This window comes from Neomonachus schauinslandi, chromosome 13, assembly GCF_002201575.2.
Source record: "Neomonachus schauinslandi chromosome 13, ASM220157v2, whole genome shotgun sequence".
Taxonomy (NCBI): domain Eukaryota; kingdom Metazoa; phylum Chordata; class Mammalia; order Carnivora; family Phocidae; genus Neomonachus; species Neomonachus schauinslandi.
The window spans coordinates 48,349,161-48,421,249 of record NC_058415.1 but is presented as its reverse complement, the minus strand read 5'-3'; positions in this window follow the sequence as shown (position 1 = coordinate 48,421,249).

Genomic DNA, 72,089 nt, shown 5'->3' with positions numbered 1-72,089 from the left:
CGGAGACGCCATCCTTGGACACCCCAGTTAAAATTTTCCCACCTGGATTATCATTTTATTTTATTCATTGTTCTTATTGGCATTTAAATTTGTTCAATTTCTACGTTATATCTGTCTCCTTCTACTGGAAGTAAGCTCTTTGAGGACAGCAGCATTGTATCATTTTCATACTCCCTAGAACAGTGACACACACACAGTCACTTCTCAATACCTAATTATTAGCTGACTCCCAGATATTGTTCTAAGACCATTATATGCAGTACTTCATTTCATCCCCCATAGGAAATACGTAATTTCTATTTTATAGATAACAAAACCTTAGACACAAAGTAGCAAAAGTGAAATTCAAAATTATCTCTTACTTGCCATTTTATGCCCTATTGCTTAGTACATTGCTGGATATTAAGTAAATATTTGTTTAAAGGAGAGAGGTATAAAAACTTCAAAGGAATGTTTAAAAAAAAAAGGAAGAAAGAAAAAAAGCTAAAGAGTGCCATTTTTAGTCTCCTACACCATCAAATGAACTTTAGAAGGCCTGAATTGGGTTTCAGAATTCACACCCCAATAGGACCTATAGGAAAAGTTGGTGTTGCTACTTCCTGCGAAGTGCCTCGGGATACAATGGTTGTGAAAAATGCTATAAAAATGTAAAGTTGTTCTTCACACCTTTGCTTAGTGCTATTGTCTCTGTTTGTCAAGTTGCAGCATGCACAAGACCACAAAGCTTTACTTAATTCAAGTCTAGAGAAGTATAAATATAACTTGTCAGAGAAAAATAAAGGAGACTTTCAGAAAACCAAAATTCAGAGATCCTATCTCTTATGTCTTATGCATTCCTATGTCAGAAATCCACATGGATCTGGTCTCTCTGGCAGGAGGTGACTTATCTTTGTCCAGGATCTCTCCCATCAGGAGCACAAATAACCTAGGGAGAAGCTGCTATGCTCTGAGGTCCAGGAAAAGGAGGTCCCCCAAAGTACACATAGATGGCATTGCTGCCCTGAGGGGGCAGAGATCTGGCTAGCTTATAGGAGACTTATTTTTATTTTTATAATTTTTAAGTTTTGTTTTCTTTTCTTTTTTATTTAAATTCAAGTTAGTTAACATATAGTGTATTACTAGTTTTAGGGGTAGAATTCAGTGATTCATCAGTTGCATATAACACCCAGTGCTCATTACATCAAGTGCCCTCCTTAATGCCTATCACCCAATCACCACATTCCCCTTCTCACCTCCCCTCCAGCAACCCTCAGTTTGTTTCCTATAGTTAAGAGTCTCTTACAGTTTGCCTGTTTTTATCTTATTTTATTTTTCCTCCCCTTCCCCTATGTTCTTCTGTTTTGTTTCTTAAATTCCTCCTATGAGTGAAATCATATGATGTTTGTCTTTCTCTGACAGACTTATTTTGCTTAGCATAATCCATTCTAGTTCTATTCATGTCATTGCAAATGGCAAGATTTCATTCTTTTCAATGCTTTCTAATAAGGTTACAAAAATGTTTTAAAATTTTATAAATTATAACATATGAAAATACTTTCCTAAACCACTAGTTCTAGGGTTCTAAGCTTAAAAGGCTACTAAACCTTCTAGGAAATGGAATTGGGTCTGTTGAGTCTCTCAACTGCCTTAGGTGTTACTGGTTCCCAAGATACATAGGGTAACTCAGCCCTTAGGTCTGCGGCTGCTAATTGAGCCAGGAATAATGAAAGGCAGACTAGTGTAGGGGAAACAAGAGGCAGAACAGGATAGTGGACAAAGCACAAAGATTGTTGGTATCAGAGGGATGGATCTCTATTCAAAGTCTGCATTTCATAGCCTCATGGCTTTACCCAAATTCCCTCAGTTCTCTTTACTGTTTCTGTGCACTCTCCCTAAATTTGATGGTAGTTTTGTCTCCAACATGCCCACACATGTGAGTGTTCTTCCTTGGGCTGCCTTCAGGCTACTGAAGCCCCTTGTCCTAAGTACAGAGCTTCATAAGTGGCTGGTAGTTTATATCCCTGCCTCCTAAATGCATGGACAGCCTTTATGGAGGGTAGACAATGAGTGGCTGAAGAACACACTCTTCTAAGCCTCAGGCTGGGATAAACCCTGAGGCATGCCTTACATTCCAGATGTCCCCTATGGGATCAGGCTGAAGTCACTTTCTGTGAGTCCTTGCCTGAATTCATAGCCTTGCTTTCCTTCTTCCCTGCTTCGTCCTGCTTTTTTCACTCCCTTATTGGTTTCTCCTGGGAGTATCACCTTACTATATCATTTGCATTTGAATCCTTATACTAGGGTCTGCTTCTGGGAAACCCAGCCTAAGAAAATAAACTACCTCAAAGGTTCCTAATGGGAACTAAATATGATTATACCTAGGAATGGTGCTGACCACATAATAGGCCTTTGATAAATGGCAACTACTATCTTTTCTTTAAGAAGGGAGCTGAAAGTCTTCTTACCTTTGTAGCCTTTTATAGATCTAATTTGGGACCCACATGATGGAATATACCTGATAAATACAGTTCTTGTCCAGCCAAAGTAATGATGTCTGCTCCTCTCTGAGCAGGCCCCTTATTGTAGATAACATTCTCCAACCCCCTCCTGCCTCCAAAACAAACAAACAAACAAACAAATAAATAAATAAATAAATAAAAACTGCTTGGAGTGCAATTAATTTAGGAGATAAATACCACTGATTTTGGAGCCATGTTTATCTGAATTTTTAATTTATATCTGCCACTTACTAGCTCAGCTATTTGATCGCAGATAAATTGCTTAACCTCTCTAAGTCTTGGGTTACTCATCTGTAAATGGGAGAAAAAAATGCCCCACCAATTTTCCTGAGTTGTGATTACACAATGTTTATTGGGTCAGAGACAGCCCAGTGTGTTAGTTAAGAGCAAAGATGCTGGAGTAAGACTGCCTGGGCTCTAAACTCTGCCTCTTGCTAACTGTATTAGTCAGGTTCTCCAGAGAAACCAAGCCAACAGGAGCTAGCCAGATAGTGGATGGATGGATGGATGGATGGATGGATGGATGGATATTATGAGAGTTGGCTCATGCAACTATGGAAGGTAAGAAGTCCAGACCCACACAATGGGGTAAGTTTCAATCTGGGTCCAAGTGTGAAGGCAGACTAATGTTGCAGCTCAAAAATAAGCAGAGAAAGAATTCTTTCTTACCCAGCCTTTTATTCTATCCAGAATTTCAACAAATTAGGTAAGGTTCACCATTGGCATATAGTAAGTACTCAGTAAATGTTAGTAAAATTGCCTCTCTGGCAGAGAGTAGAAATCCATAAAATATTAGGTCCCTTCTCCTTGGAAGTAGAGAATGAACAAGGCAACTATAAATTTGAAAACTACACTCTTAATAGACACCTTGAAGAGAATGAAGACCACAATTTTTATTTTCTTTGACTACAGAACAAGAACAGCAGGTTTCATCTTAAAGCAGCACATGATGCTTAGTTTAGAGACATAGAATTCCAGGCTGTAAGTATCAGCAAATGTTGAAATGGATTGAGAAGGTTATGGAATGTCCTATTTGGGGAGGTCTTTAAGAAATACCATCATGTGTCTGTAGCTTCAGTCTGACTTGTCCTAAAGATAGGAAAAAGAAGGAAATTACAACCCCTCTCCCCACCCATGTTTCCTTCTGTTCATTTCATCTCTTCAATTTCCAGAGAATTCTAAGCAAAAATATTAGAATTCTGTTTTCCCAACCATGATTTTCCTTTTCTGTGGGATTAATATTTTTTGAAATAATTCAGGAAACTTCTTTTTCTTTTCTCAAATCAGAGGGTTATCCCTGCCTACCACCTATGAATAGAGCAAACAACACTTTAGGTTATTGCTCCAATGCTTGCTATCACAGACACCTCCTACCGGTACTGCATCCTCTGTAACAAGGTGGTTCTTCAGGGATTTTATAATAGTTTTGTGTGATTGCAAACCCCTGTCTGGATCTCTATCCTGAGATGTCTGAAAATGCCCTTATCTCATGTATACTTTAATGTGATATACTGATGCAATTTAAAGATTTTAAAATCATAAAATGGTATTGTTGCAAGGATGTTAACAGGGTTTCATTTAGAAGGGGCTCCCACTAGCAAATATGGGACAATTTGAACATCAAAGTAAATGATGACTCAAACAACTTATAAACCACTGAATGAAAGAGGAAATCATAAATCTATAATTAACTTACAATCCCAATCCTTAAAACAACTTTTTAAGATATTAGTATCCCCATGGGGTACTGAGCTCAGAACATCGAAGTGGCTTTTCCAAGCTCAAACAGCTACCAAGTGACAGTCTTTTTTTGCCCTTCTCTTTTTTAGAAACATTTCAAACTTACAGAAAAATTATAAGTATGGTAAAAAATTATAAGTAAAAAAACTATTTTCCTCCTGAACTATTGAGAACTGTTGACCTGATGTCCCATCATATCCAAATGCTTTAAAACAAGGACATTTTCATACATAACCATGATACAACCATCAATATCTGTGGCCCCATGAAACAAATAGAAAGAAGCACCTGCACATAATAAACATTCAGTTAATATTTCCAAATTTCATCTGAACAAAAGATAGGTAAGGGGTAAATATATCTATTCCCAAGCTTAACTATAATGAGTGAATATCCTAAGAACAATGATTTAAAAAATTTTTTTTTCAAAAAGACTTGTTCATTGATTTACAGGAACATATATAAATGGGAAGCCTATGCAGTAAATTTGCATATAAATATTTCATTCATTAAACCTCCAAATTAATGTCTAACTTCACAAATACAAAGATGTAGAAGATATTTCAATAATGACATAACATATGTTGCCATTTATTTTATAGACTGCTATACACATATAGATACACATATAACAAGTCTAAATATAGGCAATTACAATTGTGCCTATATTTTTGTCTAAAATAAGTAGAGGGTAAAAACCTTAACATTCCTGGACATTTAACGGATCCTTCCACATTTATAAATTGGACTAATATCTCACATTTCTTAAGTTAGCAATATTTTCATTTTGTCTGGGTTTTGTTGCTATTAAATATATGAAGACTATTTGTAATAATAAGTGAAGACTTCAATCTACAGAAAAAAAATTTTTAAATTTCCACCCAATTATACAACTGCCAATTAAACTTTTGTAATATTTCAGAGATACAGAAACAGTTGTATAGTTCCATGCCCATGAAAATTCCTACTGGGCATGAGCAAAAGCAATTTTTCAGGCACTTAATAACCTCATTATTCTTTAATATTTAAATTTATATTCAGTGAATTTTCTGTATCCAAGTGTCAGTTTCATTCATGTCAATAGTGCTGGACATAATCGGGTTCCTTACTGATACTCAACAAAATCCTCTACAGCATTTGTCTGAAAACTTATTTCTTATAAAAGCTTTTTAACCTAGACTAGTTTCCATTCTTAGATATCACACATTCTGAAAACCCACAAAATCCAAAGTACACATGCACATACCACACAGAGGGTGAAGGGAAGGAGGGATAGGAGGTGGTGGTGAGAGTCAGAACTGCAATGCCTAAGGGATGGCTGTGAGTAGAAAGCTATAAACAACTCTGCAGTAAGAAACAGAGATCCAACTCTAGAGTCATAGTTTCCCAAAGGAGCCTCAAAATTTACCATGTGGAGTGTCATGTATGGAGCCCTTTTCAAATCCTTGAAGCAGGATGGAGAGTAGATAACAAAAATGAAGGGAAGGAGAGATGTACTGAAAAACTATTAATTTACTAGGAGAGATAAACAAAAAAAGTCAACACAATATGTAAAACAAATCTGTAAGAAATAAATTCTAAGTCAAAATCAGAATAAATCCTGGGGCGCCTGGGTGGCTCAGTCGTTAAGCATCTGCCTTCAGCTCAGGTCATGATCCCAGGGTCCTGGGATCGAGCCCCGCATTGGGCTCCCTGCTCCGTGGGGAGCCTGCTTCTCCCTCTCCCACTCCCCCTGCTTGTGTTCCCTCTCTAGCTGTGTTTCTCTCTGTCAAATAAATAAATAAAACCTTTAAAAAAAATTCAGAATAAATCCATAAATTTATCTAATTTGAGAAGTGTGGATTGCACTTTAAAAGTCACATAACCTCTGTTAAATACCTATGCATGTGTGTTTTAATTTCCTATATTATTTCCAACAATTATTACTTGGGGACAGAATGGTCTAGAGCAGTACTGTCTTTAAATATAATTTAAGGGGAGCCTGGGCGGCTCAAACAGTTAAGCATTTGCCTTCAGCTCAGGTCATGATCCCAGGGTCCTGAGATTGAGCCCCGCATCGGGCTCTCTGCTCAGTGGGGAGCCTGATTCTCCCTCTCCCTCTGCCCCTCCCCCTGCTTGTGCGCTTTCTCTCTCTTAAATAAATAAATAAATAAATAAATAAATAAATAAATAAAATATTTAAAAATATATATTAAATATAATTTAAGCTGTACTATAATTTTAAATTTCTATTAGATACATTGAAAGAAAGCAAAAGAAACTAGTGAAATTAATTTTAATAATGTATTTTATTTAACCCAATATATCCAAAATAATACCATTTCAACATATAATCAACATAAAAATTGAGATATTTTATATTTTTTATTATTATTGCTAACACTTCAAAATCTGGGATGTGTTTTATACTTAGAGTCAGCACATCTCCCTTTCACAGTAGCCATATTATCCAGTAGAACAAAGATAATATGGATTTTTGGTGTTGAGGGCCTGATTTTTTTTTTAATTTTTTAGAGCAGTTTTAGGTTTACAACAAAACTGAGAGGAAAGTACAGAGATTTTTCACTAGCCCTGCCTCTACACATGCATGGCCTCCCCATTATCAACATCATTCAACAAAATGGTACATTTTTTTTTTACCAAAGGTGGACCTATATCAACACATCATAATCACTCAAAGTCCGTGGTTTACCTTAGGCTTTACTCTTAGCACGGTACATCCTATAGGTTTAAAGAAAAGTATAATGTCATATATCCATCATTATAATATCATACAAAGTATTTTTTTAAAGATTTTATTTATTTATTTGAGAGAGAGAGAATGAGAGAGAGCACATGAGAGAGGGGAGGGTCAGAGGGAGAAGCAGACTCCCTGCCGAGCAGGGAGCCCGATGCAGGACTCGATCCAGGGACTCCAGGATCATGACCTGAGCCAAAGGCAGTCGCTTAACCAACTGAGCCACCCAGGCGCCCTCATACAAAGTATTTTTACCACCCTAAAAATCCTCTGTGCTCTGCGTATTCATCTCCCTTCATCCCCAAACTCCTGCCAACCACTAATCTTTTTATTGTCTTCATAATTTTGTCTTTTCCAAAATGTCAAATAGTTGGAATTACACAGTATGTAGCCTTTTCAGATTCACTTCTTTCACTTAATAATATTCATTTAAGTTTCCTCCATGTCTTTTCATGGCTTGATAGCTCATTTCTTTTTAGCACTGAATAATATTCCATTGTCTGGATGTACAAGTTTATTTCTTCATTCAATTACTGGAGGACATCTTGGTCACTTCCACAATTTGTTAATTATGAATAAAGCTGCCATAAATGCTTACATGCAGGTTTTTGTGTAAACATAAGTTTTCAACTCCTTTGGGTAAATACCAAGGAGCACTATTGCTGGATCATAGGGTAAGAATATGTTTAGTTTTTTAAGAAACTGCCAAACTGTCTTCCAAAGTAGCTGTACCATTTTGCATTCCTACCAGCAATAAATGAGAGTTTAGGTTGCTCTGCATCCTTGTCAGCATTTGGTGTCAGTGTTCTGACTTTTGGCCATTCTAATAGATGTGTAGTGATATCTCATTCTTGTTTTGATTTGCATTTCCCTTAAGTATATGATATGGAGCACCTTTTCATGTGCTTATTTGCCACCTGTGTCTCTTTTTTGGTGAGGTGTCTGTTAAGGTCTTTGGCCAATTTTTTAACTGGGTTGTTTGTTTTCTCATTATTGAGTTTTAAAAGCTCTTTTTATATTTTAGTTAATAGTCCTTTATCAGATGTGTCTTTTGCAATATTTTTTCCAGTCTGTGATTTGTCTTCAGATTCTCTTGGTATTGTCTTTTTCAGAGCAGAAGTTTGTAATTTTAATAAAGTCAAGCTTATCAACTGTTTCTTTCATGAATCATATCTTTAGTGTTATATCTAAAAAAGCATCACCACACCAAGGTCATCTAGATTTTTTTAAAGATGTTATTTATTTGAGAGCAAGTTAGTGATATATATATATAGAGAGAGAGAGAGAAGGGGGGAGAGGCAGAGGGAGAGGGAGAAGCAGACTCCCCGCTGAGCAGGGAGCCAACGCAGTGTTCCATCCCAGGATCCCAGGATTATGACCTGAGCCAAAGGCAGACACTTAACTGACTGAGACACTCAGGCTCCCCTAGATTTTCTTCTATGTTATCTACTAGGAGTTCTATCATTTTGCAGCCTCAATCTTTTGTAAAGTGGTAGAATTAAGTGTGATTACCAATCAAGTATGCCAATGTTTCTAAAGAGAAAAACATATAACCAGATATAAGTTTATTTCATTACCTTTCTTCAGAACTTAGACATCAACTTCTCATCTAAACATGATTCAAGGATTGATGTACAAATGATTAAATGAAGGAATAAAGGAATATCAGAAATGTTGATGTTTTCAACAATAGGCCAACATCTTCTGCTTCATAGTGTTCTTTATGCAGTAGCCTTGAGTTTGGTGCCTTATTTGCAATTACCTCTTGTTTCCAGTCATTAAAGACATCTTCCTTTTTTCTTTTTCTATGATTATAGTTGCTAACCTACATGGCCATACTCTAGTGCTTTATTTTCTTGCTGTCATTTATTGTAAATCTCTTTCTCTTTTTCTCTCACTCTTTGACCCTACTGTAATCACCCCACCAGTGTAAACATTTCACTAAATCGGATTCTCATTATGGCCAACAATATATCTTTTAATAAAGTGGCATAAAAAATTCCTATTATAATTAATTATTTTAATATGTTCTAGAAGTTAAATTAAGCCATTTTGATAAATAGATCCACTGGGAAAGTTTCGAGACAAATCCATCTTACACCAAATGCCAATTTTTAATAAATTGGGGTAATAAGCATCTGAAGAAGAGCCAGTCAAGTAGCAGAAATACAGTATATAATGCAAATATATATACAATAATATATTTTTGTGTTTCGAAAGTAACAATGATTATTATAGGTAAAAGAATCTACATGTTCTCTAGGTATCTACCTATGATCTAGGTACCATAACACTATATGATCAACTTATAACAAAAGTTTATGGGGTGCCTGAGTGGCTCAGTTGGTTAAGCAGCTGCCTTCGGCTCAGGTCATGATCCCAGGGTCCTGGGATCGAGTCCCATGTCAGGCTCCCTGCTCAGCGAGGAACCTGCTTCTCCCTCTCCCTCTGTCTCCCGGCTTGTGCTCTCACTCTCTGCCAAATAAATTAAAAAAAAAAAGTTTATATCTCCTTGGATATAACTTAAAATCTGTAAGATAGGGCCCCTGTTATTTTGTAGGTATATGCTAGCCACATTAAATATGTGATCTTTAAAATGCATTTAGCATGGCCCTTAGACTGCAACTCAACCCTAAACATTTTTGAGACCTCAGAAAATTGCTATTTAAAAGTTACTGGGGTTATCCATCAATGTACAAAGAGACCTCAATTCTTCTTTATGGAAGGAAACAGAAACCATTTATTGTGATTGGGGGTGGGGGAGAACCTCTTGAATGAGCCATAATTCTGAAAACATAAAACCAGCACACACATATTTTCTTTAGGGAAAAAATGTAAAATATTTATTGCCATGAATTCTATTTGGCAATGTAAATTGCCCTGCATACAAACTGTGTTTCTGCAAACTGTATTCCTGGACTATGTGTAGATTTAAAAAAATACTATTGCTCATTGGAATTGCGAATGTTCTTGAGTAGCTGAAATAGGAAGTGTGAAGCTGAGATAGAACTATAGAAAAGCATACAGACATGGTTTTCCTCCTTGAGTTACTATTAGTTGACTTAAAAAGTGTGTGATCTGAAACACTACATCTAAAACTAATGATGTAATGTATGGGGATTAACATACCAATAAAAAATTAAAAAAAAAAAAAGTGTGTGATCTGACTTGACCACTGATGCTCTATACATGATGTCATTTCGAGAGAATAATACAAATACACTAATATTATCTCATTCAGATCATTAAGCAAGACTACATCGATTTTCGTTAAGACAGACTTTCTTCAAGTGTGAGTTGATATTACTACTGTCAGTCAACCTGGGAAGAGGAAAATTCTGGGGACAGAAAATGGAGAGTTGGAAGACCCACCTCAGGCTAGGATGAGAATGGAGTATTTTCATCTCCTTTGAGTATGTGGTTCTTGGACACAGAACAGTCACTCTCAAGGGCACTCTCTTTGGAGAGAGAAAACTGGTCCTTACTACCTTCATGGCAGCCAGTTGATTATAAGCATCAAAATACTCACCAGACCTTCCCGGGAAATGCTCCTGTGAACTGCAAGAGTAGCTATATTAAATACTTTTAGGGGTGCCTGGGTGGCTCAGATGGTTAAGCATCTGCCTTCGGCTCAGGTCATGATCTCCAGGTACTGGGATCGAGCCCCACATCGGGCTCCCTGCTCAGCAGGGAGTCTGCTTCTCCCTCTTCCTCTGCCTCTCCCCACTGCTCCTGCTCTCTCTCTAGCTCTGTATCTCTCTGTCTCAAATGAATAAATTTAAAAAAATTCTTAAAAAATAAAAAATAAAAAAATAAAAACTTTTAAATTCATACCATCATTATTCCTTCTACCAGATAAAAAACTTTGTGAAAAATTGTAGCCTTAATCTTGCTCTGTGGGTGTTCCTTTTATGTCTGGAATGGGATCCCAAAAAGAGCACCTCCCAGAACAGAAGTGACAGCAGTAGCGACCAGTAGAGTTTTGTGTGTTGAGTAGCATTCTCAAGAAGCCTTGTAGGAGCAGGGGCACCCTCCCCCTGCCCTTACTAATAGGTCTCACTTTAAATTCATGTTCTTTTCCAAGGATACTCAAGCCTGCCCAGCAAGACTAGCACATTTCCTTAAAGGCTGACATTCCCTTTCCCCTCAGAGACTATTTCACATTTCCTCTTCTCTCCTCAAACCCTCCAAAAGCCCTCTTCCTCCCTGCTCACTCTTAAATAATAACCTTACCTTATACTCCACTGAGGTAATGGAAATAATCAGAGGGAATTGTCTTCAATTTCCCATGAAACAAACCTACAGCCTCTGCTTTCTCTTCTCCTACAATGGAAGACTAATCCCTATTTAACAAATGCCAGGTGAAGCACCTGTGTTCTATAGACATCCTCTCTTGCTCTCTCAAAGATTTCACTCTGGCAATGAGTCCCTCTCTCCAAGACCATGAATTTATTCTTCTCTAAGGGTTATTAACGTTGGCAAATATACAGGTTCTAGATCTGACATTTGGAAAAAACAAAGAAACAAACAAACCCAAAAAATCTTTTGGACCTTTCATTTCCTGCCAAAGAGTATCTCCTTTCCTTACTTCCCTCAACAGCCAAATGTCTCAAAATTCTTGTCTATATCTACTTCCTTATCTCCTACCTTATTTTCAACCCACTTCAATTGGGTTTTCACTCTCTGAACATCAATGATGCCAGTGAAATAGTTCATCAGGATCTTGTCCGTGATCTCCATACTGCCAAATTTTATAATTCCTTCTCTGTCTCCTCTTGCTTCACTTCTTAGCAGTACATTCAAACACTCTTACCTTTTTAAAAACCTTTTTTCTTGAATTCCAGAACATCACATATTATTTCATTTTCTCCCAACTTCATTGATTCTCTTTCTCAATATTCTTTACTTTTTCTCTTCTGTAGCCACTTCTAAATGTTAGAGTATTCTAGGAATTGATCTTATAACTTTTTTCTTTATCTCCCGTTCATATTTCCTAATAACTCATTCACATCTATTGCTCTAAATATCATACATATTTTCATAACTCTCAAATTTAAAACACCCACACTCTCTAAACCTTGAATTTCAGACTGTATATCTAACTATTTGACATGGCACGGCTTATAAAAAGACTAGGCATAGCTTATAAAAAATAGAACTCATGTTCTGTACTATACCACCCAGCCACTGCCAACAAAATTTTATCCCTTCTTCATGTCAGCAAGTACTACTAAATAACCAGGAAAATAATACTACTAAATAAATAATATGACTAACATACATACTACTAAATAACTAAACCTAGGTATCACTTCTGAATTCTATTTGCCCTTTCATCCCTTTGCCCTTTTATTAACAAGTCATATTGGTTCTAGGGCAAAGTAGATCTCAAATCTTTCACATCTCTTTCTCTTTGCTTCTACCTCCTTAAACAAAACCAGCCACCATCTTTTCTTACCTAGACTACGGTAATAGCCAAAATATTTTCCCTACTTCCACTGTTGTACTCATATCCTTACACACTCAGCAGCCAGAATTATCTTTTTAAAAAGAAAATTAGATCATGTGGTTTACCTGCTTAAAACATGCTCATATCTTCCAGTCATTCTAAATGCCCCTTGATACCCTGCAGGACCAAAAATAATCAGGCCGCTGCACAATTCTCAGACTCACCTTGTACCACCTTATCCCTTTCTTGCTGTTTTATTTATACACCCTGTGATTTATAATAAGAAACATATATTTGCTCTTTATCTCCATTTCTGGCACAGAGCTCCTAGAACTCTTGGAATTTCATAAGCGATGAGACGACAAAGGTGTCTTTTGTTATGTTAATTATGTGTCTTTTGGAAAGCCCCTAGGTCATCTAAGTATGGGGGCTGGTCACCAGAGTAACCCCTCATGTGATTAGAGGGTTGGAACTTTTTGTCTCACTCACCTGACTTCCCTGGAAAGGGAGAAGGGGCTGGAGGTTGAATCAAATACCACTGGCCAATGATTTAATCAATCATGCCTATATAATGAAGCCTTCATAAAAACCCAAAAGGACAGGATTCAGAGGGCTTCCTCATTGGTGAGCACATGGAGATTCGGGAAGAGTAGTGTGCAAGGAGAGTGCACAGAAGCTCCGTGCCCTTTCCCCATACCTTGCCCTATGTATCTCTTCATCTGGTGGTTGACTCATATCCTTTGACATCCTTCATAATAAACTAGTAATCTATTTTTTTAAAGATTTTATTTATTTATTTGAGAGAGAGAGAGAATGAGATAGAGAGAGCATGAGAGGGGGTGGGTCAGAGGGAGAAGCAGACTCCCCGCTGAGCAGGGAGCCCGATGCGGGACTCGATCCCGGGACTCCAGGATCATGACCTGAGCCGAAGGCAGTCGCTTAACCAACTGAGCCACCCAGGTGCCCAATAAACTAGTAATCTAGTGAGTAAACTGGTTTCCTGAGTTCTGTAAGCTGTTCTAGCAATTAGTCAAACCAAAGGAGGGGGTCATGGGAACCTCTGATTTACAGCAGCCAGTCAGTCAGAAGAAGTAACAACCTGCATCTGAAGTGCAAGGTCAGGTGGGGGAGTGTTGAGTGTTGTGGGACTGAACATTTAACCTGTAGAATCTGATGCTATCTCACATGTAGATAGTGTCAGAACTGAGTTGAATTATAAGACACTTGGCTGGTGTCAAAGAATTGCTTGGTGGTGTGGGAAGAAACCCATATGGCAGAACTGGTGACCAGAATCAGATTCCTCTTCCCTCAGTTGCTCTAACTCGGTGGCTCTTTCTCAAAACTTTACCTTTGTTGCTCCTTCAATATGGAATGTTCTTCCTGCCCTTCTGATCTTCACCTAGTAGGCTCCATCTCACCATCTACATCTTAGCTCACATATCAACTCCTTAGAAAAGTGTCCTGACTGCCATCTCTAATGTTGCTCCTTTATACCACCTTGCTACACAATTTCTACAGGATTGCTCTTATTTTCCTTCAAAGTATTTATCCTTATCTATAATTATTTATCTTGTTGGTCTGACTCCCTCACCCCTTACCTGCCACAATCCATAAGTTTCATGGAAACAAGGACCGTTTCTATCCTGTTCACCAGTAATCCATGTGCTGAAAATTTCCTAGCACAAAATAGATATCAATAGAAATAATTGTTATATAAGTGAATATCTTGGGAGCTTGCCAAAAAAAGGACAGAATGAAAAACCTGAATGAATCTGTTCTTAGCCCATGTAAAAGAGAACCTGGTGTCATTTCCAGAAACTAATTAGGGCATGCTTTAAGGGGATCTATCATGCCAGCCTTACTTAACTCCACCATCATAAGATGTATATTAAAGAAAATGGACCTCATTTTATATTCACAGACAGCCAAAGCCTGGCTATACCAGTTAAATTTGCAACAATTCGGGCAGGTGGATGTTATTATCTCTACTTTAAAATAGCAATATGAGGCCCAGAGAGATATAATAATGTGTCCAAATCCTCATAGCAAATAAATGGTAAAGCTGGGATTCCAACCTCTGTGTGTTTGATTCAAAGGTCCATGTCCTTCCTTGTACTCTAGGAATAATAGACTGCTGAGCATAATGGTGAAGCATCTTCTTCTCTGAAAACACTTATTCCTATTCATGAGCCCAAAGGGAGTTAAAAATGTGAATATAAGAGTTGGTCCAGAGGGTTAAGAGGGGGAGGAAAAGAAAAAACTGTGTGTATGAAAAATGCAGCTGATGGGTGTCTTTTCAAATACTATGGTGTCTCAATAGGGCCTGTTGAATCACACATACACATAATCAGTGTAATTCCAGGAGCAAGCCCGCTTGGCTCAGCAGTTTTAATATACAGATCAATTTTGCATTACCTCCTTCTGGCTGTGAGTGCTCATAGAGAGAGGTCATAAAACATTTATTGGGCCAAGGATGCAAATTGAGCAAAGAGTGAATCTTCAATCTGTGGACAGGCTCTTGAAAGAGACTTGTCAGATTAGGTCTGTGATGAGCGTCTGCTCTGCCCTACACCCTATGAAATTTTTATTTTCATTTCCTTTAAAAAATTCACCTCTTTAGGGAGTGGAAAATTATATACATACACACATATACATATATATATGACTATGACATAATAAATCATGTGCCATTTATATTTTAAAAATAAAAATGCATGTGACAAAGACTATTAGAAAACTAAACTTAAAATATTATGACAGAATTATGACAGAAATTCTCCAGTTATATCCTATGGGTAGAACAACATTTGGAGACATTAAGAAAAGGCACAAAATAAGTGTTCATTTCTACCTAGGACTCCAGGCCAAAAGTCTGTATTGGGGCACAATATCCAGATAACCAGGGGATTTCAAGGCCTGCACTGAAACCCAGAGAAATGAAGAAACCAGGATAATTTCCACACTTGCTGTGTTACATTTAATTAACTCTCAGGGTAGCATGGCCTGCTGCTGCCCATCTTAATCTATCTTAACCATTTCTCTAATTCAGCTAATGAGAAATGAATGATGGTTCACCATAATCAGTTAGTCATCTTGGCACACAAAGGCAAAGAAATAAGCAACACCAAAGAAAAGGGGGTGGTGTTTAATAAATTTGGCTGGTCTAGTTCAACCCTTGAAAACCCTGTGCATATATCAGGTTTTATTTCTGGGCATAATATGAAGATTTCCTCCATAAAGTCTCACCTCCAGTTCCAGCTAGGAGTGACTGCATCCTTTTCTAATATCCCTGAGAACTGAAATCTGTAACAGTCTTTGAAATGAACTAAGGCTACCTTGCACCATTGTTTTTCTTTTTAGAACAATATAGTGGGTAATAAAGGGATAGAGTCTGTCTTATATTGGGGTTGGGTTTTTTTGGGGGGGGGGGTTGGCCTAATGCTATAGATAGCAAGAACTTAATATTTTTTAATGAAGGTGATAATTTGCATTTATATTTCTCTCTTAACAGATAATGACAAACTTAGGACAATGGTCATATTGCCAATAGCTGGACATCTCCTGCCATGCCAGATAAAATAAAGTATAAATTAAAGAAAGAGAAATAGTTAAAAAGAAAAACTGGTACGTTATACATGTGTAAGCTCACCACCAGCCAGTCCATAATCTTCTTGAGGGCAAGAACAGCCTTGTTTATTCAGTATCCCCAGTAACTATCCCAGTACCTAGTCCACAGGTAGCTAGCGGTTCAATATTTATTTGCTCAATAAATGTCATCCTGCCAGCTCAAACACACACACACACACACACACACACACACACATACACACACACACAGCATCTTCAGAACATTTACAGAGATGGATTTTACATTTAAAGGAGGTACAGTAAATATACAAGATTTTCTATGACCACTAACCCAAATCCCTTTGGGCACTTTAATAGTTTTATATGTTTTTAAGTTGATCCTGGTTTCACTTCATTCGGCTTTCTCCAAAAATCCAAATGATTTTTGTTTTTTTCCCATTTGTAAGCCTTACCTAGCCCCCTCCTGCTTTCCCAGTCACTAGTTTTGCCCAAGGTCAGCATCATTCCCATAAAACCCCAAGGCAGGGACAGCCACTTGGACAGCTGCCTCAGCCTGCTCTTTCTCAGCAAAAGGTTTCACTAAAAGAATAAAAACTCAGATTACCCTAACCTGTCCTCTTACTTTGGAGTTCTAAAAATGCAAAGAACTGCTGTGTGAAAAAATAATGTTTGTCTTTAATGGCACCCCTTTCAAATCATTTGTTCAGGACACACCTAGAGAATGTTGTAATTAATTTTCAACGAAGCAACTCATCATCCCAAGTTACCTAGAAAGGAACAGAGCTGGGGGTGCCTGGGTGGCTCAGTCGGTTAAGTGTCGGACTCTTGGTTTCAGCTCAGGTCATGATCTCACATTCATGGGATGGAGCCCCCATTTGGGGTCCACACAGTGGGGAGACTGCTTGAGTTTCTCTCCCTCTCCTTCTGGCCCTCCCCCTGTTCATGCTGGTGTGGGCATGCAATCTCTTGCTCTCTTTAAAATAAAAATAAATAATAATAAAAAAAAAGAAAGGAACAAAGCTGAATCCAAAATATAACAGGCGAAACTGTCCCATGTATTTATTGTGTTTTGGCAAAAACATCTCCTTAAGAGTCACAAAACTAGTGAAATCCAAATAAAGTATTGAGTAGTTAATAGCAATATACCAATGTTGGTTCCTCCGTTGTGACAAATGTACTATTGTAACGTAAGATTAACAATAGGGAAAACTGGGCAAGGAGTATATGAGAAATCTGTACTATCTTTTGCAGCTTTTAATAAAGCAAAGTATTCTAAAATAAATTTTAAAAAACTTTTGAAGATTTAAAAAAAAAAAAAAGAAGAAGTCATAGGGGCGTCTGAATGGCTCAGTCAGTTAAGTGCTCCAACCCTTGATTGCAGCTCAGGTCATGATCTCAGGGTCATGAGATTGAGCCCCACATTGGGTTCTGAGCTTAGCACAGTCTGCTTGAGATTCTCTCTCTCTCCCTCTCTGTCTGCTTCTCCCCCGCCCCCTCCCACCCCACATGGCGCACGCTCTCTCTTTCTCTCTCAAATAAATAAATAAAATTAAATTAGAAAGTCATAGAATACAGAGAGGAGCTCTATCAGAAAACTAGATCTCTCCCAAAGTTTTCCTGAGAAACAAAGTTCCTACAGGAAAGGCCCAAGCCTTGTTCACAGTTTTAAACCAAACAGAGATATGACTGAAGGCCTGGCTGAGAAACGGTAGCAATGGTGGTGGCTCAGATTCAGGAAGACAACATAGCATTCTGAGGGACGGCCACTGAGAGGTGAGGAATGAGATTCTTCAGGCCTTAGTACAGTCTTGAGTGGAAGCAAAGTAAAATTATACCTGAACTTTAACCAGCCTATCTCCCTTCCCCCTCTCTAGACTATCTTTGTCCCTTTGACAGGAGAGAGTCACACCATTGAGACAATCCTGTTCAAGAGAGCTGAGTAATAAAATTAAATCAACTGCACTGTATCCTGGAAAAGAAACATCTCCAAGAAAGAAAGGTTTTTTCAAACAGGTAAAAAGGTGAGTAATGGTGCTCCTGGAGACAGTGGAGTGTCGGGCAAGAGCAATGGTGAATATGGATGACCCACACCTCAGGAAGATCAAGTGTGAGGGTGAATCAGAATTACTTACAAGTATGAGAGGAATCTGAGGCAGGCAAACTGGTCCTGAAAGAGTGGGATTTATAGGGAATGATAAGCAGGGCCTGTGCATTGGCAAACAGCAAAAGAGTATTGCAGTTATAGAGGAAAAGGGTTAACCAAGCGCTTAACTGACCTTACCTAGGATCTTCCAGCTTGTGGGGGCCTGGAGGATGTTTGAGAATATTGAATGGGGGAGATTTTGAATGTCTTGGAACTTCACCAGTCAAAGCAGCATTAGTAAAAAGTCATAGAATTTAGGAATGATGCTGATGGGCATGCTCCCTCAACTTCAAGTGAATTTGGGCTCTTTCAATTTACATTGTATATCTGGACGAAGCCAAACCATGACAAACAGCACTGCCTAATGCCTAAGAGAACCCGAAATTTTTACAGACCTGATGGAGCCCAATTGGGCTATAATGGAAGGAGAAGGTGGCTAATTATGCATTTTATTTCTTATTAATTACAGAAATAATTTCAGTCATAGTAACAGTCTATAATAACAGAAGTGTTGGGTCCACTGAGGTTAGACTGAGCTTTCCATGAATTTGACTTCAGAGATAAAAGAAAGTCCAGAAGGACACATCAGTGGTGGAATTTGCCCCCAACTGAGATGCAGAGAGGAAGGCATCCTATTTGAGGATGCCCCATCCAGCAATATAGAGGCTAAAATTTGAAGTGAAGTATTCAATCTGATTTTCTTTCAGAAGCCAAGACATTACAAACTGTTAAATGGTAAAGTATCTTTTAAAAACACTTATATGTTCTCCTAAAAAATCTGAGCTTTGCTATCCTAGTATTAAACTTAAGACTTTTCCTTAATGCTGTTCTAATCCACAAGTTAGAATCAGCCATCAAGAGCATCTTTTACCCTTCTTTAAGGAACAAGGAAGGATCAACACTTAGCCAATCCCTATTGTACACCAAAAGCTTTTAAATTATTTTAATCTATAACTAACAAAGTAGTGCTTTTAAAAATTTAATACAGAACTATATAAAATAAAGAGTAAACATCTTTATTTTATTCTCACTCTCTAGCATTTGCCACTGGTAACAATTCAGTGGCTATGTTCCCAGCATTTTCTATGTGTATACAATCGTAAAAATAAACATGTTTTTACAAAGATGAGATTATACCTTATATCCTACTTTGCAATCTGCTTTGACACTTAAAACTTTCTTCACATACAGAATCTTTCTGACTACACTATGACACAGATAATATTATACCTATTTCAAGAATGGGTAAGAGTGCCTCAAGAACATTGTATATTCTACCCAAGTTCACACAAGCAGTAAATAGGATTCAAGCACAAATCTATTGTTTCTCTAAGGCTAGATGCATGGAATAGAATTGGTATATGTTTAGATATCTTAACTTTCATTGTATAGTTCAGGCATAGACAAACTTTTCCTACAAATGGACAGATAATAAATATTTTGGGTTTTGTGGAACACATAAGGTCTCTCACATATACTTTGCTTTTTCGAGTTCCTTCATTCGTTTGTTTGTTTGGTTGGTTGGTTGGTTTACAACCCTTTAAAAATGTAAAAACCACTCTTAACTTAGGGAGCCATGCAAAAACAGGTCTCAGATGATGGCGATTTGGTCTGAGTGGCTGTAGTTTGTTAATCTCTGATATAGTTTCAATTGTACAATTTAACAATATGGGCTTTTTAAAATGCCAAAATTTGCTTCTTTGCCACTGAATGTATCTTTCCTTTTGGCTAGACATATACATTCTTAAAATACAAATCAAGCTTTGGAAAGTTTGAGATCACTGACTCCATCCTTGTACATGTCACTCACCATGACATCATCCATCAGGCAGTAAGTGACAAGGCTTCACACAACCCATTGGGGTCAAACTGAAATGGAAATTTGGTTTTCCTGAAACTGACACTTTGGGAAAACAAAAAGACAAAAGTATAAATCTCTCAGATAGAAGTATCAGTAGAAGACTACTTCAAAATGTTTGTATTTTGTTTCTTTTTGTTAGTTGCCAAGAATTTGCCATCAAAACTGAATTCTTTATTTTGAGACACTAATAAGCAAGCCACTGAAAAACTGGCTGCCATTTTTTATTACAATGAGGTCATAATACTTCATATTGTCAAGACACAACTCCTCCATGCCTCATCCTCCTCCCCTTAGTAGAAGGAAAATAATTTGGTGTGACATCTATCTCTGTGAAAAAGCAGCAGGGTGTATTAAAAAAAATGGGATCTTTGGAGACAGACTTAAATTTGAATATCAGTGTCTTTATTGATAGTTAGTTGATATTGGGGAAGTTACTTAAACTCTCTGGGCCTCAGCTACTTTATCTCTAAACTGCAATATTGTTAAAAGAGAGAAAATTACAGATACCTAATTTTAATAAAAACAATATAATTTTTCATTATTATAAGACAATAATACTGCAGATAAATATGGCAAAATCATCTTGAATAGCAATCCTTAGCTGGCCCATGAAATACAAAGCCCAGTGTATTTCTTTTTTTATCACAAAAACTCATCAGCATAATAGCTTTTATAATTCTATTAAAACTCTCAGGGAGCAGGGGGCAGACTTTAAAGAATTTGTGATATCATTCTCTACAATCTAATGTTAAGATATGTTTTCCTCACATAAAAACAACTAAAAATATAGGGTGTCTTATGAGAAATCTTGTTCTGTTTGTAAATGCACATAATTAGAAAAGTAATACAACTTCTTTTAACTACCTCCAACATATTTTTTCTCCATCAACCTGAGCAAGAACAAACAATGCTAACAAATTGTCTGTTCTCTGTTTAATAATGGATTCAGCAAAGGAAGAATACATCCTAAAAGATTAATAAGAAGCAAATATCCAGGACAGTGAAAAGACAAACAGCAGAGTGGCTGTTTTGCTTAACCACCTGTCAGTAAATATTCATGCCTGGCTTTGGTCTTTCTCTGGGCCCATGCTGCTAAACTTGGCCTCCTTCTCAAATTTCTGTCAATAGCCAAAAAGCTATATTCAAACAAACATTCAAATGTACATCACTCTAGTTCCTTTGGACAAACTGACACAATGGGTTTCCATTTTAATTAGGGAGGCTTCTAAAATGATTTACATCAGAACTGTCCACGGCTCAGGAGCAAATGATAAAGATGAGGATTTCCTTGCATATTTACATTATGTATTCTTCAACTGTGGGCAGCATGGTTTGAGGGAGTCAAAAGCAAAAAGTCAGAACATATAATGTTTAAGTAATATGAAAGTCACCTAAAGAACCCCCAATTATTAAATGCAGATCAATTTTTGTTAATTAGTATCTCACAATCCCATCTGATTTATTAAAAGTCATTGAGCTTTTTCCAAAAGTAAAAAGCAAACAAAACAACAACAAAAAACAAAGATTATCTTTAATCAGAGGTGATGTTTCTGAGACTCTTGAGCATCACCCCTTCCCAGACATTACCTGCTCACCGTGGCACAGTCCACAGCTCTCCTCTTTTCAATCCACTTTCTCAGGTTTCTCAAAGCAATCTTACCAAATAATAGATATCTTCCCTGCCACACACACACTCATTTCAGTGGCTCCCCTAATAACTACAAATCCTTAGCAAGACACCCCTCAACCTGTAATCTGGGTACACTTTATTTTTTCTACTCCCTTCTCCCTGCCTCTGTACTCACTGCTGTGCTCACCAGTCCCCAAGAATACTACACACATTCATGCCTCCATCCCATTGTTCATAGTGTTCCCTTGGCAAAGCTGTAAGGGCAAAATTAGTAGCATTTCAAGTGACATAGTGTTTGGCAGGTATTCTCTTCTGAGGTATTCAACTTTCATCATTTTTGCATATATGGAGTAAACATGATTTGCCCTGGAAAGTATTAGCACATCCTTCTTTCCACCTATCAACACCAGATAGAAGCATAAATGAAATTTTAAAATAATACACTATCTAAATTTACTTAGTACTATGCAAAAAAGAACTCTCTTTTTCTCTATCCCTGTACCACCCACCTATGCCATCAAATAGAGTGATATTTAAAATAAGGACATCCTAGCCATACAATATGTAGGCTTGTGGGATGCCTCTTAGACACTGGAATTTTATTAATGTGATTATCTCGTGATGATTAGAAATTTTATGCTACATTCAGAAAAAAAGCTTTGACTTCAGCTGTAACAAAATCATTCACCTTGCTGATTATTCAGGGTAATGACAGAAATTACATGTAACCTTGGGTAAAATTTCAACATAACGAGGCTTTGTTTAGCAACTCCCAGCCAAGATGTAATCCCTCTCTGCTCTCACAGAGGCTGCACATTTACTTTTCAACAATTTCCAGTTTGTAGTTTGTAGTTGCATTTTTATGTCGTTTGATTAGTATCTGTTCCTCCCCACAGAACAGCAGGCTCCATGGGGACAGAGATCATGTGTGTTTTGCTCACCATTGTATGCCTAACGCATAGCACAGAGCATGGCACTGAGTTAGCATTCAAAAAACATTAGTTCAATGAGTGAACAGCATATACACATTGAAAGTCTGCTCAAATGATAAGTTATCTAAGTGAATCCAGAACATTAGCCTAAGAAAATAAAATGGAAAGGGAACTTAGGCTTAACAAAGCAATATTCATAGTATCAATGCTTCAGTTAGAAGTAAATTTTTTAAAAAAGTAAGTAAATACATAAATAAATAAATCTCCTTTAATTTTAAGAAGCTTCAAGTCAGGTTCGAAGTTTTAAATATTCTCTAAGATTTTAGAACATAGTGGAATACATACATGAAACCATACTCTTCAAATTGAGAGCAAGATAACAAAAAATACACTTTAGGTTTAAGGACTTTGACATCCTTCTGTCAAGCCCCTTCAATTTCTCTTTGGAACTAGGCAACATTTATATAAAAACATTTATATAGAAAAACACTTGTAGAAATTTGGTAAGGGGAGGGGGAGAATTTTCTAACAACAAAATTAGAGTTCCTCTTAAAGTAGAAACTGCCCTCATATTGAAGTTAAAGCTTGGGGTGGACAATGGATCCTTCCAGTTAAGGTGACAACAGAGTTCAAGGCTTCAAAAAACACCACCACAAATGGATGAACAAACAAAAAAGAGCAGCCGTACTCTGCATAAGATAAGCAGAGGAATTTGTTATTGCCAAAGAGGAAAAAAAGAAAGCTAGAGGAAAGAAAGAGAGAAGGATCCAGATACAGGGGCCAAAAAGATGGAGAAAAGTTGGAACTAGATACTAACTGGAAGCAATGAAATGCCCTGGTATGGCATGGTCAAAGATTTATTTTAAGAATAACTATGACTTCCTTCCACCTCTGCCATGATGGAGTGTCATGCTTCAGATTAACTCTACCTCTCAGATCAACAATAAAAGCAGATTTGTTTTGAATAAATACAAAAATGAATGAATGAATGAATATTTGAAGGCATCATAAATCATCCAAAGAAGACAGTACTTGAAAGATCGATACCACAGACAGAAAGTAAGCTCACTGAGGTGAGACTCACTTTTGCCTCTGCCTTTTCCCTGAGGCATTTACCACTTTGTAGCCCAAGAAAGAGAAGCCAAAAGCAATCTGGAGCCGGAGGCCATTTTATCAGGCTGGTGAGAGAGAAGTGAGAATTTGGAAATGCCCAGATTTGCAGGGCCAAGATCACAGAGAGGAAGGAACTACACAAAAGTGAGTTAGAAAATTCTACGTGCAATTTCCCCATGAGATATCAGCTGACATCTAAGCTGTACATGCAAGTCACCAAGAAGACAAGTGGAAAGTGGGGCCAAGAGGCTAAAATGATGAGCAAAAGTATCTGATGTTTTTTGTTGCTGGAAAGATAAGATTAGGGCTCAGGACCTGTCAAGGTGAAGGTTCTCCCAGTAAAGAATCCAAAATTTCAGATGAGAAAGGACTTGCCCCTAAAAAGTTGCCCCCATTAAAAAAAAAAAAAAAAGGACAAACTGCTCAATGAAAGTCTGAACCCAAGCCTTGACTCTAGTAAGATAACTGGTCCTTCTTTTATTTGCCTGTGGGAAGAAAACCAAACTCTTTGGAGAAAGATAACATTATCTAAGTGCTCGTACACAATGTCCTGCATGCAGTCAAAAGACATACCAGGATTGAAGACCACATGATCACAAACAAAAACAAAAACATAAACCAGCCACTGGTAGAACAGATATTGGAGGTATTAGACAGAGATTTTAAAATAACTGTGATTAAAATGTCAAGTAAATGGGGGTAAAATGGAAGATTTCACCAGTGAGTATAACCACAACTGAAGAGTAAGAATTTAATAGACAGGTTTAGTAAGAAAAGCTAACTAAAGTATGCACTCTAGTTAATAATGTGTCAATATTGGCTCAGGAATTGTAACCAACATTCCATAGGTAAGATGTTAATAATAGGGGAAACTGGGTACAGGGAATATGGAAACTCTCTGTATTAACTTTGTAACTTTTCTGTTAATCTAAAGCTGTTTTAAAAATTTAAAAAAAAAATGTAAAGCAGCCAGAGAGGGAAATAAAATTATCTTCAAAAGGACTAATAATAAGATCCACAGCTAACTTTTCATCAGAAATAATGAGAGCAAATAACGACCAAAAAAAAAAAAAACAAACAAACAAACAAAAAAACACTTCTTGAAAATAATTTGAAACCATTTAAAAATAAGACCCTGATAATCTAGGATTCAACACCTAGCAAATGTATCTCTCATAAGTGAAGGCACAATACAGACATTTTAGACAAATAAATCTAAGTTTATTTATTGCCAGGATGTATACACTGAAAAAGAAAAAACTAAAGGAAGTTTTCAAGTATAAGAAAAATTATCCTAGATGGAATCCTGACATAAAGATATGAATGATGTCAGAAAGGCCAAAAGAATGGAGGAAATATTTAAGAAAAAGAATAAATTTGGAGAGAATACACTCCCAGATAATAAGATTTCTTGTGTAACTATCTTAATTGACACATTGTGGTACTCACAAAAGGTTAAAAGGAAAAGATCTATTGTAACAGAAAAGAGATTCCAGAACCATACTCACACATTCACTTGCTCTCCCACAAATATGTCAGTGAAATGCTGGGGGAGAGGAGGGAGAGAATATGCTCATTTCAATAACTGATGCCAGAATAACTGGAATAGTGAGAATAATAAAATAATAAAACATCTACAGGAAAACAAGAGAGTACATTTATACCGTTGGGTTAAACGAAGACTTCTCAAGGAGAAAAATGCACTAACAATAAAGGAAAATGTTGATAAGTTGGATTGTATTAAAACTAAAATGTTCTGTCACTCAAAGACAACATTAAGAGAATAAAAATGCAAATGTTACATAGGATAAAGATATATGCAATATAAATACCAATAAAAGACTAGTATTAAGGATATATATCAAGACCTCCTATAAATCAGTAAGAAAAAGACATCTACAAAGCAATAAGAAAAAAAAGACATTTTTCTACTGAATAGACTCAATAGAAAAATTGAAAAGTTGAAAAAGAAAAATCATCAACAAAGATATCAACATGACCAATAAGCATATGAAAAGGTATTCTACATCATTATTCATCAGAAAAATCCGAATAAAAACCATTATGAAGTCTCACTGAATCCACCAGGATAGCTAATTTTTTTTTGTTTTAAATAATAACAATAGGGGTGCCTGGGTGGCTCAGTCGGTTGGGCATCTGCCTTCTGCTCAGGTCATGATCCCAGGGTCCTGGAATCCAGCCCCACATCGGGCTCCCTGCTCTGTGGGGAGCCTGCTTCTCCCTCTCTCTGTGTGTGCTGCTCCCCCTACTTGTGTGCTCTCTCTCTCTCTGTCAAATAAATAAATAAAATCTTTTCAGAGTCCATTGTCTCTCTTGGTTTGTCTACCCCTCCGATTTCCCCCGCTTCATTCTTCCCCTCCTACTACCTTCTTCTTCTTCTTCTTTTTTTTTTTTTCTTAACATATATTGCATTATTTGTTTCAGAGGTACAGATCTGAGATTCAACAGTCTTGCACAATTCACAGCGCTTACCAGAGCACATACCCCCCCCCAGTGTCTATCACCCAGTCACTCCATCCCTCCCACCCCACCCCCCACTCCAGCAACCCTCAGTTTGTTTCCTGCGATTAAGAATTCCTCATATCAGTGAGATCATATGATACATGTCTTTCTCTGTTTGACTTATTTCGCTCAGCATAATACCCTCCAGTTCCATCCACGTTGTTGCAAATGGCAAGATCTCATTCCTTTTGATGGCTGCATAATATTCCATTGTGTATATATACCACATCTTCTTTATCCATTCATCTGTCGATGGACATCTTGGCTCTTTCCACAGTTTGGTTCTAGAGGGGAGGGGGGTGGGAGGATGGGTTAGCCTGGTGGTGGGTATTGAGGAGGGCACATTCTGCATGGAGCACTGGGTGTTATGCACAAACAATGAATCATGGAACACTACATCTAAAACTAATGATGTAATGTATGGGGATTAACATAAGAATAAAATAAATAAATAAATAAAATCTTTAAAATAAATAATAACAATGACCTCACCAAATGTTGACAAGGATGTGGAGATCTGATATTGCCAAACTTCTGGGAATGTGACTTGATACAAATCCTCTAGAAAACTGTCAGCATCTACTAAAGTGAACATTCATGTTATATTCAGTTATAATTACGTAATTATAGTCAATTCCACCCTAGGTATAGGGCCAGCAGAAATCAGTTCATATGTGCACCAAGAATATTCCTAACAGCTTTATTTGTAATGGTTAAAATCAGCAACAACCCAGTAATATTGTCCTTAGACAAGCAGAGCTGTACCTAGCAATGCCTCAAGGAACCCCATGCTTTGGAGTGACTTCCTTGAAATTATCTGTCTCTTTCTGGTGGGTAGGATCAGCTGGAGCTGGCATTGCCATCCACATGGGGTGTCTAAGCCCAAACTAGGACTCGTGGGTCCTACTCCCTGTTTCCCATGTCCTGGGTGCTTTCCAACACTCTGCCCCACTCATGGGGTTAACCAGATGCCCCAAGGAGGTCCCAGACTCCTTGGCTGGCAATTTTTTTTTCTATAGAGTCATAAGAGATTGAGTCACCAGAATGATGCTAATACACTAATTTTGGGTGGCACATGATGGACACAGGCTCTAGGCTACTAAGAGTCCACTGCCAACCTCTGCATTTGCACCACCTATGTAGACCCAGCTCTTACCTCAGTGCCACTTCTGGTCTATTGCACCTGCAGCACACATCCCACCATGAACACCCAGTATAATTATCGACCCTCTCCACAGAACATGTATGGCATATCAGCAAGTCCTCCAGGGCTGGTCATGCCTATCTCCTCCAAGGGCTATCCAGACCGATGCTCTGTAATGCCAGTGGGTCCTCTTGATGCTTCCCTTGATTGTTCTTAAGCTGTACCAAACAAGGTAAGGACATTCCTTGTATGAACAGGAACGACATTTTTTGTACAAGTTGATAGGCTCCTAGCCTATCATCCCTGATGGTGGGTGGATGCACAAGGCAGGGGTTATAACGAACACTGAAAGATGGGTTTATAGTGATTATGGTTAAAAGACTACAAGAGAAGACATAATTACAAGATGTGTTCTATGTTTATCCTATAAAATTCTCAATGGTAAATTTACCATGACTAGAAAATGAGTTCTTGTTGACCCTTTCCTGCATACTATGGATAAGACTTGCATGTGTGGTCATAATCAATGAAGTAAAGCAACAATCTTTGAGAGAGGCATTGGAAGCTAATGTTCACAGATGACACAATGGGTGATACAAGACCATGGGTGGTAAGGTAACCAGCATTTAATAAAAAGGTATTAGGGAAATGCAAAGGCAGGAAGACCTATAGTGTTTCAATATCAACAGGTTCTGAAGAGCCATGGCCTTGCAGATAGTAACAGTGTTGTTAACTTTTCCTTGTGCTAAGAACAAAAACATTAGCCAGGAATAAAACATGTGACAATAAAGAACATTAAGACAGAGTTCCTGGATCTTATCAAGAAGATATCTGGACATTATAAAGAAGCTTTATGACTGCTGATTGGACAATAAACAAATATGTAAGTACCTCTTCTCTGCCTATTATTCTAAATGTTTATTGATAAATTGGTATATTCATATGAGCCCATAAATGTTATAATTCATATTTACTCAAATCATTTATATAGGCAGAGACCCTGCAAAAAACAAAAAACAAACAAACAAACAAAAAAACAGTTTGTCCATGACTTCACATGCCTTAGAGGCAGACTTGCAAGCCAAATATCCTTCAACAGTAAAATTAAGAAATAATGTGTAGTAGAGTCACACAGTGAGAATGAACATACTAAAACCGAATGCAATGCCATGGATGAATCTCATGGATGAAAGAAGAAAGACATAAATGAGTATATACTATGTGACTCCATATGTATAATTTTCCAAGGTGAGCAACATTAATCTATGATGGTGGAACCTTCGGGATAGTAGTAACCTTTGGGTAAGGATGTGTGTGTGTGGCAGAACAGTAATGAACCAGAAGAGGGTCTGAAATTGAACCAATCATTGCAAGCAAACTTGAAGTTAAATGTACTGATATATTTTTGCTCCAATCCTTTTCTCCACCTTTAAGAGGCCATTTCATTATTGTAGGTCATCCCCTTATTTGATCTTTGTCCCAGAGAGGAAATGTAAAGGTAACTCACAAAAATATTTTTCAGTGTTTTCAAGCTGTGTGAGACAAGACTTTATGCACTTGACTGTATGTTTGTTAGACACATTCTAAAAAACACATAGGTCAACATTCAGTAATCATTCGTGTTACACTATGTGGAGATCACATATTGGAATCTCCAAGTGAACAGATTCTCCAGTGATGTCCTAAGACTTGGGTTTCCATTGCTAAAAAGTACCAACCTCTCTGACTTTGTCTACAGTGTCTTCCCCTATATTTCTCTCTCTTCAAGACTAAGAAGTAAAAAAGTAGGACAGTGGAGCAGAAAATTAGGAAGGAAAGGATGAAGCATTCTTACACTGGCTGTATGCTAGTGGTTCAGTAACCTAACTGGCTCTTCTCTAACCTCAGGCTGATTACAATAGCTAAACACACCTACTGGGTATAACACTATTTAGAATTGAATTATGCGTTTGTTTCTATAGTTAATTATTTTTAAAACAAAACCATTTTATATCTATTGCAGTACTCACACCTGCCGAAGTGTAGCCTGTAAGCTTTCTACCAGAACAAACCCATTTCCTGCGACTTACCAGACAAGATGAAGTCATTCTTCCGGGGGCTAAATTATTTCCTTCTTGGTCTCAGACTCGGGGCAAATCTTTGCCAAAGTTAAAACAAAAGTCCTAAGTACAAATATCTTGCTTGGAAAGCAATTGAGGACATTAGAAAGGCACTGAAACCTAAACATCAGTTGGATTTTAAGAGACAAAAAAACTTCCCAGTGGTTCAGTTCAGGCTAAGGAAGAGTCTCTTAGGAATTGATGGGGAAGAAACGTTTTATAAAGAGTACACATAAAATACAGCTTTTAAAAAATGCAATTAGAAGTTCCCAGAGCCTATCTGTAGTTTATTTCAAGCTTCCCAACATGTCCTCCACTTCTTTGATATTCATGAACATAATAAATACATAACAGAGTCCTAGGATACCTCAAAGACTCGTGTTGCTTCTGAAACACCATGAAGGATTCCTGCGACAGTCCGGGCTGACGACAGTGCTCAGTTGGAAAGGTAATTTCAGCTGGCTACTGTTGAATTGCCAGTATGCCTCAGCGCAAATCAATCAGATTTGTCCTACTATCTCTTAGAAGGAAACATTTCTGCCTTTGCCATTTGATTTTTCTTTCCAGTATACCACTGAATCAAAAAGTCAGAGATGGGATTGTCCCTGTGTTTATAACATGAACAAAAAAACCTGTTGGGGCTGCACAATCCTGTTGTCTAAAGGAAGTACATGAAAGGGCCCCTGATGGTCCTTCTGATGCTTTTACCCTAAAGAATATGCAAATCCCAAGACTTATACCTGCAAGCTTGAGATCACTATCAAATTGGTTAAACTTTCTGGAACTCAGTCTACCCATCTGTTAAATGAGAAGAATTATAATGAATTCAACAGACATTGGAACTTGATTGGGATAGTGCACATAAAAATCCTAGCACATTATCAGCCACATAGTAGGTGCTAGATATTATCAAAACATGATTTAAATGATCATAAGTCTAATATTTATTTGTGTGTACATTAATTAAATCCCTTAATCATATTTTTAATCACTTTAAAGTTACAGTTTTCCATTTATCTCTATCAATGGCAGTTTGATTAGCTTTTTCCAGTAATCTACACTTCTTTCTACTTATTTTCCTTTCAATTAACTTCAATTTGAGCCCTGAACATCTCATTAATATCACCATCATTAGAGAGATCTATAATAATAAGGAAAAGAAACGCAACTCAATCAACTTTGCCACTAAAATTTAATTACATGGTATGCATGAAGATGCTTCACACTGTGAGTTATATATGTTTTGAATTTTCTTGTGGGAAGGATGGGTGGTTTCTGACAATGATGGGCATATTTAGCAGAATTTAGTAAACTTTTTCTGTAAAGGGCTAAATTGTAAGTATTAAGGTTTTGTGGGTCCTACTGTCTCTAGCTCAACTATCCAACTCTGTCATTGCATCACGAATACAGTCATAGACAATATATTAATAAATAGGTATGGGGTTTTTACCAATCAAACTTTATTTACAAAAACAAGTATTGGGCTGGATTTGTCCCGTGGGCCATGGCTTGCCAGGCCCTGCCCAACCTTTCTACGGGAAACCAACAAAATAGTAAGGTCCTCCCCATCTCCCCCCAAAATTTCTAGTACGAATGTTACAGGAAGTGGGGAATCAGAAGAGATCAAAGAACATTATAGCTAACTCCTGTTTCTGCCCTGGATACTTTACAGATTGCCTGAAGGCAGCCAAAGCTGAAGCTTTATTTTTAGTGGACTCAGTGAGCAGAGGATGGCATACAGTGCCCACCAAGATAGGAGTCTCGAGTGAGTCACCACCCCTCTGAGTTCAGGCATGGAGCATCTCCACCCTGACAGTGAGAGGTTGGGCTTTATTCCAATAGGTTACTTAGATGTCCCAGAAAAACTGGAGCGTTGGCCCTAGCAAGGAGCAGAAGAAGCAAACTACATCCACTATACTTGTTATTCCACATTTGCTCTCCAGATTTACTTTCTGCCCCACCCTTCCCTGCTCTTTGTGTCAGTGTCACGGACCCCTAATTGACGACATCATTCAGGCTCCCATGTCCTCTGGCTTCTAATTGGTTTTGGACAAGGGGAAGCATGGTCAGGACCTCAGAGGATGGGAAGACAGAGAAATCAGGGCATTGCATCCTCCACTTCTGCAGTTCAAGCAGGGTTTGCACCCATGTCCAAATAAAGCTTCACAGGTGGCCCTCCACTGCTACCTCCCCATGTCCTCTTAAACTAGACTAAGTAACTCCACATCCCTTGTTGGTTTCTTACCCCACAACACTCTGTAAATAGTCTCTTACTCCTTTCAACTGGATTCCTTTGCTGCCATGGTTTTGACTATTCGATCCTCTCTGGGAAAAACAAAATAAACAAACAAACAAACACCATTCTCAGCCTCAAGTTATTTCTAAAAGCAATTTTTGAATAAAATGTCCAACACAAAAAGATAATAAGACTCATAAGACAAAATGTGCCAAACCAAAAGGAACAACAGAAAACAGAAAGAGGCCCATTGGGAATCCAGACACTGGTATTATTAGGTATGGACCATAAGACACCCAGTCTGACCACATTCATGGAGATTTTAAGGTCAGAAATTCAGAAAGACATGATAAGCAAAGAAAACAGTACATATGTCATAAATTTAAATAAACATTGATTATAGAAAATAAAATTAAAAGTGTCTTACGGGGTTTAATATACAGGAAGAGAATTAAAACACATAAGAACACATAAATTGGAACCAGGTAATTAAGTAAAAAGTAATCTAAGATCCTTACATTTTCTGAAAGGACAATTCAGGTAAAGATAATTATTAATCTTTGATAAATCATAGGTGCATAGTAAAATCTCTAGGGTACAGCCATGAATACATATGTTAAAACATTTGGAAGGGAAAAATTTATAATTTCCAAACTCTTAAATAAATATGTGTTATTTATATACTGTGAATATATATGTATTTATGTGTATGTGTATGTATATGTGTGTATATATAGAAAAAATAAGAAAAGGAATATAAAATAAGAAAACGAATATTAACGACATAAGAATATAATCAACTCAAAGAAATATTTTAGTAATTGTATTAAATGTAAATCAGCGACATGGTCAAGCTAAAAACAGATTGTTATACTGATTTTTTAAAATAATATTTAGCTATAAGCGCTTTATAAGATACACATTTGAAACTGGAGTTTATAAAAAGCTTGAAAGTAAAATGATTTTTTAAAAAAGATAAATCAAACACCCCAAAAAAGTTAACGTGATTATGGTAATATCAAACAAAGCAAATTTTAAGGCAATGAGAACTATTAGAGAAATGGTCTACATGAGGAAAAAATGTTAAATTCACCAGAAATGTGTATTAACAAATACCCATGCTCTTGATCCACCTAAGAATGCATCCTACAGCAGTGGTTCCTCAAGTGTGGACCCCAACAAGCAGCACTAGCATCACCTGAGAAGACCTTAGGATACAAATCTCCATCACGACCTTCTGAAACAGAAACTCTAGGGTTGGGTCCCAGATTTTGGTTTTCAACAGGTCTATCAAATGATTCTTAAGTGCGCTAAGCTTGAGAAGCACAGTTCCACAAAATAGGGAGACTATGTGCATCAGGACATATGCAAAATTATTTTCATAACTGCATAGTTTGCAATAGCAAAAAAAGTGGAAACAAAGCCAGTAATATTCCAACTAAATATTAGAATGAAAAAATAATTTAATAGTTTTCATTCAATAAAATGAATATAATGAATAATGAACAGGAATAAAAATGAATATAACCACATGCAAAACATAGATCTTAAAAACATAATAAATGATCTGAGAAAACCGGGTATGGATATGAACAAAAATGAGAGGGGAAAAAATAAGAGAGACAGCAAACACATAATGTGTGATCCCAAGTACATAAAATTCGAAAACAGCCAAAACTAGTCTAAATTGGCTTAAGACGTGTGGCTGGCAGACTCTTAAAATAGCTCCCATAATCCCTACCTCCTGATGTTCATGCTCTTGTCTGACCCCTTCTTTCTGAACGTGGGTAGGACTTGTGACTGTCTTTTAACCAACAGGATACAGCAAAAGTGATGGGATACACATGATCATGTTGCATAATAATGTATTACCTGTCCTGCCAGAGTCTCTTTTTTCCTTGCTAGTTTTGATTAAGCAGGTGACCATGTTGGGGGACCCATGTGGCAAGGACTTCCAGTTGAGTTCCTGCAAGGGTTTCTAGCTGACTGACAACCAGCAAGAAAATGAAACCCTCATTCCTACTGAAAAGAAGTGAATTCTGCCCACAAACTGAGTTAGCTTGAAAGTGGATCTTTCCAGAGTCAAATATTCAGATGAGACCGCCCTCACACCCCAGCCAACATCTTGATTGCAGCCTTGCAGAAGACCTAGCTAAGCCATGCCTGGACTATCTTGACCCATAGAAACTGTAAGATCATAAATAAGCATTGTTTTAAGTCACAAAGTCTGTTGTAATTTGTTAAACGATAGTAGAAAACTAATACAGAATGTGTCTTAGCTCCAACTCCCTAGAATCAGAGCCTGAGACAGAGATTCTTGTTCAAGGGATTCATTCACTGGAGCTATGCTGTCAGGAGAAGGGAGTAAATGAAGCAAGATAAGGCAGGGGAAAGACTACTACAAGAATAAGGTCTTAGCTAGAGACTAGCTTCTGTCTGATCTCAAGGTGAAGCATGGGAGCATTGGTTAGTTGCACCTTGAGTCCCAGAATGGCATTTTGTGCCATAGTGCTAGTTAGCTAGGAAGTGGATAGCATAAAAATCAGCAGCATTGAGATGGGTAATACTGAGATTTTCTGGGATTCTAGCAATGCTCTATTTCTTAACCTAGGTGGTGTGACACAGATGTAGTTTTTGCATGAATATTTTTTATTTTATGTACTTCTCCATTAATCCATTATATTCACAATAAAATAGAATTTTAAAAAATTCTGCCTGGACAGAAATGGCATCTCTAAGCTAAAGAAATTTGAGGAGCATTGAGAATTGCATTTACCTCTCTCATATTGTGGTCTCTTATATGGCACTGCACTGCGGTACATCTAATCCATTTTTTAATTTTACTATCTTCAATCCTCATTTTGTACACTCTAAATCTTACCAGACCAAGAAGTCAGAAAATTTTGTCACATTAACTATTAGAGAAACAAAGTAGAGGCCATCTAGGATACCTAGATGGAGTGCTGAACTTGGGGTGGGGAAGGGGAGAAGATGCACAAAGTATAAATATGTTAACTAGAAAACAAAAGATAATTCATGATCATGCAAGCTAGTGAACAAGGACAGAAGAATGGGAATTGTTGGCACTCATCAAAAAGGCTTTGTGGAGGAGGTGATTCTTTGCATTATAATTATTCTAATTCTCTAATAATAAAAAGGGAGAAAGCACAGAAATAAAGAATAGACAAAATAGAGTTCAAGTTTTCAGCAGGAAGATTTTTGCCAAATAAAATTTAAATCACAAATCCCAGTCTTCATATTAAAAATGAAAAATATCAGACAGGATCCAGAGTAAGCCACTTGGGTCATTTTAGCATGAAATTCTTAGTAGTTTCCTGCCATTTCTCACACTGTTTTCAAACAGCATGATGGAACCCCATGAGATGGATTCTAATGTGATGACCAGCCATAACCCACATAGTCCCTGGAAAATTCCAAGCAGTTACCATCAATTACAGGCAGATAATTATCTCTCAGTGACTTTCATAAACCATGATTTTTCTCTAAACACAGAAAAGAAATTAAAAAGGTGAAAGATAGGGGCGCCTGGGTGGCTCAGATGGTTAAGCGTCTGCCTTTGGCTCAGGTCATGATCCCAGGGTCCTGGGATCGAGCCCCGCATCGGGCTCCCTGCTCAGCGAGAAGCCTGCTTCTCCCTCTCCCACTCCCCCTGCTTGTGTTCCCTCTCTCACTGTGTATCTCTCTGTCAAATAAATAAATAAAATCTTTAAAAAAAAGGGTGAAAGATAATGAATATCCAAGGAAATGAATATATGAGAAAGTTTCTAACACGTGTATCAAATAATTAAGGATGTTTGATTTCCTTATAATTTTTCCACTGGATCAAGTCAAGATGGGCAGTTAAAATATACAGAGGCAGAAAAATATTTTAGATGAAAGAAATAATACAGAACATCAGAAACAGTGTGTCCTCAGAAAACTCGGAGTCAGAGAGCACATCTTGGAACACTTAAGAGCTGAGCCAATGTAGACAAGTTACTTCTTGGGTCTCTTTCATGGGAGCCCTGTCTATCGAATAAGACTGTGTACTTGGGGCACCTGGGTGGCTCAATCAGTTAAGTGTCGGCCTTCAGTTCATGTAATGATCTCAGGGTCCTGGGATGGAGCCCCACATCCGGCTCCCTCCTCAGCGGGGAGTGGGCTTCTCCCTCCGGCCCTGCCCCCTGCTTGTGCGCTCATGCTCTCTCTTTCTCTCTCTCACTGTCTCCCTCTCTCAAATAAATAAATAAAATCTTAAAAAAAAAAAAAAAAGATTGTGTACCTGAAGGCATTTTGCAAACTATTCTACAAAAGTCAAAGTCACTTTTGCAAACTTCTGGAATTCACTTTTAATTTATGACTTGGAAAAGGGGACAGATTTTTCTAGACTTATCAATCTTGTTTCAGAATATTTTAAATAAGAGTATTACACAACAACAACAACAGAAATAAGCTGTGAAGATAAGCCAAAAACATAACAGTTTATCTACCATACTAACTTTTCACCCAAAGGCATCAACCACTATACTGGAAGCGTGGGAAAAATGTTTCCACTTTGCAATGTTTTGTGAAATTACTCTGAGCCACAACCCAGGACATAGTGTTAGAGGAAAAGATAATTCCCCCAGGTAAAACTTTTTCTTTCACCACTAAGTGGATCATGAATCAGTTTTAGCCTATGGTGTTCTACTCCATTGAGCCTAGAACATCCAGCAGCTTCCAGAATCTGCCAAACCATCAAGCACGACAGACAATTCCCTTTAAGCCAATTCAAGTGCCGAAAAGCAGTGGGCTAGAACTTCTCCCCCAAATCTGGAGCTCAATGATGTGTAGACTTCATTCTTCTTAAGAAAAATAACTCAAACTCTATAGCACTTTTGCAGGGTTCGGTTAAGATATACTTCTAATTTTGGTACCTTTTATTCTTTGGCTTTTGTTTTTATTTCTCAGTGAGTATAAAACAAACTGTTGGGATTCTGATGGTGACTTTTGTTTCTTAGCTTTCTAAGTACACTTCAACTATATGTTTATAAAACAATCAGTTTTATTTGAACAAGATAGCAGAAAATAAAGAGAATTTAAAAGGTGACAGTGGAAAGCTCAAATCAAGAAAATGTCAAATTAGATGCAGTGCTAGGCAGTAGTAATCAAATACCCAGTCATTACATGTTACACTAGTGAATGCTATTTATATATAGTGTGTTAGTGCATGTGTGTGTAGATATATGAGTGTATATATATATATATGTATATACACACATATGTGTATATATTACATATATAATATACATGCACATACATACATATATAGAGAGAGAGATAAAAAGAAAGCGAGCTCAATATATGTTCATTAAGGGAATGTATTTAATACAATTCAAGTAATAAAGAAATATAAATGTAGCATGATTCTAATAGAATATTATAAGGAGGGATGGTCATTAGCTAGTTAAATGGGAAGTACAACTCTAAGAGAGACTAGAGGGACACCTGGCTGGCTCAGTCGGTAGAGCATGCAACTCTTGATCTCTGGGTTGTGAGTTCGAGCCCCATGTTGGGTGTAGAGATTATTTAAAATAAGATAAATAAATAAAAATCTTTAAAGAGGGGTGCCTGGGTGGCTCAGTCTGTTAAGCGTCTGCCTTCAGCTCAGGTCATGATCCCAGGGCCCTGGGATGGAGCCCCCACATCGGGCTCCCTGCTTAGCAGGAAGCCTGCTTCTCTTTCTCCCTCTGCCTGCCACTCCCCCTGCTTGTGCTGTCAGTCAAGTGAATAAATAAAATCTTTTTATAAAAATCTTTAAAGAGATTAGAATTTACTCTCTAACCAGCTAAGGAAAAAAATGTTAGGGGACACATGTCAAGTAATAAACTATTTTTTTTTGGCTGATATACAATGATTACTATTATGTATTATGATCATTATTCCCTTTTATAATGGATATTTAAACATCAAAAATGAGATGACAACTCAATTTTTTTATAAAAATGGACTAAATTTCACTTTATGAAGACCACATTATATTGTTTCTGTTTTGTTTTTTCTAATTTCTTGACCAACCAGAGCAGTTTGTCAGACTCTCATCTTTGGGCTATCATTTTGGTTTTGGAACCTCTATCATAGAATACATGAGATAGAAGTTCCTGAAAGGTAGATAATCATACCAGCTGAGATTCAAGCTGACCCATGAAATAGTCCTGCCCTTTCAAATACATGCTTGAGTTGAAGAGCATCAACAGATTGGAATTTGGGAAGCATAGAGAATTTGGACTTCATATGAAAAGATTTATTTCATGTTTGCCATATGCCATTTTTAATTATTAATAAGTTTATAATCATAGTTATCTGGCTTAGTTGTTCAAAATTTATTTTTACATATTCCTAGTTTTCTATAGAAGTGAGCTAGGTTAAAATAGTCAAAGTCCATGAAAGAAAATATTTGGGAAATTTAAGAATGCACTGATATGAGTAATATATATACTAGCTTCAAGTCAGCTTTGAGTGAAGTCCATTCAATAATGCAGCTGCTTCAGGCATTAATGATATGGGTTTAAAGTGGGAGTTAGTGACTAAATGGTTTAATATTCAAGATGTCAGTTTGGCAACCAATAATAGCAAAAACACTGAAGAGATCTGGCAAAGCAAATGAAAATTTTCTTGTCCTCTGAAGAAAATCTTTGTTACAAAGCCCTGACTTATTCAGTGAAACACTATTTCCCCTTTATACTATAAGGGAAAACACTAATGAAAATTATGAAATTCTCGGGTCACCTGGGTGGCTCACATGGTTGAACATTTGCCTTTGGCTCAGGTCATGATCTCCAGGTCCTGGGATAGAGTCCGGCGTCAGGCTCTTGGCTCAGTGGGAGGTCTGCTTCTCCCTCTCCCTCTACCTCTCCCCCTGCTTGTGCTCTGTCTCTCTCTCTCTCAAATGAATAAATAAAATCTTTAAAAAAAAAAAAGAAAATTATGAAATTCTCTTTTATTTAATTCTTTAATTTATTAAACAGATATTTATTGACAACCTAGTATGTACAAGGCCTTACAGTACTGTGGATATTACTAAGAGTTTTTAAGGAAGCATCTGCTTAAACTAGAGAATGTGTTCCTCTGCAGACTACCTTCCTCTACTCCCATTAATAGTAATTGAAGCATAGGGATATTTTTAAATTTTCATAGAAATGGCATTCCCTCTGTGCCTAAAATTTTGCTCCCCAATCAAACTGCTCACAAGTACAGCCATATCACAGAGGTAAAATTTGAGGGATTCCAGGAATCTCTACCTAACAGAAACAAACCCCTCTGACCTGACATTGAGAAGCCACGAATGACCCAAAACAATGAAATAACTTTTGTGCAACATTTATGCTGAATGTCATTTATTAAATCTGGCCCCTCTCTTCTTTCATATGGTCTTCCATCTCTTTTTGTTCAGTTCAAAATGTTTTTAGATATTTGATTTCGAAGGAAACACATTTGTCACCAAGATCTATCGAATATTTATTTAAATGAACATGAATCATCAACTTGTGCTCATTATTACTGTTTAGTCAGAAATGTATCTTTCCTCTTTATATATATTCTTTGAAATGACATCTTAATATGTTCCTAGTGAAATGATAAAGACAAAGAATAATTTGGCATTTGCAAATATGCCCAGCAAACAACAGGGGAAAAAAAGACATATCTGAGAGAAACAACTGTATAAATTTACCTGTTGCTTACCAGCAACTGTTGCAGTGACCTTTTTATAACTGCAAACAATTAGCCTTCATTTCAAAAGAGCAGTTTTGGTACTTCAGAGTTCCCTGATATGTTGCCATTGATTTGAAACAGTCAAGGTTGTTTTACTGTAAAAATATTAATAAAATATAAATAGTATTAAAAATAAAATAATTAGCTTCATCTGACAGTATAGAAAAATCAGGTTAAAAATTTTGTTCTTGGTGAGCTTATAGGGAAAGAGGCAACTTCATATACTGATGTTAGAACTGTGAATTGGGGTAACATCCAGGGAACATCATTTGACAATATCTATTGACAATTTTTAAAGGCACATATACTCTTATGTATAGCAATTACATTTCCAGGAATTTATCAGATATGCTTACAAATATTTGATAAATGAGTATGGATTATACTGGCAACAATGGCTGCCTTAAAAAAAAAGGAGGGTAGTGGGAGGGCTTAGGTAAATGTGACTGATTAATCTTCATTATATCTTCCTATACTTATTATATTTATTTTATGTTACATATTACCTATTTAAAAATAACTTAGTTTAAATAAATAAGTAAATGTGTAATAAAAGGAAAAAGAAAAAATTACTATACTGACAATAATTTAGAAATTTGCCATCAACCATCATTCCATCTTTATCAACACATTCTCACCTGTAACCAGTTACAAAATGGAAGCACCTGGAGGTATTTTTACACCATTATTCATCACAATTGCCAGCATATGCTATTACATAACATTAATAGCATTACTATTATTAGTTTTTTGTCCTTTTAAAACACGTCAAGGGGCGCCTGGGTGACTCAGTCATTAAGCGTCTGCCTTCGGCTCAGGTCATGATCCCAGGGTCCTGGAATGGAGCCCCGCATCGGGCTCCCTGCTCCAAGGGAAGCCTGCTTCTCCCTCTCCCACTCCCCCTGCTTGTGTTCCCTCTCTCGCTGTGTCTCTCTCTGTCAAATAAATAAAATCTTAAAAAAAAAAAAAAACGTCAAAATTTGTGTAATTATTTATATTTATGGAGTGCCTATTTGTGTTGAACAGTATGCTTAGATGCACATGTAAAATTTAATACAATAATCCTATAAGTAGGATAATATGGCTTATGATTTTGGATGAGAAAATTGAGGTTCATACTGCTAGTTAGTGGAGGATTTGGGATTTGAATCAATGTCCCTCCATTCGCTAAGCTATATTGCCTCTATCAAATTCCATTTAGAACATCTTCATAATTGTGTTTTCTGATTTCTAATTGTAAATATCTGTCTCAGTCCACCAATTGTTCAATGTCATGCAGCCCACGATTATCCAGTATGGTGTGCAAGGCAGCAGATATGTGAGTAAAGTTCCCAAAGGTATCTCACCAAAGAATTCATTCTGCACTGCCAGAGTGTAAAATGACACAAAGTTTAACAGTGATTTAGAATGGAGAAATTTTATCTCCAGATGAAACCTCACCCCTCAAGTCAAGATTGGTATATACAACTACCTAGTCAGCATCTTCACTTGGATGTGGAATACACATTTCAGACATAATATACCCAAATCCCATCTTCTCTGCTCATGGCCACCTAAACTTGTTCTCCTCACAGTCATCCTCATCTCCATTAAGGGCAGCTCCATTCTTCTAGTTGTTCAGGCATATTTCTCTCTTCCTTTTTTCTCCTCTCCCTCCCCCCTTCCTTTTTTCTCCTCTCCCTCCCCCCTTCCTTTTTTCTCCTCTCCTCTCCCTGTCCTATGCCCAATCCTTCAGCAAATGCTGTTTTCTCTATTATCAAAATATACATATAATCTGACCTTCTCTCACTAGTTGATCATTAGTTACTCCTCTGACCCCAGTCACCAACAACTCATGCCTGAATTACTTTAAAAGATTTTTAAGAAGTTTCCTTTCTTCTATCCATCCCACTACAATCTATTCTCTATTCAGCAGCCAGAGTTATCCATATTAAATATGTCAGATAATGTATTACTTCCATGTCCCAAAACCTCTAATAGCCAGAAGCTTAAAATCATCTACATAATTTGACTTCATTATCTCTTAATCTTCAGCTCTGCAATTTACCCCTCCCCTAATATGCTTTAGCCATCTGGCCTCTTAACGAATCTTTAAAACTCTGCAACCTCAGGGCCTTTCCACTTGCTCTTTGTCCTGCTGGAAACATTTCCCAGCCCTCAATTATCAGCATGGTTTTCTCCATTACTTCCTTCAAATCTCTGTTCAAATATCACTCTTTCCAGGAATCTTTGCAAGACCACCTATTTCAAACTCTAGCCCTATTCCAGGTACTCCATGTCTCCTCCCTGGTTTATTTCACACCACGGCTCCTGTCACCTTCTAATTTACTTCACAATTTTCTTTGTTATTATGTTTATTGACTACCTCCTCCACAAAAATGTAACTTCCATGAGGGTAAGCATTCTTTTTCCTACTGTTTTAATTTCTGTTGTATTCGTAATGACTGACATATATTTATTGGTAGAATGAATGAATAAATGACATTTTCTAAAACATAATCCACAAAACACCATTCCTGTGAGATGCTCTATTGAAAAAACAGACTAGGACAGGCTTGTGACTAAATAAATTTGGAAAACTCTACATACTATATTCCCCTTTTATATATCTACTCTTTCTATGAATATAAGTAAATATGCATATAATAAACATTTATAAATACTAATGGTATATTGCATTACTCTATAATAATACAAATATATATAATTTATCTATACATGAATGCATATTTATAAATATATATATAAATTTTATGTAAGTGCTAAAACTGTGCTAATGATTAAAAAGACAGATATCTGTCTAACAAAATAACTGAATTTAAAGATTGAATTTGCTGACAGATTACAAATAAAGTCTCTAACTAACTGAACAGGAAAGAAATAGTGAGGAATTACTAAAGATATGAAAGATGGAAAAGGGAGTATTTAACAAATTTAGGTAATCAAAAAACATGAATATAGCCCAAAGGAGTTGAAATTATACCAATAAACACTGCAAGAAGAAATGTAGAAAGAAAATATGGATAATTGACACTAAAATTTTCAAATTTCTACGAAATACTCTAAATCCACCTCTACATTTCATGAAAGAAAGTTGTTTTTAGTGACAAATACTTAGTGACATACTTTAATGAATTTTGCTTTTTTGAATGTAAAATCAGAGAAAATAAATTTATATACTCCATTTATCAGTTCATGAAAATCTGCTATTTTGAAAATTAGGCATACTTGGGTATAGAACAGGCAGGTAGATTAGCACATTGTGAAGGACAATTTAGGACTTAATGTTCTTTCTGAACGATGTCATCACTTTAAGACTATTAGACATGTGGGTTGATAAATGTCTTGCTTTAGAACTTATCCTGCACTTAACCTGTCCTGCATGTGTTTCCATTAATACTGATCATTTTCCTTTCCCTTGAATGAAAAGGTCTCAATTTGTAAATTGGAAGCCAAAAGGCAAGAAACCTTTTACTCTCCATTCCCCCACATAGCTCAATGGAAGAAAAAAATCTTTTCTTGCTTTTGATAGAAACCTCAACCTGATGTCAACACAGACACAGCACACAATCATTGTATTCTACACCTACATAAGTAGTAGGCATATAGCTAGGCTAATAAAATGAGCTCTTTTCTACCATCTGAGGGTTTGACAGTTGACAGTCCATTTAAAGACCAGATAGTACTTATTAACAGAAAAGAGAATTACTTAATCTAAAGTCTTAGGATAGGGAATGGTTTACTACCATATTAAGCTGGAAAACCAATATTTTCCATACTCCTTTGCTAAAAAATACTGTTAACAGTATTAATCTTAAAAAAGAAAAGAAAGGATGAATCTAAGTGTCCATATTTACCATTAAAATAAAAATAGATCAGAGGTAATAGTATTGTTCACATGACTGGCTTTCTTAAAGGCCTCACAAAAAAAACCACAGAATTCAGTTAAAAGAGCCATTTATTTTCCCAATAAATGCCCAAATCATGGACTAAGTAACACTGAAATAGAAAGACACATAAATTAGGTCCTGGAAGCAATATCAGGGTTTGGGGGTGGGGGTGGGGCAGAAAACCTGATACCTACAAATAACCAAGCTTGAAGCCTCTACCAATGTAAATGCATTTGGATTCATTTACTCATTGAGCATCTTCTGCACAGTAGTGACCTGAACAATGTGGGGCAAAAGAGATAGGAAAGAATGACTGGTTCAAGAGAAGTAAGAGATAGGCTGGCAAGAATTGATAACGGTGTAGAGCATGTGGAAAGAGGATGCCTCTTCTTGATGACTGGCTAGGCCAACAGCTGGCCCCATTCCCTGATGGAGGAAACCCAGCGGAGAGAGCTCACTGGAAGAGGATTGGAGAAACATGGTAAGTTCACTTTTGGACACAATGAGAATGGGGTTCCTGTAGTATGCCCAAGTGGAGATGTCAAGAGAATAGATATTAAGAGTCTGATCCAAGGGAGACATCTGGGCTGCTGACATCTTCACTGGGTAAAATCATGAAAATGGGTGAGTTTACTCCAAAAGTATGTTTACAGATACAAGAGGCCCCAAGACAGCCATGAAAAACACCAATGGAAACACAAAAGGGAATCCACAAAGCAGAATAGACCCAACTTAATTTCCATCTAGGATAGAAGAATCGTTTTTCTGACCTTCCAAAAATAGGACTATAGAGATTGTTTCACTCCCTTGCCACCATGGGTGGCCTTAAGTGTCTACTACTGGGTTAACCAGGGTTTTAGGTGGCTTAGAGGAATCCCCCCCCCTTTTTTTTTAGAGGAATCCTTTGTGCACATCCATATACAGCATGTTAAGCAGTGGCAGACAGCTATATTGTGTGCATCAGAGAGGTCCAACCAGGTAACTGATTGCAGAAGGCAGATTTCTCAAGTTGCTCTCAGCTCTCAAGGTTAAATTATGGGAGGGCTTTCTCCATTGTACCTTCTCAAGGAGGTGAAATTGGGAGATTTAACCTGAATAATTCACATGAAAATAAAACCATTTGGGGCTTGTCATTGCTTAATGTAGAAATCCATCATTATTTTAAACAATTGGATACATTTAGTTCTCCACTTTTACCACAGAAACTCAGGAGGCCTGTAACTATATATTCATTCTCAGTAAAACTCTTTGTTGCCAAGAGAAAGTATAAAAGCTGAGAGGTCAGAAGAAGATTGTGCGTTCTCTCAGAGTGTTTCGGTTTTGAGGGGACTTCACAGGATTGCAGAATACTTAACTCTGATCACACCTGGCTTTCTTCACAACAGTACAGTGCAAAGCTTTAGGTGTATTGAAATTATTTCCCAGAAGTATTCCATAGTTCTCTGTGATTTGAAAGAAACCCAATTCTTGAATGAAATGAAACATCCTTTTTCAGAAAATTAGCATCATCATCAGGGCTGGCATTACAGGAATGCATTTCAGGAACTAAATTAAAGGATATACACAGTCCAACTGGAGATAAAGATATCTGCAGTTCCTCTGCAAAGGGGAAACTTCCCTGCAAGATCCAGGACCTCCTAGAAAATGCTACTATAAGTGGTGGTCTCCATTGGTCACAAAATGATCTCCTAATCCAGAGTAATCACAGCCTACTGAGGTTCTACATTATCAAAATATTATTTAATTAGTGGAGCACCTGGGTGCCTCAGATTAAGTGTCCAACTCTTGATTTCAGCTCAGGTCATGATCTCAGGGTCATGAGATAGAGCCCCACATCATGCTCCATGCTGGGCATGGAGCCTGCTTAGGATTCTCCCTCTTTCCTGACCCCCCTCTCCCTCTCTAAAAAAATAAATAAAATAACATTATTTAATTAGAATAAATAATCTGAATTTAGGCACAAACGTTATGTCTGACTCATAAGAGAATATTTTTGATGATGTACGAGGACCCCTGGATTACCTACATATGTGAGTAGCCCATCTCTGAAATCCCTCTCTCCTCCCAGTAAGAGCAACAATTATAATCAGCTTCAGAGAGGAAAGAGTCCTCTGGACCCTCTCCCTGGAGCAACTTAACACAGCATGACGCATCTTTATCCTTGCTTTTGTGGTTGCATCTGTAGGAATGTGCTAATAGAAGAGCTGTCTCTGTCTTGCCTGAACAACGTTCGGTCCAACATTAGCCATGGAGTGGTGGGAAACTGTACTCTGCCCCCTTTCCAAGAAGTGAGAGGTGGGAGTTCCTTGCTTTCTGTTTTGATCTCACAGTGTGAATCTCTGTTCTTTCTCTTTTTAATTGGAGTAAAACACCTGCTCTTAGTTTCATTCTTCGACTTAGGAAATTCTTCTTTGACCAGAATTGTACAAGGTACATCATGGCAGAGAGGAGGCAGGGAACCTCTCTGCCTGGGAAAAGCAGAGAACACTTAATAGACTAGAAGACTCTTGAACTTGCTCTTGAATAAGTATGTATTTTCCCATGAAGGCAAAGCAGCAAGAATACATTTGGTAAAGGAAACAGAATGTGCAAAGGCACATGAAATGGCAATATTTTCTTGGATAACCACAAAAAAATATTAATGAAGCCTCAGGTGTAAGAAGCAGGGGATGAGTCTAGTAGATAAGGACTCCAGCTATGAGCTGTGTGCAGTGCAAATAATACCGGATTTTATTCTCTGAAGGTGATGACTTTCAATGAAACATTCAAAGCAAGGAAGGGTGTGATCAAATTAGCACTGTAGGCTGACCATGAAGACTGTCTCAGTCAGAAGGCTCAGGGAAAAGCTTTCTCAGAATGGGGGGCCAGTACGTTAAACACCCTCTTCATTTGCCATCTCCTTTACACAGAAAAGTACAATGACTGTATATCACTTATCAAAAATAGTCTTACATACACATGTCCTTTGGTCTCACTTCAGCAGCTAAAGAAAGAAGTGATTTATAAGAAATGCCAGCAAGCATATTTTTTTGGATGGAGAGGGGTGACATTTGTGCACAAGAAAATGCCAGGGTAAATAAATTAGCACTATCTCCCCCTCAACCAAAAAATCACAGAATATATATTCTTTCTAAAGGGATTGAGAGTCAAGAGGCTTTAATTCCCCATGAGGCACCATTCTTTCCTTAGTTTTAACAATAATGATATCACATGTTTCTTAGATCTTTACAAGTTATAAGTTATTTTCAAATTTAGTATCTCCTATAATCAATACAACATCTCACATAATGACTTAGAGAGCAAGGTAGCACCTACTCTTCTATCTCTGCTTTTTATGTATATCAAAACTAAGGCCATGAAGTTAGGAAAGAGCAAAATCCAAGTAGTGGGTCTTGAATCCAAGTCCTTAAACTTTAGGTTTGTTGGGGTTTTTTTAACTACTCAATACTACATATGTAGAAAATAACAGACGTGCATATCCTTTGCTTTAACAACTAAGGATTCCAGAAAATCAAGCTAACTAATTTTTAGTGGACTGGGCAATCTCACCTCAAGTTTTCCAATCTGTTCCTGCTCTTAGCAACCGAAGATGCTCAGGTAAACAGATTGTCTCAAAGACAAATCCACCAGACACTCCCTATGATATCAGTACCACTTTTTCCCAACATTCCCCTTCCCACCTCATCATCTCCTCCCATGGAATTACCACCTGGTTTTTGTTTTTTTTTAAAGATTATTTATTTATTTATTTAGGGAGAGCAAGAGAGTGAGTGCAGGGAGGAAAGGAGGAAGAGGGAAAAGCAGACTCTGTGCTGAGCGCAGAGCCCAATCTCATGACCCTGAGATAACGATGTGAGTTGAGATCAAGGAAGAAGCTGGAGCACCTGGGTGGCTCAGTCAGTTAAGCATCTGCCTTCGGCTCAGGTCATGATCTCAGGGTCCTGGGATCGAGTCTTAAATTGGGCTCTCTGCTCTGCGGAGAGCCTGTTTCTCCCTCTCCCCCTGCTCTTCTCTCTCTCTCTCTCTGTCAAATAAATAAATAAAATCTTTAAAAAAAAATCAGAAGTCTAACCCCTGAGACACCCAGGTACCCCAAATTACCACCTTTTCAACAGGTTAATTATACACTTCAGAATACAACACATTAATAACAACCACTTTAAATTTATGTAGTATTTTTCCTTTTTGGAAACTCAAACTACTTTTGTAATTGCTTAAGGGGGATTGATAGGGAGTTTTTCTAGTGTTTCTGTCTTTCCCTCTATTCTGTTATTTGACTCCATGGTATTTTCCCTTTCTGACTCCCTGCCTCTAACAAAAAGTAGAAGATGAAATGCAAGAAAAAGAAGGTGGCATATGATCATCACATAATTAAAATCCCCACCGTTTCAATCTATCATACATGGTTTATGAGAGAGGAATGCCTAAAAGGCTGGATATTAATTCAAAAATTGAGTAAAAGCAAAGCACTGGTAAGTTCAGTTCTCTAAGTTCGCCTATGGGGTGGTAACCATCACTTTTCTGTTTGCCACTAACACAATTGTGTAGTATAGAAGAGCTGCAATAGCTAGCGTTTGAATTACACAGTAGTCAAGCCAGATAATTAAATTTCCCTTCCAGAAAGAATATGTCCCTGCTGAGGAAACCTTATTGCATACTGCTGTTCATGGTGACCATTATCAAATTTGTAGGACATGTCTCTGTATTATAATGATTCATTTAAAAGTTATCATTACACAACCCAATATGGTTAGAAAAGGGAGCAAAAATTCCAGCATAGTTTGAAGGAGGATCTGAAATGTCCCCAAGATTTATTTAACAAAGTGCATTCTAGCTCTGCATCAACGGCAAAAAGAACAATTGCCCAAAGAGTTCTTGCTCTTCTCTGACGGATGGCAAATAAAAATCTTCTGCTCTAGGAAAATTGCATCTGATCCCCTAGAAGCTTCTCTCAACTGTTCTTTTGAGATATTACAGTGTACTGAGTTGATCTGGCATACATGAAAGGAGTAATGGTAATCTACTAACATGAAAATCAGTTCTGTTTATTTTTAAGGGAATCTAATCCTCCTATCAATTCTGCTTTTGTGAATATATTACTGCAAATGTTTCCTCAACTATTAAGTGGGTATATTGATGTATTTTTTAATGAAATTTAAGAATGCACTGCATAAGACATAAATACAATTTCTCTAGATTAACAGCAATCTCTCAAGATTTTTGGCTATTGTGAGTAGCCCTCATATTTTCTTTTTTTTTTTTTTTAATTTTTTCTTTCTTTCTTTGTCAGAAACAGAGAGAGAGGGAACACAAGCAGGGGGAGTGGGAGAGGGAGAAGCAGGCTCCCCACTGAGCAGGGAGCCCAATGCGGGACTCAATCCCAGGACCCCGGGATTATGACCTGAGCCGAAGGCAAACGCTTAACCCACTGAGCCACCCAGGCATTCCAGCCCTCATATTTTCCTTAGAGAGACAGAAAAAGAAAGACAGATGTTACTATTATGCTATGTGGACATAAAATACATTTGTGTCTCTCAGTTCTATTTGGTTTGATTCAGGTATAACACCTATAGAACGAACAGTGGCTATATTATGCCTTTTTCAATCCCCCATAGAACCAGAGTTCATGCTCAAAAAATTTGCAAATGAAGAATTTGTCAATCACCACATAATCACTATCTTCTATGTATCATACATGATTCTTATGCATTACAGAGAATAAAGAAAGTATAAAATAAGAGGCTTGCCTTTAAAATCCCTATAACTTTGTTGGAAAGACAACAATATTAACATTTTCAAATGTTCAGGTATTTTAATTGTATCATAAATTTTCATTCTAAATTATGATCATACATATAATATGGGTCTTTAAGGGCCTTTACATCTTCCTTTGAGTTTATCATATCAAACTTTTATTTCTCATTCATCCTTTCTGTATATCTTCATGTCCTTCTGAAAAGCAGATGTTTTTCCATCAGTGAGATTGACTTAAACATGCATGAAATAAAGTGGAATACAGAAGAGGTACTATTTATTTAATGAATATAGATCTTCAATAAGCTTTGTGTTCCCAAGTATTTTTCCTGTTCTGTATTCAAATATCATTTACTGGTGGAAGAAAGGGTACCATATAGTTAAAATGTTAATATATTTTACTAACAAATTTGGGGATGGGATTGCAGATAGGTATTTTCAATCATTGAGGAAGCCTCATTGGCTACTTCAAACAGCTGCTTTCTGGTTTTATCATTACTATTTTTTACTCCAACCAGAAATGCATCGTATCAGTCCCTTCTTAAAAACTTCACCTGGCTCACAGTTACACAGGACAGGATCCAAGCATTCTATCTTGCCAAAATAAGGTCTTTCATAAATGAGCTCTTATCTACCTTTCCAGTCTCATTTTGGGCGGAGGTAGATGGCAATTTTCTAGGTTGACTTTGAGAGAGCTGCCAAAGAGGGTCACTCCTATTTTGGCTGAGAATGGAATCCCAACATTTTGGAAATTTTCATTTAAAAAGGCTTATATCAGTACTTGATTCAAAAGAGTATTTTAACAGCACAAAAATAAGCAAGGAAGCTTAGATGTTATCAAAGAACCAAGAGCACAGAATTGAACAAATTCTGCAGTTGATTGCTTTTTATTAGAATACAACATATATCAGAGGAGTAGAAATTCCAGACAGCTCATTATTAAACAGAAAGATGAATAAAAGCAGACGGCATTTTATCTAAATTATCCAGCTGATCAATCAATTCAAATGAGACTTTCTATTACAGGGATATCAGCCAAACTGGCACTCTGATCACTGATTGATAGAGGAGACTAGGATTAATTGTGGGTCATACGAAAAGAATAAAACAACCATTCTTTTTTTTTATTTATAAATCTCTTAAAGAGATGATAGATTCTTAGACAGATAAATAAGCAAGCATATCTAGGACATTCTTTTCAAAAATTCCAGACCATTGCTTATGCTATTTAGGTGGTAACAAGCTATCATATAATCCTCTTTTAATCAACCAAAAGAATTTAGACTCCCAAAGACCAAACCCCAATCCCAGGATTTATTATCTATGCTATAAAAAAAAATTTTTTTTTGAGTATCTCTGAGTCCCTGGTTTACCCATCATACTTGATACTCACAAACCATTTAATGGGCTTTGGACTACCTATGGGTTAGACTACCTTTGTGCTTCCTTATAAGTTCTCTTGCCCCTTTGACTAGCTTGAAGGTCCCAGGGATGTTATGTTGCTCTTAAATGGGCAGTCTGAAATATGCTGCAAGTGACAGATTATGGTCAGGAGCCAGCTGTTCACATATTTGATCAGCCAGTGGGAAATCTTTCAGCAGCTCTTAAATAAAAAATACAGGAAGGTGTCAGTGTTTGGTGACACTGTTTTTAATCTTCACATTTCTCACTGACAGGAGGTAATGGTTATCCATGGGAGACCTGTCACATGACAACAGCTTCTTTACCACCAGGAGAGTCACAATATGGCCTCCCTTAACAGTCATAGCATCTTGGGCTTCTCTTTCTGAAAATGCTATCTCATGCCTGGGAGGTAAAAAGAAGACTTTTATTAGTTCTAGAATTCTTTTTGATTTCTAAATAATTATAAAATGTCTTAACTAATCTTAACATTACTATAATCCCATAAATTAAAATAGAACATAAGGTTCCATTTCTGTTCCAATGTTCCTAAAATTAGACCATAAAGTGAACTAATTTATTAATAGGTCAAACTGATCAAATAATTGGTAGTAAAGACTGACATCTACCATTCCAGTCACCACTCATGGGAAGTAAAACTTTACTTCCACTGCTCAACATGGAAGAGTGGGTTTCATTAGAAGGTCCAGGGAATGTTTTATTTCAAATTCTGGAACTGTTGCAGAAATACCTATCACCAATTTATAGAAGGTCCACAGTATTCATTGTATTCTATAGTCGTTCAATAAAAATCAACATTTATAGTATTAACACAAAGTATTCAGGCACAATGAAAATATAAAGCCAAGACTTGATCAATAATTTTTTAAAAGAAAACTTCAAAGCAAAGTGAAATATTTATTTACTTCAAACAAGATCATAAGGAAAGAAGTCCCATTCTTTGTTCCCACAAGCTTAACTTGGGCTTTGCTGGTTTCTTTTCTAGTGATGATGAGGGACTATTAGATATATGACATTATTTGTGAAGGTTATTGTACACTGATACATAATTGTAGGAGAGCTTATTTCTGGTGTGTACACATGTACATATGGTCAGGTGCTCTACTTTGTAACTTGAACATAAAATATATTCCTGTAAACATATAAATCACAATTGGCTTCAAGCTTACCCTTGCCCATATAGGAGTCCCCTCAGAATATCTAAAATTCAGGGCTTCTAAACCTCAACACTATTGACATTTTGGGCCAGATAATCCTTTGTTGTGAAGGACAGTCCTGTGCACTATAGGATGTTTAACAACATCTTTAGCCTCTACCCACTAGATCCCAATAGCCCTCCTCCCCCCACCCCAAGTTAGGACAACCAAAAATGTCTCAAATCATTGCCAAATGTCCCCTAGGTGGCAAAATTACTCCCAGTCAAGAAGAATCACTGGTCTAAATTACTAAAAGTGGTTCCTTCCTTTTTTTTTTTACTGGGTATGGGTCAAGCTTTTTCTTTAACTCTCCACAGAATGAAACTAAAATATAATTTTAAAAGAAACATCACTGAAAGTTTGAAGTTTTTTAAAAAATGTAGGTCAAGAATAATTTGGGACTATTATATATAGCAGTTCTTAGTCTTCTCATTCTCTTACTGGGAGTCATCCTGCCAAACTCCTATGTATTTTACATGTAGAAACCACCTAATCTCTCACCACTCATACATTTACCCTCAGAAACCAGTATTTCAAAATGCTTGATGACAGGAAGAATTTTTTTTCTTTTTTGTTTTATGATTTAAGCATATGTTTATTCTCACATGCTGATACCCACAGTTTTCCAAACACATCTTTTTTTAAGTTTTTATTTAAATTCCAGTTAGTTAACATACAGTGTAATACTAGTTTCAGGTGTACAATTTAGTGATTCAACACTTACATACAATATTCTGTACTCATCACAAGTGCACTCCTTATTCCCCATCATCTATTTAACCCATGTCCCCACCCACTTCCCTTCTTATAACCATCAGTTTGTTCTCTATAGTTGAGAGTCTGTTTCTTGGTTAGCTTCTCTTTTTTCCCCTATGATCATTTGTTTTGTTTCTTAAATTCCACATATGAGTGAAACCATATGGTATTGTCTTTCTTTGACTGACTTATTTCACTTAGCAGTATGCTCTCTAGCTCCATCCATGTTGTTGCAAATGGCAAGATTTCATTTTCTTCTATGGCCAAGTAATATTCCATTATATATACACACACACACACACACACACACACACACACACACCACATCCTCTTTATTCATTCATCAGTTGATGAACATTTGGGTTCTTTCCATAATTTGGCTTTTGTTGATAATGCTGCTATAAACATTGGGGTATGTGTATCCCTTCAAATTAGTATTTTTGTATTCTTTGGGTAAATACCTAGTAGTGCAATTGCTGGATTATAGGGTAGTTCTATTTTTTAACTTTTTGAGGAACCACAATACTATTTTCCAGAGTGGCTGCCCCAGTTTGCAATCCCACCAACTTTGTAAGAGGGTTCCCCTTTCTCCATATCCTCACCAACACCTGTTGTTTCTTGTGTTATTAATTTTAGCCATTCTGATGAGTATGAAGTGATATCTCATTGTAGTTTTGATTTGTATTCCTCTGATGATGAGTGATGTTGAGCACTTTTTCATGTGTCTATTAGCCATTTGTATGTCTTCTTTGGAGAAATGTCTGCTCGTGTCTTCTGCCCATTTTTTAACTGGATTATTTTGTTTTTTTGGGTGTTGAGTTTGGTAAGTTCTTTATAGATTTTGGATACTAACCCTTTATCAGATATGTCATTTGCAAATATCTTCTCCCAACCTGTAGGTTGCCTTTTATACTTGTTGATTGCTTCCTTTGCTGTGCAGAAGCTTTTTATCTTAACAAAATCCCAATAGTTCATTTTTGCTTTTGTTTCCCTTCCCTCAGAACACCCATCTAGTAAGAACTTGCTACAGCCAATGTCAAAGAGGTTACTGCCTGTGTTCTCCTCTAGGATTTTAATAGTTTCCTTGTCTCACATTTCGGTTTTTAATCCATTTTGAATTTATATTTGTGTATGGTGTAAGAAAGTTGTCCAGTTTCATTCTTCTGCATGTTGTTGTCCAGTTTTCCCAACACCATTTGTTAAGGAGCCTTTTTTCCATTGGATATTCTTTCCTGCTTTGTCAAAGATTAATTGACAGCAATTGGACAACAAAAAGAAATAAAAGGCATCCAAATTGGAAGGAAGAAGTCAAACTTTCACTATTTCCAGATGACATGATACTCTATATAGAAAATCTGAAGGACTCCACCAAAAAAATGCTAGAACTGATAAATGAAATCAGTAAAGTCACAGGATACAAAATCAACATAGAGAAATCTATTGCATTTCTATACACCAATAGTGAAGCAGAGAAAGAGAAAGTAAGAAAACAATCCCACTTAAAATTGCACTAAAAACCATAAGATACCTAGGAATAAACCTAACCAAAGAGCTAAAAGACCTATAGCCTGAAAACTATAACACCCTGATGAAAGAAATTGAAGATGACACAAAGAAATGGGAAAACATTCCATGCTCATGGATTGGAAGAACAAATATCATTAAAATGTCTATATTACCCAAAGCAATCTACACATTTAATGCAATCCTTATGAAAACAATACCAGCATTTTTCACAGGACTAGAACAAACAATTCTAAAATTTTTGTGGAATCACAAGAGACCCCAAATAGCCAAAACAACCTTGAAAAAGGAAAGCAAATCTGGAGGCATCACAATTTCAGACTTCAAGTTATATTACAAAGCTGGAGTGATCAATATAGTATGGTACCAGCACAAAAATAGACACATAGATCAATGGAACAGAATAGAAAACCAAGAAATGAACCCACAACTACATGATCAATTAATCTTTGACAGGAAGAATTTCTTACCCACCATTTGACTCCCACATCATTCAGAACTGCCTTTTCTCTTCAACTGCTATCAGTGAGCACCAGGAATCTGGTGATCCTAAAGACAGGAATCCTGGCTGGTGATCCCCAAACTTTTTTGTTAGCTGTGAATTGAGTCACAAATTTGGAGAGTAAGGATGTGAGTTGCCCGACATCTTGTAAGTACATGATTAAAGAGAAATATACTATATCTTCTACCTTCTACCCACCCACTTAGTTATGGCCTAAGTCTAGACAATAATATCCACACCAATAGTCCATAATCACTTTTTTCTGGGTTATCCATTCTTTATTAATACAGTGTGTAAGATGTTACTATCCCAGTTCCTTTTTTATAATTTTAAATCCAGCATGAGTGAATTAAGCCTATGGTTCTCTCCACATGTATTTTTCATTGTACCCTAAATTAGGACAAATTAAAAACATTCAAAATTCTGCTTGGACATGTCATGATTTGTATATGGCAGAGTGCATCCTAAATACACAGACAGCCAACAAATATTTTTTTTTTCTTTCTCTACAAAAAAAGAAAAAATCCTGAGAGAACAGACTCAGGAATAGCACACTAGAACTCTTAGTCTGAAATGGAGGTATTAGCAGTGGTATTCCACTCAGGATGAATTGAAGGCTTCCATTGTGAACAATCAAAACTGCTTGCAGTTTTGAAAAAGTGGCTTTTAGAGCCCTAACTTCTTAAGATTTTAAAAAACCATAGAGGCCCATCTCAGCCAAGGTGCCCCATTCCACGTGTGTTTCCGTAGGACATTGTTAAGCTTCACTCAAAGTATCTATTGACTATTTAGGCATACTGTGCAGGCAGCAAACAAAAATTTTAGGGCTTCAACAGCTGTATAAATACCTTTGTTTCTGAGCAATAGGAAACATGAAAAATAAATGCAATGAAGAAAAGAAAGACACTGAATTTTTTAGAATGTTATAGAGGATTGGCTTATATGTTTTTTAAAACATAAAATGTGACTGTTTACCCTTATAACTGGTTGATCTACAATTCTATGTGGAATTCTATTTTGTTTTTTTCCCCATAAATTTCTAAGTATTTACATCTACAAGGGCTTTGAATTCTATGCTTTTAATATATTTACAGTGCTTAGAAAGAGAATGATACATGTGAAGCTGAAGTTACTGGGAAAGTAGAACACTTAATCATATTGGATAAATATACAAGTCTTATTGTTATATCTTTTAAGCTGTATTATTTTGTTCATGGCCCAACTTTTTCATTTATACTGGTCTAAAACTCTTGTTTAAAATGAGATAGGTAGATAGGTAGGTAGGTAGATAGACAGATAGATAGATTTGAAAGCTTAGAATTTCCAGGACACATGTTTTCTGCCATGCTACTTGCCCTAATGAAAGGACATTGAAATCAAGGAAATTGTTTTGACCCATAGCCCCCCCCCAAAAAAATCATGAACAGTTATTTCAACAGATGATTTTTTTAAAAAGATGATCCACTTCCAGTTTTCAGCTCCAACACGTAGAGAGTGTAAAAGCTGTGACTTTCATCTTTATAATAAGTAAGAGTTGAACTCTTAATGAAACTGAAAATAAATGAATGATATGTAAGAGATGAGATAAAATTGGGAATACTCTTCTCTAAGTTACTGGCATCACCCATGAAGTGATTTAGTCTTATTTGAAGATGGACTTAGATTAGTTTAAAATGTATGTTTAGGGATGCCTGGGTGGCACAGTCAGTTAAGTGTCTGCCTTCAGCTCAGGTCATGATCCCAGAGTCCTGGAATCAAGTCCTGTATTGGGTTCCTTGCTCAGCAGGGAGCCTGTTTCTACCTCTGCCTGCCTCTCTCTCTCTCTCTCTCTCTCTGACAAATAAATAAATAAAATCTTGTACTTTCAGAGTCATCACTAAAAATTTTTTAAAAAGGAAGTATAAGTGATATGCAAAGACAGGAGATAAAATGGAATAACATAAAATAAAATGAGAGAAGGCATAAAAGAGGGGGAAAATAAAAGAAACAAAAACCAAATGCAATAAATAGAAAATAGTTTCAAATATAAGGTATATTACCTCACTATGTCAATGATCACTTTAAATGTGAATGATTTAAATATACCAATTAAATGACAGAGATTGTCAGAGTATTTAGAAATAAAAAACAAGATTCCATATGTTGTGTACAAGAAATCCACTTTAAATATAGACTTAGAAGAGTTAAAAGTAATGGGATAGAGGAAGGTATAGCATGCTAGCATGCAACAAAAGAAAGCTATTCCTATAATAATAGACAAAGCACACTTTAAAACAAGAAAAATTATCAGGGGTCTTTTAAAGAGCGGCATTGTGTATGATAAAGGGGTCAATTATCTAGAAAACATAGCAATCCTTAATGTGTATGCATCTAGTGGTACAGCATTAAAGTATGGGAGGCAAAAACTGATAGAACTGCAATGAGGAATAGACAATTCCACTATTACTATTCGTAACTTCAACACCTCTCTTTCAAACATTGATAGATCGAGCACGCAGAAAATCAGTAAGAACACAATTGACCTGAACAGCACTACCTGTCAATTTGATCTAATTGACATTTATAAAATAGCCCACCAACAACAGCAGGATACACATTCTTTTCACACTGAGCATTCACCAATATAGACCACATTCTGGGCCATAAAACACACCTTAACAAATTTAAAAGAATAGAATTTATATAAAGCATGTTCACAGACCACCATGGCATTTAACTATAAATCAGAAAGACAGGCAGAAAATCCAAAATGTTTGGGGAGTAAATAGCATATTTCTAAAACAGATGGTCAAAGAAGAAATCTCAGGAGAATTTTTTTTAATTGAACTAAGAGAAAATAAAAATACAACTTATCAATGGGCCCCGGGTGGCTCAGTAAGTTAAGTGTCCAACTCTTTTTTTTTTTTTTTTTTTTAAAAATTTTTTTTTTTTTTTTGAGACAGAGAGAATGAGAGACAGAGAGCATGAGAGGGAGGAGGGTCAGAGGGAGAAGCAGACTCCCTGCCGAGCAGGGAGCCCGATGCGGGACTCGATCCCGGGACTCCAGGATCATGACCTGAGCCGAAGGCAGTCGCTTAACCAACTGAGCCACCCAGGCGCCCATTAAGTGTCCAACTCTTGATCTCAGCTCAGGTCTTGAGCTCAGGGTCATGAGTTCAAGCCCCACATTAGGCTCCATACTGAGCATGGAGCCTACTTAAAGAGATTACAGATTATCAAATTTTGTGGAATAAAATTAAAGTAGTGCTTAGAGGAAAATTTATAGCATTAAATGCACATATTAGAAAAGAAGGATGACCTAAAATCAGTAATCTAAATTTCTATCTTAGGAAACTAGAGAAAGAAGAGTGATTTAAGCCTTAAGGTAGTAGGAGGAATAATTAAAAAAAAAAAGAGAGCATAAATCAATGAAAACAGAAAAACAATTTTAAAAAAATCAATAAAACCAAAAGCCTGCTATTTGAAAATATCAATAAAATTGATAAACCTCTATCCAGGATAACCAAGCTAAAAAGGAAAGAAGACATGAATTATCAATATCAGAAATGAAAGAGAAGTCATCAGTACTGATCACTTAGACACTAAAAAGATAATAAAGAAGCCCTTTAAACACTATAGCCACAAACTCGAAATGAACCAGTTCAAAGACACAATGCAAAGATAAATAGATAATCTGCATGAACTTCAATGAGTGTAAAAAATCGAACCAGTAGTTAACAAAGAAAGGACCAGGCTAGATGATTTCCTTTATGAATTTTATCAAACATTTAAGGAAGAAATTATGCCCGTTCTTCACAAACTCTTCCAGAAAATAGAAGCAGAAGGAACACTTCCTAACTCATCCTATGAGTTAATTTACTCTAGCCACATTGGCATCTTTGGTCTTACTTAAATAAACTTGGCGCACTTCTACTTCAGGGCCTTTACACTTTCTGTCCCTTATACCTGGACATTCTACCTCAAAATGTCCATATGGTCTATTTCTTTATCTCCTTGAAATTTTTATTCTGTGGGATCTGACATATATTTAAAATAGCAACAGACCTGCACCTCAACCATCACTATTTATTCCCTTTCTATGCTTTTTTTTTTTTTCCTCAGCCCTTAGCTCTTTCTGTCCCGTTATTTTTTTACCAGTCATCAATTTTCTGTCTCCCCTCATGGGACACTCCATAAGGATGTAAGTTCTGGCATATTTTTTTCACTGTTGCATCTTCAGTAGAATAGCACATAATCATAATATTTGCTCATTATATAACCATAATTGTTGAGTAAATGAATGAATGAATTGTGCAAAACAACATTAGACTTTTTTCCTAAGCCCAGCTTACATTGTAAAGAGTAACTCAAGAGCTACAGATGACTCTTTTTTCTTTAAAAGAACTCTTTTCCTATAACAAAATTAATTATAAGTTTTCTCCTACATGAATAAGTGATGTGAATGTTCATGTGTCTTTTGGGGAAAGGAAAGGTGTAGTTCATCATCCTATTAAAATCTTATAACTTTTTTTATTTAAATCATTCATATTCCATTCAATTATATACTTTCTTTATATTTAATAGTATTATCTTATGTTGTTATTTAATTTTAAGTATGTTATAATGGGTTAATAAATGTGATGCTATGTGTAAATCTTAGCACATATTCCAGGCACATAATAATTTCTCAATAAATGTTAGCTATTTTAAGTTTGTCCTCAGGGAACATGTACCTGCTATTTGTGTACACAGTCACCAGATGGCACTCTAGTTCACTTTGGTGAACACAATTCATGTTTTTCTTCTCCTGGGGACTATCCAGAAAATTAAGTCTTAGCCATCATCTTTTACTAGCCAAACTCTCTACTATTAAACACCAAACATTAAAATTGACACAGCTAACCCTTTATATATACTAGAAACATAAATCCATGACCATCATCATCATCTCAAATCGACACATGAAGATCCTACATTGTTGAACCCTCAAATACTATTCAATATTTTAAATATTATTTAAGGTCTCTAATTCAGTGAATTTTTCTATCTCTCATTCTGCAAACCAAATATCTGGAAATCATACACAACACCCCTATTCCTCTTATCCACCAGTTAGGTTTTATCACCAAATTCATTTGACTTTATTGGCTAAATATTTCTCAAACCCAACCATTTCTTTTCCCTCTCTATCGCTCCTACCAGAACAGACTAAAATCAACTTTTCCCTGGACTAAATCTGATCATATTAGATGCCTGCCTTCAGTTGAATACCATTGTTCTTATAATAGAAACAAAAATCTTAATATGCCAATCAAGACCCTCCATGCTTAACTCCCACTCTTTCTCAGCTCTCATTGTCCAGGTGCACTGGTATACTGTACCATGCTCCCTTCTTTTATCCTAGGGCCTCTGACATGCTTTTCCTCTCCCTTAAAAGTCTCACTCTCAACCCCACCCACCGTTTTCATCTACTTAACATTCTTTCTAAACATTAAATGGTCAGTTAGAAAAGTAAATCTTACTTCTGTGTAGAAGCCTTCCCAATCTTTTGTGCCACTGATTCTACTGTTATTTACTATCATGGGACTATCTTCCATTTTTTTCATTTATATTAGTTTATAATTTTAATTAATTTTGTGAGTGTTTAATTATAGTCTTCCTCTTTCTTAATCATCTATGAGTTCCTTAAAACAGAGATTATGTTTGATTTTGCTGTTATTTAATCCTCAGCCTCTGTTTGGTACCTGAAACTTTGAAGGCATTCAATATATATTTGTTGGGTGAATGAATGAAAAAAAACTTCTTCATTGTTTTTTTTTTTATTTTAATCCCAGTATAGTTAACATATTAGTTTCAGGCATACAGTATAGTGATTCAACAATTCCATGCAGAAAACTTCCTGTTGACTGCCATTAACATGACTGCACTCCAAAAATTCCTAGTCTCTTTCTGTCCCACATTTCCAGTTCCTGGAAGAGAAAATCTGACTATCCTTGCTTGGATCATATCCAACCCTGGATCAACAAACTATGGCCAAAAGTTTAAAGTTAAGAGTAGAAATGTAATCACTATAGGTTCATATATTTTTCCCAGAAAAGGGGAGATTATTTTGAGCCAACAGCTCACTGAAGAAGTATCTACTACAAATCCCTACCTCACTAGATAGTTACAGGGAGTAAACTGGATGTCATACTTATAGCATGGTGTTCTGCACAGTGTGGAGTATTTGTTTGACACTTCACAGACCTGCTTTTGTTTTCGGTTATCTTTTCAAGTATTTCATGTGCACACATGAAGATTAGAAGTCTGCCCTCAAATATTTCAACATAGATTTTTTTTCATTGATCTGGGGCTATAAAATCTTCAAACAGGCAAATGACTTACACCATGTATCCATAATACTTAATTATCTGGCATAGATTATAAATTGGTGACCATTTGTTAACAATCATATATTGAAAACCAATTATCCACAAAGCACTGACTTAATAATAAATAGTGGATAAGTAAGCCCCACACCTAAGGAACTCATAACCAGAGAGGTAAAAGATAAGCAATCAGGATGAAATAAAAGGTCTTACGAGAGAGCTGTGCACCAAATACCACAGAGGTACAAAGTGGGAACAACTCAATAAAGTACAGACAAGCAGATTCTTCCAAGGGTATTTAAATGTATACATGAAATATTGTCCTGCATAAATTGCTATTGGGTGTTTTATTTCTTCACAGGATAAATGTAGGGGATGTTCTCCATTTCGTTCAAAAAGCCTTATATAGGTCTATCACATTCATATATGCCCAGTGTCTTATACTCATAGAAAACCTAGACCCCCATGAACATCTCCCTCTTTCCTATATTCTCCTATGATCTAATGGTGAAAAGGCTTCCCTGCTAGTTTAAATCTTGTAAAAATTAGAAACAGAGGGGCACCTGGATGGCTCCATCAGTTAAGTATCTGCCTTCGGCTCAGGTCATGATCCCAGGACCCTGGGATCTCCCTCAACTCCATCTCCCTCTCCCCCTGCTTGTGCTCTCTCCTGCTCTCTCTCTCTCAAATAAATAAATAAAATGTTTTTAAAAATTAGAAATAGAAGGCAGATACTAACAAGTGGGGACCCTACAGTCTGTTTCATGACCTTCAAGAATCCACTCTCTCCCTAAATTCCTTGACTCCTAAGACCCCACAATGATACTGAATTTTTCCTCAAAGTGATCAATATTCTAGTTTTCTCAGTTTAGAAGAATCAAGTTAACAAAGTAGTTCAAATACCAACTTAAAAGCAATGGTGAAATCATGTGGCAGAGGAAGAATGTGAATTTCAGCAAGTCTGGTTCTAAATCAGTTGACTGGACATAAAATATTTTAGGCACTTGAAGGATTTCTATGATTAGGCTTGTTTATATATTCTCTTTTCTTTCACAAATTTTGGGTTAGATCTAAGTCTTAGAAACTCTTTAGCCAATTCCACTGAGTAAGTACCCACAACTCCCGGGCAATGGGTTGTCCTTCTATCTTTCAGTGAGTTCAAATTCCCCCACATATTCTGAGTCATTTTAAATCACTTCAGAATCAGCTGTAAATGTTAGATAGCTACTTCTGAGAAGCTAATACTATTTGTACCCATCCTCAAAACAAATTCTGTTTATTTTTATTATCTGCACTTCTGTATGTTTCTCCTCATCTTATACTTTTTGGTTAAACACTGCTCAGTGAGATTTTCCCACAAGCAATCAACTCATTTTAGAATAAATTTGTTTTCCTTTGCTTTCTTAATCCATCACCCCAAAGTGGGAAAGATACAGTATATCTTTATTTAAAATTTTGTTTACAATAAAAATGTACTAACTTCAAATAGTACAAAAAAGAAAAACTCTCATCTTGTGCAATATGTTATTAATAGAGATACGAAGGGCTTACAGTGAAAGTCAAACCCCAATAAATGAACATGCTATCCTCACATGAACAACTGCACACACTGTAGCTCAACTCTCTGACTGAATGCACACATGCTCAGAGCAAATACTCATAAATTTGCATTCTCACCTGCTGCTCCATTGATCTAGCCTTCTAAATATGCTTGTCTTAAAGACAAAGCAACCCAACAGTATTCAGAATCAGCAAGAAATAAATGAAGCATGGCTATGTACCACTGGGAGAAGAAAAGATCTGATACAATTAAAATAATGAAGTGGACGAATATGGGTACAGAAAAAGACCCAGAATAGCACAGAAGACAAACGCTGACACCAAATGCGCAAGTGCCACCAGTAATGGGAGTAAAGGAGATGTTCTGACAACTACATCTGTTACTAAAATAGATACCATGACAAATAAAAATAGCAAGAACAAACCTTATAATGGGATTAAGACAGAGCATAGGGAACTAATGACTGAGGATAAAGACAAACGCGGTGACAATGGCAGGTAGTGTGACAAATGAAATGCTTGGATAAGCAAAATTCGGGAAACCAGACAGCTGAGAGACCCAAGACCAAGACTGAGACAAATCTGTCAGCAATACAGATAGCATCACACTGCACCAGAAGACAGTGCTAAATTATAAATGTTAATGATAGATGGATTCAGCAAAGCCACAAGCAGAACAAAAGAAGTGAAATGGAAAAACACCCTCACTGCAGTGTTTGATATAGGTCTTCATTGAAGGAAGATGTGTAGTCGTGTTGTCTTCTGAAGGGGCCATCTTTGATTGCACATAGAATGGCAGCATGCTATTCTGTGCCACCAGCCATATTCTACCACTGTCCTTTAGTTTTTAGGAAATAGTCACAGAATCTTGAACTCAGCAGTAAAATAGTCCTCACAAATCAAGAGGAGAGAAGGAAGAAATGAGGAATAAAGAAAGAGGACAAAGGGCAAAAGGAGGAAATGAGGCTAAAAAGAGAGAAATCATAGGTAAAAGGAAAGCAAAAGTGGTAGGAGAATTTTAAAAATAAACTATTCAAGTACTTATTGAGCAACTATGTGTGACAGATTCTACACAAGGCATTAGAGAGAATGTGGCGGAAAAAAAGCCATCCTGGTTTCTGGACTCATGGAGCTTTTAATTTGGTAGCAGAAAAAGACCTTAATCAAACAGCCACACAAAGAAATGTAAAGTTGAAAGGCTGATAAGTGTCATGGAGGAGTGCATGATATTCTGAGTGCACAGAGCAGAGATTATAGGCAGGCCAGGGACGCCTACTCTAAGGAACTGATCACGAAGCTGAGATGTAAAGGAGCAGAGGTTTCAGAGTGTAGGTGGAGAGTACTCTAGGCAGTGGAATGGCACATACAAAGGCCCTGTGGTTGAGAAGAATAGTGAGAGAGGAGGACCAAAAGAAGGAGGGGGCAGGGCTGAAACACAGAAAACCTGAGGCAGTCTGGCATGCCAAATGAGGCTGGAGGATTCAGCTTTAACTCAGGTTTTTTTATCTTCATTGTAAGAGCAGTAAAAGCCACTGGAAGTTTTAAGCATAAAAGTAGCATGATCTCTGTTTACTGAGTGGCTACCACACCAACCCTCATGGGTTCCACATGCATCTCTTCACTCACATCACTCTTTCCATCTGCCATAGGAGCCTTTCTTTTCATCCAGCATGCCCGACTTCTTTTCAACTCAGGGTTGAAAACTGAAATATTGAATATATATATACATATAATACATACATATAATACATATACATATAAGTATATAAAATATTCAAAATTTCATAATATTTCATAATATTCATATATTCTCGCCCTGCCTGGAACTCTTTCTTCCAATGCCCACATGTCCCACCCCACACATCCTCTCAGGTCTCTGCTCAAATGTCCTTTCATACAAACCTTTCCTAAAAATAAACAAACTCAGGGACTACTAATCCCACTCCTCTTTATCCTCTTAACCTGCTTTATCTAGTTTCACTATTGTTATCACTACCAGAAACTATATTTTAAATTTGTCAATTTGTTAAACTGATGAAACGTGCATGTGCATCCATACGTGCACACACACAGAGAAAAAGAGAATTTGGATCCAGGAAGACAGGGATGTTACTGCTAACTATGCCAGGTACATGGTAGTGCTCCGTGAGTATTGAGTGAATGAATAAATGATTCATAAAGAATGAGTGCTTACTGTCACTTACATTACAAGCACTCAAAAGACCTGTATTCTAGCCCTGGCAATTCTATTATCTGCATTCTCTCCACAACTTCATCCAAACAAGAGAGCCTCCAATTTAGAAAGAATTATAAATCTGAATCACCTACTTACCTTTCCTATTTGCCTCAGAACACAACAGTACATGGAGAGAAGCATGTATATAAGATTATTCTACATCAGGCATGCCCAAAAGAGGAGATTTGCAACATCACAGGCAGGACTGGTAAGATTAGATATATTATTTATGAAATATATATATATATATAATTTATAAAAATCAGGTTGCCATCCTGATTGAAAAATATACAAATACATAAAGAATAGAGAATTATTGTATCATCAGACTCTACAGGGGGGGGAAAACAAACACCCACAAGTGTTGTCCTTACATCACTGAAAACCAGCATGGAGATGAGTTACCTCAAAAAACCAGGGTAATTAAATACCATGAACATGTATTAAGTGCATATTCATTCATCAAAACTTCATTGCACATACTAATATATGAAGCCACCATAGTAGGTGTTGGAACAAAACTGGGCCATGCTTCTGGGTACATTCTATAACACCGAGAGAGGAAGACAAATTTTAACTCTGGTTTTGAGGAGGCAATTACAGAGAGGAAGAAAAGAAGTACAAGATAGATGTGAAAGAAATAGATCACCATGGGGGCTGGAGCAAGAAGAAGAAAACTAATCTCCCAAATTAAAATGAGAATCTACTGCTTCATCAACTAAAAAATAAAGAACAGTCAATAAATGTATCTTTTTTTCTTTTAAAGGCAAATAAACAAAACTGGCATCTTGTACATGGGAATTCTTAATGTATTTACGAAAGGGGGGAAGAAATGCACAGGAAGAGGAAATTGTCTGCTCATGGTTGAAATTTGTGATCAGTGAGGGATAACTTGTTTGACCTTCTGGGCTCTCTCTAAGACCTCAAAGGGTCTTTTTTTTTTCTTTTTCTTTTTTTTTAAGGTTTTGTTTATTTATTTGTCAGAGAGAGAGAGCACAAGCAGGAGGAGTGGCAGGCAGAGGGAGAAGCAGGCTCCCTGCCGAGCAAGGAGCCCGACGCGGGACTCGATCCCAGGACCCTGGGATCATGACCTGAGCCGAAGGCAGCTGCTTAACCAGCTCAGCCACCCAGGTGTCCCAAGACTTCAAAGGGTCTTACCAGAATGGACCTCATGCAGAGGCAATAACCACCTGAGTGTATGTTGTGATATAATGGTTGTCAAAAACACCCTTGCCTGAAATTCCTATTTTGAGTCACTTTATAGGCTAAAATATTGATGTCCTCTACTAAAATGCAAATATTTTAAATATTATAGCAATTGTCTTGTCATTCAGAGTGTGGTCAATGAACCAGCAGCATCACCTGAGACAACTTAGAAATGCAGAATCTCAGGTTTCACCCAGACTTGCTGAATCAGAGTGTGCATTTTAAGGTCTCTGGGTGAACTACATGCACATGAACGTGTAAGACACACTTTCGCACACACACACACATTCCCATGGAAGGTAATTCAGTAAAAGGTTGCTTGTCTTTTATACTTAGAATTATATTCACACTATCCTAAGAAGAACTCAGAATTCCTGAATAACTTACAAAAAACAACAAAAACAATGTAATGTATGGGGATTAACATAACAATAAAAAAATTTAAAAAACAACAACAACAACAACAAACCAGTATTTGTGAATTAAGAGTAATAGGAAAGTCAAGAACCTTGGGACACAGCCAAAATGGCAAGCCCGAGGCTGACAACAGTCAGAATATTTATAGAACCAGGTCTGACAGTGAGCAGGAGCTCCTACACACTGAGGTTTGGATTAAACAGGAAAGGAGGGGAGGAGGAGAAATGAAAGGGCATGGGGGAATACTACTTTATGATTTTCTTTATGGGTATCCCTGGGGTTTATGCAATTCACCAACAGATTTGCTTTGAGGTGCCATTTTACAATAAATTAACAATTCCCTAACTTGCCCACACCTTTCAGAGAGAGTAGGCAAGGCATATGTAACCCTGGCTTAGGGGTTCTCTTGCTTCTAGGCCCCTCTGGGCTACTAACTCGCTTCGATGCTCTAAAACAAGGCACTTTGCTTTCTGGGCCTAGTCTCTCACCTGCAGAGAAGACGTTTGCACGGAAGCTCTCTACGATGGTTTCCAGCTAGAGTATGCCATGATTCTAAGTGGCATCTTACCAACATATGCCAAATCATGTTAGAATCACACATTTCTAGACCAACAGTGCATTCAGCTGCCACTAAGGAAACTGTTCTCTCTCAAAAAGAGACTATGTACCCTAAGGAGATGCTGTTTAGTGGAAGGGCTGCTCTTAAATGGTGTAGCCCTTTTTATTTTGTACCCACCTGCCCCTTCCTCTTCTCCCCTTCAAAGTGCTACACTCATTACTAACAGACATTCCCTCAGAGTCAGTACCTAGGTGAAAGAATGCATATAGGAGCTAGAATCGAAGCAGTGGCGCTATTAAGTGTGTATTATATATTAATACATTCAACATATATTCATGTATGTGCAGATGCATATTATATATAAGCTGTAAATAATACTTTTCTTGTTACTCTTAACAGTTCACTAACTTTTCACTCTTAAAGTTAACTTAGTTGCAGTGATCATTGAAATTAAAGGAAAGTATCTATGTCTCTACATATGGAAAACATATTAGCCTGAGGGAAATCTCTCACCCGGAAATTACTAAAAGAGATTTGTAGAAGAGACATGGCTACTGGGTGGAGTGGAGTATTATCCCAAGAACAGACTCGTATAATGCATGAGCATCCCCCCGAGAAGTCCCCAAAATCCTGAGAAGGTGATCCAATAAAAAACTGTATCCCTTAACAAGGCATGGTGAAGATCTGGAATTGTTGAATTTATAGGGTTAATTATGGAAAGCTTTGGGGGAAAAAAATGTAGTTGTTTTTTTTTTCAAATGCTCTCATGAAGAACTTTTTTTTATTCACATTTTGATGAGAGTAGGATTAACAGCAGTGTCTAAATGGTTTTCAACACTGATATAATGAGAGAGGATTATTCATGGAAGGATAGTGTCAACATTATACTTGGATTGGTTGAATTGGGACACATTTTTAACTAATGATATCCTTGGTTAGACTTGCAGTGGATAAGAGATTAATCAGACCCAGAAAAAAAAAACAAAGCCTCTACCCTTTTTTGCAAGTACCCATCCATGCTAGAAAGAATAAATGAAACAAAGGTGTTTCCACAGGGTACCCCACAAGAATTCTCCCTTGAAAAAAGGTCTCAGTTTCTCCAGTTAGTATTCCCACTCCAGGATCTGAAGTTCCCAACTCTGGCTTCTGAAGGAAGACTCCCTCTTGTCTTGTCATTTGAAAGTCTAGAGAAAACCTGCTTGACTAAGTATTCCACTATATTCTTTCCACATTTCCATTTTTTCATCAATGTATTTATTAAAATGGCCACTGATGATTTTCTTTTTATTCATTTATCACTGGCAGAAGCATCAAGTTCCTGATCCACATATTTGCAGCTGGTGAAAAAACCTTGTTATTTCACAGGCCATGCTTTTTCTTTTTCTTTGCTGCTCAGCTCCATTCTACAAGAGCAAACATCTGAGTAGCAGCAGGACCTGCTGGTCTGAGCACAAGTCTGGGAGTCAGTAACTTTGAGTTCAAATCCCAACTCTGACACGTTTGTTCTGAAGATGTGAGCTGTCCTATAAAAGCACTCTCCATGGCATTCACACAAGCCTAGAAATTACTGTGCTTATATGCTACCACAAAGAAATCTTTCTTGCAGCTGGGCTTATGGCATTTTCAATAGTCATCTAGTGGAGGTTTGGTCTGCCGCAAAAAGTGTAGCAAAAGGCAGAGAGCAAGTGGCCCAGCTTGCCCTTCAGTGAGAATGACTTTGACTGCTCAGTCCAGTAGGTGGCAAAAGGAAGATTTCAAGGTCAATTTCCTCACTTTTCAAACCTGTGATTTCATATTAGAGGATCAGGCTGTCAGCCTTCCTGTGTCTACAATTCTCTCTGGGAAGGTTAATGTTACTTCTAAGCTTAATAATGACCTCAAAGTTAGAAATGTACTGTAAACATCCTGAATGTGATAAATAAGTCAAAATAAACAAGGATACTAAAAGCAAACTGTGCTTGGAATTATTTACAGCTAATACTGACTGCAAAATAAAAGGAAAACATAAGCTAAGATTGTATCCATCGAGGATCAAATTTGTATATGAAAAGGGAAGCATTTAATCAAATATGCAGATGTACCATCTTCATGCTATGAAACTGAAAATTTCCAGTCTAGTGTTTAGCAACATATAAGCCAACACAAATCTTCTGAAAATTAAGTTCTTAATGAAATTTTAAAAATTTAAAGTCTCAGCATTTTCTTATGTAAAATAAGTATAGCGTCATCTCTCTTACTCGTATCACAAGTTCATAATGGGTTTAAATATGACTTTTATGTTAAAGAGCTAAAATGAATTGCAAATCACTATAGAATCATCAGATTTGGCCCCGGTCTTAAAAACTTGTTAAAAAGTATTTGTCAGGTATTCTAAGCTATCATGATTTTTGCTTTTCTCTAGTACAGTGGTCCTTAACCTGGCTGCACATTGAAATCATCTAGGGAGCTTTTTAAAAATTTCCAATTCCCAACCCCATCCTAGACTAATTAAACTAGGAGATCTAGGGGTGGGACTGAGAAATTACTATCTCAATGGGTGCTTCTGAAGTGTGGGTAGAGCAGAGAACCACTAATGGAGTGCAAATCTACTTATATAATAATAAACTGGAAAGCCAAGAGCTAACAAATGAAAGCTAGGCATGCTCCAGGATGTGATGCAAACATCTTCCTAACCTTTATATTTCTTCTTATGTGCAGTTTTCCATTAAGCTTCTAATTATTATCTCACCTAATAAAGCTTGGAAGACCAAAGGATTAGTGAGAGAGAAAATCAGGACCCATCCCCACAATTTGGACTAATTAGAAAACTCTATCTAAATTAAGGGAAATTCAACAAGTTAAGATACTTTTAAAAGAAATGTAGTTTTCTGCCTCAAAATGCCATTCTTATTCAAACAAAGGCTTATAAGTTCAACCAATGCATGTTTCGTTCATTGAGTAAGGCTTGTAGAGGTCCTTCAGGGATTTCCTTCAATGAATAAGTTTTTTAAATTATGTGTCAAATCACTATGTTGTGCATTTGAAACTAGTGTAACATATGTATCAATGATACTTTAATAAAAAATAATTTTAAAAATAAAATAAAATAACATAGGAAAAATTGAAATAAAAAAATAAAATGTGTCATTAGCAAGTAAATTGCATCAGTGTATCATCTGTGTAGAAGATGTTAATATATTTGTAATAATGATCAGATGACTGTGACTTTATAATAAGGAACAAATATAATATTTGTAGTAGTCCTTATTTTCTTAATTCTTCCCAACTACCGTTGGGAGATTCTGATACTTTCTTCTACCTGTAGACTCATTTGCAGACACCCACTCATTTCTCATTCCAGCTTTCTGTCTTTCTATCTCCATCTCTGTCTCTGTCTCTGTCTCTGTCTCTCTCTCTCCCACACACACACACATACACACACTCAATCTTTGAAAATGTAGATGTGTCATCATCTCAATTCTCTAACTAGCAGAGCCTAGAATTAGTCTTGTTTCCCACAGGCCTGACATCTACTGAGCTGGGGATGAGAACTGGCATCTTAATCATTGCTGAGACTATATTGTCTCATCACCATTTGACTCAGAGCTAGACTGAGGGACTTGCCAGTCAGGGACAATAAAATGTTATAAGAATTAGAGTTATTACTGGACATGTAATGAGAAAACCGATTAATCAGAACTCTTCTGAAGAAGAGTACTATATTCCATTGGTAAGAATGAGCCACCTTCTGAGGAAAGAGAAATAAGATCATCAAGGAAGTTAACTGCCTGCCAAAGAATAAGGATCTGGCTAATTGCAGGACTTTTGAGGTGAATAAGTTTGGGATTGTGGTTGACTTGCTCAGAACCATGTTAGGGAGGCTAGGCACTACCACCATTAGTACTCAGTCTCCACCTTCCTGCCTGCCCCTTGCTTTTCTTTTAAGTCAGTGGTCCTCCAAGTGAAATCTCCAGACCTACAGTGTCTCCTGAAAACCTGTTAGATTCTCAGGCCTCTCCTCAGATCTACTCAATCAAAAATTATAGTGTGGAACCCAGTAATCTGTGTTTTAACAAGTTCTTCAGATCATGCTGATGCATTCTTCAACTTCAGAACCATTGCTCTAAGGGTTGAATAGAAATTAAAGAGTAAAAAACAAAAAAACAAAAAACAATGCTACAGATAGTATTCCATCCCTGACTAATATTCTGTACAATGTCCCTATCTAGATTTCCAGTTCCTCATTAGGAATGGAACCATTTCCTCACCTCTAACCTATTGTGGCTGAGATCCTATCACTATCTAGCTAGTATCATTCCTCCATTATCAAGGATGTAGTTCCTGTACTACATTGATTCATTCAATCATCCCCTGAACACCATCATGAATGTACTGACTGCTTCTAATAACTACCAATGCTTCTTTTACCCCTCTCCAACTCATGACTACCTGATCTTATACAGTGAAGGTTCTCCTGGTTTGTCTCCCTTAATTTCCTTAATCATGAGTGACTAAATGAAATCCAAGTACTTTCTATGGCAAAGGACCTGCTACAGCTTGTTGCTAAATGGTTTAGGTATCTTCAGTATCAAATCACCTTCCTTAACCTTTCCACACACTATCCAACAACCAGAGGTTGTGCTAAAATATTTAATAACTCAATCTATGAGGAAAAAAAGTCATGATCTGTAATGTTTGCCAATTTCTGAGATGTAAATACTCCCACTTAACTACCAACATGATGTCGCCAAATGTAGAGTTGCAACGAGATGCGTATAATCAGCTCTGGAGAAACTGTGAAAGCCAGCTGCAGCCCACCACTGTCAGAAACTTACAGAAATCTGAATAACTCTCTATCCAAGTCCATCAAATTTATAAATACAAAAGTGTTAAAATGAAAATATAACACTAGCAAGTATGAGAACATAAGCCTACAAAACCTCAGGTTAACATAGCTAACGTCTACATTTCTCAACATTTATTCTGTATCCAGTAAGCAATATGAATAGAGCAGTGGGCAAAATAAACATGGTGCTTTTTTACAAAGGGTAGATAATAAACACAATAAGTAATTTAAAAAGGTATATTAGATGGTGATAAGTGCTAAAAGAAAAGTTAAAGGAGGTAGAGAACATTCAGGGTTTCAATTTTAAATAGTAGTCAGTGAAAGTCTCACTGAGAGGCAGGTATTTAAGCCCAGGCCTAAAGGAAATGAGGGAAGAATTTTTCATAGAGAAGCAACAGCAAGTACAAAGGTCCTGAGGTGGGAAAGAACTTAGCCTTCTCAAGCCACAGC